Below are 72,089 nucleotides of genomic sequence, written 5' to 3' on the forward strand. Positions count from 1 at the left end.
TAAAGCCTCATAGAAAGACAAGAAAAAGAAAAACAAAAGAGTCAAGAAAAGTAAAAGAAAAACAGAAAAACAAAATGAAAAATCAAGAAAAAGAGTCATTTAGGATTTTAAATTCTGCTTTATTTCTTCATTTATTTTGATTCAAGCATTGGACTTTCTCTGGTTGTAGTCATACAAGATCTGATTGTTAAGCCCTGAATCTTCTGCTTTATTTTAACTTTTCTAGATCGAGTCAAGTGTACACAAATTATGTACAAAGTGTCAAGTATGTTAATAAGAGTACTATGATCAACTATGCAAGGTTTAAGTCAAGTTGAGGTGATATGTTAACACAAAGTAAGCCCGAGATATGATGGAATAAGTAACATGTCTGATTAAGTGGGGACCACATAAGCACCGTGCCTAATTGTACTTTAAACGTATCACTTTGGCATCAAAACACTTGTCAAGTTAAACAAACGGACAATATCTACAGTCGGTGATGAAATTGTGACATAATAATATCAAAATGGAAACGCGATTTATGGCTTTGCAAATCAATATGATTCAACGTTGTGATCTTTCTCACAAAAATATTAAAATCATTAGAAAATTTTGTAAATATTATTGATATATAATATTAATTTCATCTTTACTCCTATCTTTTATTGTTTATTTTGATTTTGTTTTATTTTTGTTTCAACTTCAAAATACTTATGTATATATTTTCGTAATATTAAACTATATGAAAATGCCAAAAAGATTTTAAGTTTTTATTGTGTTCGTACATACTTAATTAAACCTTGTTTTTTCAAAATCACGTGTTTTGTGGTTAAGGTCGTTCATGCAAAGTTTGTTGGAAACCTAGGACTTAAACAAATCACTTACAAGTTGAGGGACTAAAATTGGGAGGGTCTGTGAATGAATTCTTCTTTGACCCTCGAGAGGGTCTATGAACGAATCTGAATCGTTCTAAGTTCTATGCAATTATACATGGACAGGTAGATCAAGATCAAGTCTGCTTGGAGTTGCAGATGCTGAAGCGCTTAAAAGAAAACGAGAACGTGAAAGTTGGTGGTTGAACCTAAAAAGGGGAACTGATTGCATTCGAAAACAAGGAAAGAAACCAGTCGGCTCAAGAAAGTCAACAAAAGAAAATTAGATGTCGAGCCTCCCGCATCTGATGTTTCTAAAATTTATTGTTGCCGATCCGTCCCAGAAAAAAGATTCAAGTCTACTAGATTGGAAAATAAAGATTTGTCCAAGATCCAATCTTATTCAAGCTACTGGATGAAGACAAGTACTAAGTTCAAGAAATAAATACGAAGCAAAGAACTTGACGAAGGTTCCTCGACATACTCAATCCTAGAGGGAGATTGTAGGGCCAATATTCTATATTGTTTTTAGGATTGTGTATGTCATTTTGGTTTGCTTTTAGTCGATGTAATACGTACTCGATATGTTTATTTTGTAGGTTTATTATCTAAACTTTGAAGAAATGGGGACCCTATATAATGAGTCACTTACCCATTTCTCCACAACAACAACTTATTCAAGAAACAAACTTCCAAGAAATGACTGCTCATCTTCTTTTTCTTCTTTCTACCTTCAAGCAAATAAACCAAACAAACTAAGATCCGAGATCCGAGTGTTGTTGGTGATTTCCGCTAACCAACAACACGGATTGATCCGAGCAAAGTTGTTAGATCCATTCCAGATGACCTACATTCTTTGACCAACTTAGCAATCTTCAGGTAGAATCCAAACATCTCAAAATTCAAGCTGCCAAGATAACTTGAGTTACAATCAACAATATAAAAAAACAGATGAAACTAACATCAAATGGTAGAATCTGAGTGGTTAAGTTCCGGCTCAATGAAATTCTGTAAAATCGACAATTCGAAAAGCAAACTGAATTACGGCAACAGCAAACAGTATAATTCCAACAAATAGAGCAATCGCCTTCCATATAGTACCAAAATATTTTCGCTTCAACACTGCAAAATTAGTAGACCAGTAGCTATCGGTGTGATTTTTTACTTTTTGCCAACATTCAATGTAATAGAAATCTAGGAAAGTGACATCTTTGTATATGCTGCTTATCATGTTTGAAGCCTTCTCGTATGAGCCCAAGTTGCTGACAAGGACATCCGATTCGGCCAACTTGGCAATGTCTGCTGGAGTAGCAGCTAGCATATCCAAGGCCATGGCATATGATGCAATATAGTTCTTAACTCCATAAGAATACTGCTCGTATGCAATGAGGTTCCTCATAACCACTTCAAAGAAATTGTCAATAAGCACTCTTGGCATTCTAAGAGTAGATTGTTCGAAGTCGATAGTCAATGGCCAACTCATGTTTTGATTGGACCTAAACCTCACCCCAACTTTGTACAGTCCTACAGCCGAGTCCAAGTGGACTTTCAGAATTGCATCTATTTTTGGTGGGCCAGAAGTTTTAGGATTGTAAAACTCATGTAGAAAACCAAGAATGTGATAAGGAGGTTTTTCAGCAGAGAGATTATCAGTATTTAATTTATCAAGAAAAGGATTGACGTGTTCTAGTAGATCATAAAGCATGGAAGTAAGAGTAGTTTCTGGTTTGGATATTTTTAAAGTGAGGTCATAGATGTTTTCGAGAACAAAATAAGGGATTTGATTTTCTAGCAACACCAAGTCCAGAGCAATATTCCTACTGCGCAACCGGTTGTTTGAAAATAAATTGTCATCTATGGAAAGATTAACAATAAACTGAAGTATGAAACAAGCATCCATAACCATCATTTCAGCAAGTTCATCATTAGGTAAATCATTCACCTTTTTCCCAAAATAATATTTCCTCCCTACACGCGCTTAATGCTTCCTCCTGGGAACCTACCCCAGCCAGTAGCTCGTCCCGGTAAGTCTTTTTCATGTCTTCCATTAATTTCAAATTTGCACCTCCTTTGTGCAGAGGTCCAATAGAGACCACCCGGGGGACGAATGAGTTTGTGTTGATCTCTCTGAGCCTACTAGGAACCTCGTAAATTGGTGAAAATTTTTCCATCTCGTTTCTACCATTGACGAAATCAAGAACGATTTGCTCTTCCATTTCTGAGGAGGACACAAATTAAAATTAAAGCGTAAGAGATCATCTCGTATATGTAAGTAAAACGTATTGACAGACTAAGGATACCTTGGTTGGGAATTGGCTGATCTTCATTTCTCATGTTTCTTCACTTGTATGCTTGAATTAGTATAGTCCTTGGATAGCCTTAAATAGATGTCATATTGACGTTGAACACCAACGGTTTAAGTTGTACTTGAGTTATATTAACTAGCCAACCTAAGACTTTTAATTCCAAGGCCATGTGGTATACTCTAATCCTCAAAATAAGTTAAGATGACATAGCACTTTAAATATGCATTAAATTACTCACCACTAGTGTTAAGTTTGTTAAAAGTACCCATGGATTATGTTTTTCACGGGTTAAAAGGAACAATATGTATTAATTACTAATTGATTTGTTATTAATTATGGATTAAACAATTTGAGTGAGATTGAGTGAAGAGAGAAAAATGAGTGACGCGATGCTTATATGGAGTTAAAAGGGGTTAGAGTATACCCCATTACCTAATAAGAACAAGTTGTGGCATGACGTGGTGGAACTCGATCGGTATCACCTCGGTTATTTATGGTAATTCTTATGGAAATTCATTAATATTAATTATAAAGACCCATGTGTAAATAATTCTCAATGATGGCAATGATGAGAAAAATTAATAGAGGATTAGGGTTTTATAAAACGGGTAATTGTGGTAATACTTAGATACAAAATGGATAATTGTATAAAATTACAAAATGGATCACGGGTTAAAAGAATAGTAAACGGGTCAGTGAGTTTTATGAAATTCATTAAATGATAAGCTTAATTAGGGAATAATCTACATGATAACTAGTTGACATCCTACGTGGAGCTCGTAAAATATTGTCATGTTTAATAAATTAATAAGATTCTAATTTTAATTGTTGTATTTTAAGATGTGCCACGTTTGAGTTTTGACCTTCATATATAGCAGGGTGTTCTTTTTAGTTTTTAATCTTTCACTAGAATAAGTCAAACATTGCTCACATAATATATATATAGTAACTTGCAAAGTGTAATTCCTCTATGAATGATTTTATTTGTGAAAGTCAAATCATGTTTATAATTAAATATTTAAATTAATTCCTAAAGTCAAGTTTAACGATTTTCTTTCTTTTCTTTTTAATGGTAAACAAGTTGGATGTCCCGCACGTTGCAGCGGCTCGAACTTTATTCTCACATGAACTTTAACGCTTTTGTTGGTTCACCTGAAAACCGAAAAAATCAAAATGCTCTCTTTGTAGTTGATTTAAGTTGATGTGCTGCAGTGGAAACTCGGGCGTAATCAGTTCGGTTTGTGAAGGTATCCAAAGTTAAAACTGGAAAAGTGTAGTAATTAAAAAATGTAAAAAATAAAATAGAAGAAAAGGCAAAAAACCATAAACTATAGTCTCACATTTAAAAAATGGTTAAAATTTTGAGAAATGCATTTTAATATATAAAAAATGTAATAACTCATGCTTCAAGAGCTTGTATATCAAGTTAAAAAAAAGTTGTATATCTCATGAATGGTGAATATGTGAGTGATGAATCATTTGGTTTTTAATATATATACAGGGAAGAGATTTTTTGAGAACCATGTTGAGTTTTAAGAACTTAAGAACTCAATTCTAGGCTACACATGTAATTAAATGGAATGGAATATGTGGTTGAGATTAAATCTGGCAAAAAAGTCAAAGTATGAGAGAGAATAAAGATGTAACTGATTACACAAATTTTTACGTCCGTTACACATGTGTAAAAAGTCGACTCGGTGCGTAAAAAATTCTATAATTTTTTATGTATATGTAACCTACATATATTACGCATGTTTAAAAAAATTCAAAAAAAAAATTTATCACTGATTTCTTTCGAGTTCTTAAAACTCAAAGGGGTTCTTATTTGAAATCTTCCCTATATATATATATATATATATATATATATATATATATTTATATATAATCTGCCGACTCCAACACTAATTCAAACTAATACAATTTATGTCTAAATTTAACCACGAGACCTCATATTTAAGAGAAACAGCCTTTACCAAGTGAGCTAATCTCACTGGTGTCAAACTTACCAATTACATGAATTATTACAAGCATTTAAAACAACTAATTATACTTGTTTGAGTCATCACCACTTTGATAGAATGGTCATTAGATTTTCTTTATTTTTCTTCTAGGTGTCTCAAGTTTGAATTCTGGCTCATGTGCACGCTCTAAATTATAGGTATCACTACTATAAGAGGAATTTGAACTTAAGTAATGAGGCATGGAAACTGTCAACCCTTTGAAGGAAACGCCTTTGCCATTACAACATAAGTATTTTAAAAAAATTATACTTGATCAAATCCATTCATAATTTATTGTAAATTTTGTTTCAATATATTCGCTTAAAAGTATTAAGTATTTTAGTATACTAAAACAAAATATAAAAAGCGATACGTGAATCTTTGAAATTAAAAACACACACACGCACATATGTGTGTGCGTGTGACATTCGTCATTTCGGTTCGTATTTGTATTGTAAATCTGGCCCGTTTTGCTTTTCGGATCTTTTGATATTAATAAAATAATAAATTTTACGTTGTAATCATGTTTCATACTTGTCATTTCGTTCCAAAGTCTTTAACGGTATTTAAAACGCTTATTTTATGCTCAAAACGACCTAAAACGAAACACAGGGGCCAAAATTACCAAAAATCAAAGTTAAGCTGAAAACTCCTATCTTATGTTGCGTGTAGGGCTGGCCTTAGCTGTAACACCCCGGCTAAAACGGAAACGCCTGATTGCAACGTACAGATTGCTCAAACACACATGACACCATTAGGTGACCATAATAACATTATTTCATTTAAATCTTCATGTAACACAAGTTTATCAAATAATACAAGTTGTAACAAATAAATAAACTAAATGATAAGTTTTCTTTGAATATCCTATAAGCATGCTATGTGTCTTCTAACTTTCATCCTCGTATCTCTATACATGTAACATATGTATAAAATAAAGTCAGCTACGAACATAGCTGGTGAGATTCCCACAGTTTGATATAATACGTAAAAATCATACAATTCATGGACAAATGATAAACGAGCAAGTAAAGTCCTTTCCAGTTGGTATCAACCAACGTACTCGGGTAATCGCGCAAGTAAGGTCCTTTCCAGTTTGTAACAACCAACGTACTCGGATAATGAGGCCCTTTTCCACTCGATACAATGGACCTGAGTGCAAAGGGGAGCGTATGATCATACTTATTGAGGCTACCACGTGCAAGTAAATTCGAGCAAGTAATCAAGTAACACACAGGTCCATATAGAGAATTGTAGTTTGTAATCGAAATCATAATACTTGAATTTGTAATAGATACATATGCTACCCCAAAATATGAAAACGTTTAAAAAGGGGTGGTGAGAAAACTCATCTCGAAATAGAAGATAAATCTTGCAATATAAACCGAAGCACGATAACAAAACCGAAGCAACCAAAAATGCGTTAAAGGATCCAAAATGATTAAACTTCTTGAACTATAAGTAAAATAAATACGAATATTTAAAGACCAAACTAAACGGGATTATTAAAGTTAAACAATTTGATTTTAGGAATTAAGCATTACATTAATGTGTGTTATTAGCATTTTATGGCCTTCATATTATAATAATGTATTTAAGTTTAATGAAATTTTAATGATGTTTAGTATTTAATATTATAACATAATACTAATATAAGAGTTACGATAATTACAAGGCACGGGTTTTAAATGGGAAATTTATTTCATACAATTATTTTAGCGTTTATAGTTATTTAATGAAAGGGATTAAAAGTATGATGAAATAAGCTAACTATTTATAAACTAATTTTAACGGGTTAAAAACATTTTAATACTATTATTAATTTATGAGAATACTAACGTTTATGGAGCATTGGTTTTAACGTAGTATTATCTCGACGAATATAACTAAGTTATTAAAGTTAACGAACGGATTAAAATCTAATGACTTTAAAGTTAACAAGTTAATATTAACGAAGACAAATTAAAACTGGCGGTTTAACGAGTTTGGAAAATCGGTTTTGCATGGAAAGATGGTGACAAAAAATTTATATATAATTAATAAAAAATTTATTTGATTTAAAAATGATTTTATTTGATTTATTAAGAATTTTAAATGACTTTATTTGATTAAAATAATTGTAAGCTGTTTAAAAAAATACTAGAAACAAGCCTGACCCGGGTCCTTCTGTCCACACTCATGAACACTAACCAATGGACCAGCTATAGATTTTGTTTAAAAACTGAAACATAATACATTTAACTATTTTATTATGTTCATCTTCAAGTTTATGAACCCTAGAAATCTAAACTGGTTAATCCGATCCTTGTTCGTTGAAATTAAGTTAGGGGTTTTAATTCTCATTGAAAAATGATTCGTAAATATATAACACTTACTTGGAAACGTTACAGATTGAGAGGTGAACGGAGGTGGCCGGAAAACAAATCTTGGGGATTGCTTATGAATTACAGAGAGATTACTAGTGTAGATTATTGTTATGAGCGAGTTTGGTTGTTGATTTGGATGGTATTTATAGGATTAATTGAAAAGTCGTTAATTGGTGTTAAAGGTTTTGGCTGATTTTCCGGCTGTGTTTGCGGCTAAAATGACGGGTTTAGGCCATTTATAATGTAATTAATATATTGATTATCGTTTTTTAGCAAGGTCCAAACCCGTTACAAGAAATTAATTGGTCAAAGGACGATGATTAAGGGTTGTTTAGCCTTGCCGACACCGAACTCCGGCGGCCGGAAAGGGTTGACGGAAAGCCGGTTCTTGGGTGGGCTGGGTATTGGGTTTTTATTATTATTTTATATTAATTTGAATAGTTTACACTTCTGGCCCTCCAAGTTTCTAATATCTTTAAGATCCAGATTAAATATTAATTACAAATAAAACCTTTAACATTGAGTTGTTTTAAGATCAAAAAGATTAAAGTAGTTTACGAATTGTATCCGAACTTCGAAATATCTTATAAATGTAATAAAGGTTTATAGTTCGCAAGTCAGTTAAATAGAAACGTTAACTCTCGAAGTTTTAATAATTGATCGAAAATAAAAAGAATGCTCGAGCGATGAACTTCAATCGTTGGGGCTATTTATTAATGATAAATAATAAATAAAATACATCGAAACGAACTTGAGATATAAATTTATAAACAAAAATCGAAAATTCAAAATGGGTCGGGTTTTCGGGATTGAAAAGTAACGAATGTTACGTTAGCCCCCACGTAGCACGGCCTACCCATCAGGTCAGCAGAATTCGTTTTTTTGTTTTTTTCGATCGTTTAAGCCCCGAACTCGTGTTTTAACCATCCAAACCGACTAAGACTCAACCCATAGTTATTCAAGACCCTCCAAACATGTTTTTATCTTTGGAAACAATTTGTTTAATTCAAAAACCAATTAAACAAAAAAATCAAAGTGCACCGGCTTATCCACCGGACACATTCGTGCTCCCTTGCCTCAAACCATAATCCTTCCCCATAAATCCCCTCTCAATCTCAGCAATTTCACCTGCTCATCTTCACCTTCTTCTCTCAAATTGTTTGAACTTGCAAGTTGTTCTAACTAGTTTTGCTAAGTTTGACTTTAAAAGTCAACGGAAATGAATCTTTCATTTCAATCATTTCAGGTAAATGTTTTTTATATATTTAGTTGTTTTAAGCTAAGCAGTTAATGCAGAACAAATGTCGGATATCGGTCAAGGACCGATATCTCAGATATCGGTTATCACAGTTAGATATCGTTGGGAAATCGGCAATTTTAATATTATGTAAAGTTCATATATATATATATATATATATATATATAGGCTAAGTATAAAATGAAAACTCACTTGAGTTATGAAAACTCTAGAAACCCATTCTCAACCACATGTTTTTAATTAATATTTAAATCTTGTGGTCCACAATTATAATGAATAAAAAATGTAAATATAAATATAACTTTTTCTCTCTCCTGAAAACATATATAAAAATTAGTAAAAAAATGTTAAAAAATAGCAAAACATTTTTCTTTTGATGTTTTGTATTAAATGTTACAACATATATTACATGTAACAAAAAAAAAACCGATGTTACATAGGGTTTTCGCGGGTTTTCACAACTTAAGTGGGTTTTCATTTTAACCTTACCTTATATATATATATAGAGAGAGAGAGAGAGAGACAGAGAGCAATTTAACACTAATAATTCAATATGGTCTCCTACCATTAACAAATTAACCTCTTATAACTTGCAAAACACTAACAATTGTAGCAAGTTAGAATGATTAAGACTTAAAATACTAACATTGAACACTACATGTTGATAATTAAGACTTAAACTCTAATATTGAAAATATCGATGATATATCGGTTAAATACCAGTCCAATATCAGTCAAATATCGGCCAATATCGCTGATATTATCGGTACCAATATTCTGACCGATATATTGACTGATATTTCACCAAGGGACCGATAACCGATATATCACCGATATATCGGTGATGTATTGGCGATATCGACTGCATAGGTTCTAAGTTATTTTATCTCAAGAAAATCATATCCATCTTTATTAAAGGTTTTTGGACATTCAAATACATATTTATGCATTTTAGGCCCGTTTGGTCATTTTTGGAAAAGTTTACTTGTTTAACCTTCTATTTAAGTCTGGAATTGGAATTTTACTTTATTTAGTTCGTTGGTTTTGGACATTTGGTAACCATCCTCGGTCTCATACCAAGTCAAGGACTGAACCGAACATTCGTTTAAGCACTTTAATTAACATTTGAGCAACCGAGTTGCATGAAACATTTTAGATCTGAGTTTTTCTTTGTATTTTAATTCTTATATAGTTGATATGAAAGTGTTAGAACAAATCTTGGCTTTAACAAGTTTCGGATCAAAACTGAGTAAAATCGAATACTCGTCTTAACCGGTTAGTAAACGTTCAAAACCACCAAAAGTTCAACATATCTTTTTAGTTATGTTTTACTTTATATTACTCATATTACTTAGGATTGTGGAAGTGTTGGAACAAATCTTGGATTCGACCAAGTTTTGGATAAAAACCAAGTAAAATCGAACTTCTCCTTTTAACGAGCTAGTCACCGTTCAAACCACCAAAAATCATCCTAACTTCTTAGCTTATATTTCATTTTGTATTATTTATATTTCTTATGGTTATGGTGTGTTGGAACCAAACTTGGTCTTATACCAAGATCAGGTCGATTTACACAAAACACTCACTTAAACCTGAGTTTGGGATTTTAATTGATAAAAATTCTCAAACTTGTTTAAGTTACTGATTTTATTTAAGTAATTCATATATTTTAATATTATGGTAAGTTGAATTTAGATTTGGTACTTTATCAAGTCCCGAACCAACTAAATCGAACAAACCGTTAAAAGTCAGATCTTAATGCTTACATTAGCGGGATCGTGCACACTTGCACTAAACCAACTCCCCAATGTAAAACTCAACAAAGGTTGAGTAAACTAAACATCAAAGACCCTGTTTCATGTAAATCTCATTTCATTTATCTTTGCTTTATTTAACCCCATTTTGCAAAATATAAATTAAAATCCCAAAAACTCAAGCCTTGGTTTATGAACTATTATGCCATTTATATTTAATCTCAAGACTCAATATTAACTCAAGGTCTCTCAATATAGGACACGCACGTTAAACCGAACCTTCGGGCTCACTTACTTGAGGATTTATTCTAAGTTTTTCTTCATCAACGGCACCCTTTTTAAGTGAGTAATTTCATCCCCATTTTTTCTTTTATACTTTGGGGGTAGCTTGCATACTTGCTAAAAAACGATTTGAACTAAATGGAATTTTGGAGGATATGCAAAAACATAATAATCGGAATTTTGGTTGGGAGAGAAACTAAAAAATCATGAATTCAAATATGATAAGATGTGGGAACTACCAGAGAATCGCAAAACATTCCAACTCATAGTTTAATCAACCTGCCTTTGATTATTTGAAGAAAATAGAGAGTGGATGGGAAATTTCAGGCCAAGCGCATATTAATCAGTTTCAAAAGAATTTTAGTGGGTTTAAAGACGGCATGTATCAAAGCAAGACTCTATCTACAATAGACAGTTGGTCCATAGCTCCACCAGGAGACAAAATATGTCCACAGTTTGATCAATACATTAATGGTCAATTCACAATAATAAAGAATAAACAACCAGATGGCAATTATACCCAACATGATCTGAACTTATTTCGAAGGAGATTGAGTAGTCATGCAATTGATTATGAGGCACGGAATAATATTAATCAAATGGTTGTAGTTTTTAGTAAAAGATGATTTTTAGATACCATTATTGAGATTTGATATATATATATATATATATATATATATATATATATAATTGTGTTTAAAGAAATATCTTTCGTCGAACAAAAGTTATAAGAAATGCCTAAAATATAAAATGGACAAAACTAGAAAACATATTGAAGAAACACGGATCTAATCCTGGGATCGGATCTGTATTCCACCAAGTACGAACTACTAAACGAATCTAAAGTCAGACTGAATCAGATCTTCAACTAAATTCCTGCAAAATAGATTACTGTGAGTCTCGTTACGGGAACAACAAGAGGGGGGGTCTTCCCGTAACCACTCTCCGGCATTAGAATAAGTACTGTTCTGTAAGGAGAGAAAGTACAAAGTGATTGATGTATTATATGAAGAGTAAATGAGTACCTCATGATGATGATGAAGGTATCTATAGCCGGGGGATGGGGGAAGGTGATTGGTAGAGTTGTCACTATCCAGAAGATTCTGTTCTACCTGAATGGACATGTGTCCTGCCTTGATAGGACGTGACAGCCTGACCATGTGCATGGTTGTTACCAGGTATCCAGTTGTCCTTCTCTCATTGGCTGTCGTCCCTTGTATTCTTCATAAAGGGGAAACGTCTTTGTCAGGGAATGGTTTAGCAATCTTCTAGAATTATGTTGTTACAACCGTTTTTTTCCCGCCAAGTACGAACTCTCATTGTTTCTTCCTTTTGCGGGGCTTTTTCTATGATCTGCGGATTTTTGTTGATAACCCGCAGATGCTATTGGTGACCCGCGAATATCTTTCTTGAGCTTGCGGGTCGATTTACTGCCCTACCTCTATACATATTAATTGAGTAAATATTATTATTTTATAAAACGGTTATTGTTGTCATTTTAAAGAATCTTTAAATTTAGAGTAAAAGCAGAGTTTATCTTTAATGTTTCGTTCTCAAAGTCCTATTGAGATTGTGGAGTTAATTATTAATACTTCTAGCTTCTTACGGCTTAGACATATATGTTTACGCCAGATGGTCAAGAAATGGGGAATCATTTACAGATCAATTTACACAATGATAATGCTAAAAACGATGATTCATACAAACATGACGATAATGACCATTTAAATGACTCCAATATAGGGCTAGCGTAGAATTCTTTACAGTGGAATTCTTGCTGATGTTTGATCTTTTTGTAATAATTGTATACTAGGATATAGCCACCCGTGTATCAAAAAAAAGTTAACTTTAATAATATACATAATAACATACCTTATGGATTTATACGATATAAATATTTTTTTTAAAATACATAAATTAGTAAGAATATTTTGTATTTATATTTTAAAATAAATCAAAATGGAAGGTTATGAATCTATAACTTAAGAAAAAGAGAAGGTTAACATCAATTTATCATAGTTGAGTTAATAAGCCACAAACATTTTAAAATTAAGGTAGTGAGTTTAATTCCCACCAACAACATATTTTTCATTTTATCATTCATTAAATAGAAATTGTAAAAATAAAAATTTATACACTTGGCATCTATGTAAAGGGTCTAGTTGAATGACATGTAAAGAGAATGTGTTGCTTTAATAATATAGGTAGAGGTGGATTCCACTATGTTGCTAGTTTTCATCTTTAATAATATATTTGGATGCTAAAAAAAGAAGAAAAAAAAAAGGTTTGAAAATTGATCGAAGAGTATTATGTTCTTATTTGTGTGTAAAAAAACTAGTTTAATTAATTATATGTTTATAAGTTTCTAATACCTTTAACCTCGACTTTCGTAAGAAAAAGGCAAGTATTAGTGGCAATAATCAAGTACATTAAAAGTTTATATTAGCGTCTTTGCTATCAAATGCAAATTGAATTTAACTATGCAACGTGAAGTTGACGATGGAATGATACGTCAATAGTTAAATAGCTCATATCATATTCAACAACCTTAATTTAATGGCACTGGCAACCATACAACAAAAGATATACTGCAATTGGGCATACTTTAAATTTAAACAAAATAGTCGACCCCCTATTTCAAACGCGCGGCTTAGCGCGACGCCTCTCCTCAACTCCGAGCTTAGCGCGACGGAGGTCTTCAGTAAGGTTTTCTTTTCATTTTATTTCAACTTTCGTTTTGCGTCTCTGATTCCTTTCCAACTTCCGTTCGAGCCTTCTTCATATCCTTAAGCCTTGTTTTCCGCTCATCTCATGCACGGGTACCTATAAAGAACAAAAGTACGTAATTTCATGCTAATTTCAATAAATAAACAATAAGTTTAACATGAAAAACGTATCAAAACGGGTTTAAAAATACATATGTTTTACAGTACATCAAGCATTCCCACACTTAATCATTTTTTGTCCTGAAAAAGAAATCTGCACAGAATCATAATAAAGTAAAACGACAACTCTCAGTTTATTTATTTTTTATTATTTTTTAAGCATCAGAAACAAATAGACGCATTAACCGCGACTGCCAATATATTTCTCCACTCTAAACCCAACCACCAGCCTGTTAAGCCCCCTATCATACTTAGCATTTAAGTTCAAGTTTTATAAGTAACAGGGACCGAGCTACCCATACGGGAACGGGTTCGGCCGAACCCAGTTTAATTTCGGTTTTACTTAGACCGCACAGCTCGTATTAACGAACGAACCCATTTGTTTTTAACGATCGAACCCACTTAAATGAAGTGGATATGAAGTGTGTACGTTGGTTGGTTTGTTCACCTGGTTTGTCATTGCTTGAAAAATGGTAGAAATAAAGATGAAAGCCTTTTTGAGAAACGGAGATGAAACGCTTTGATGAATACAGATATAAACTCCTTTCAAAAAAAAAATTACAGATATAAACTAATGACAAAAAGGATGAGTTTTGTTTTGGAAAAGTGGAAAAGTCAACACTATTAACTTCTACACCTACTTTTCTTTTTTTGTCTTTTCCAATTTTCATTGTTATTAATAATTAATGTTAAAATCATAAGATAGTAGTTAAATTGCACGTTTAGGAATTATAATTGTGACCTAACCTGACCTGAAAACATTGTGTCGGATAGTAAAAAACGCAACCATCAAAAAATATCGAACCCATTGAAACTTTTTCCTAACCCTGCCACTGATTAGTAAATTTATGAGTCTCACACTTAAAGAATCATAGCTCCACTTATCCCATCTCAAACATAATCAATACAAGCTAAGGCATGGTTGAAGCAAACTAGTTCGACCTATCACCGTAAGCTAAGAACTCTTTTATGGTAAGAAGAATTTGCACTTAAGTGGAATTCGGATGGATGAATGGTCAAGTGAGGTCATACGAACATAACCTAAACCTATGGCTATATTATCGGATTTTGGCCCAGCATTGTTTCACTCCCGAGGTGCTACCCGGTATATAACTAAAAATATTTATTGACTAAAACCTCAAACCCCAATAGCATACCATTAGAGTCATCATCCCCAAGGTAACGCATAGGCTTTTCGGCCTGTCTCGTATGTGCAATTGGCCTCTTTTTCTACTATTTTTTTCAAACATGTATTGTGAATGATTCTTTGGCATTTTTCATAACTTTCCATTCACTTTTGTTTTCAAAACAGTTACACATTTTTTATGTTTGCGTAAACAATACTTTGTGCTCATAGGCATCTTTACCCTAAAAATATAACTATTTTCTAAGCTCGAATAAATTGGACATTGCGAAGCGCCACCACTCTTTATTTACTTTCATAAAACGGAGTGGTGTTCTATTTTAAGTACATTTAATTCTCGCCACATTAAAGTTATCAGATTACAGTAATACTCCATATGCCTTATTGAATTTTCAGTTTTATTGTTTCCTCTCAAAATGAGAGCCCACAAAATTTATGACTTATTAGGCCTTTTTAATAATATTCAAGGGAAACCTTTCCAAGCTAGTTGGCCTATCGACACATCCAAAGTTAGATGTAAAGACTGTTCTGATTTATTTATATATTTTTTTCTGGAAAAACACCAAGAGATTGTCAAAAACTCCTGGCAATTATATCATTTTATCTTTATTATTTTTAGTTAAATTCATGGAAAATCCATGAATTTAACTAAAAATAATAAAGATGAAATGTAACATCATATGTCATGGTTAATTTTGAGAGTAAGGCATAGCCTCGGAGTTGTATGTATCCAATAACAATAATAATAGAAAATAGTTAAATAAATAAGCTATAAGCAATCAAAAATAAACAATTAGGGCACACATAAGCACGGATGGGGCTCTAAGCATATTACTAGGTCATTACGTCTAATGGCCTATCCTATAGTCTTCGGCTCTGATACTAATCTGTCACACCCCAACCTACGACGAAATATATCGAGACACGACTGATCACTCAATAGCTCATAAAACGCTATTAAGTACATATCAATATCTAATTATTTTATTGGCATACAATCGAAGTACACTTTACAAATATTCAATAACAAATACAAAACAAATAAGTAAATTAAACATTATGTATTTTGTTGATAATCTAAGGCATAATTTCTACGAGCTTCAAACTTCAAACATCCAAAAAGCAACCTGCAACATGCGTAAAAATATGGTTTTATCAACATAATTGTTGAGAGAGCAAACACAAGATTTGATATAATATAAAAATTAAAATGCAATTCATATGAGGATGTGGCATCACAACAATTAAATAAACAATTTACTAAACAAATAATGTGTCTTTTGGCCATGAAGTTAGTTCGGTCAAGGTTATCCGGACAAAGTATGATCATAGTAAATGAGGATGAGGATGAGGTGGCCAGATTGCCATAAAATAAATAAACACATAAACAAATATCTCAATCAATTGAGAAATACACTTAACACATAGAAATAGAATTATGGTTGAGACTCGTTTAACATAAACAATTTAAAATGATACACATGTTACCCCCCCCCCCCAATAAAAGATGAAAAAAAGTGTGTGATTGGTAACACCCCAGCTTTAAATGGAATACGCCTGGGTAGTACGTGCAGATTGCTCGTAAGCTCGTAATACTTTTAAAGTAATAATAGTTATATTTATTCCATTTCATAAGTAGCAAATATACAATTTTCATAAATATAAAAAATGAACATTTCATCAGATAAAAAATAAAGATTTATTTAATAAATCCTAAGGTCAACTAGTTTCCTCTGTCCTTAACACATCATCGGTTTAACCTGTAACACGTTTAAAATAATATATTTTGTCAACACATATGTTGGTGAGATAAGTTGATATACGTATAATATAAAAAATTTTGTCGATTCACATGTTACGAATGCAATATATTCAATCATAAGTAAACAGAATGTAACCAACTATAGTGCCCCAACCTAGGGGAATGATAATGATATCATCATTCTTTACAACCGAAGTTAAAGGATAGGTAGCGCAGGTACGTCCCGTCGGACCCTCCCGCTTTGAGTTTGAGTTTGTGAGTAATCACCATAAAAATAGTAAACCCATTACACATATTCATATTCATGTATAGTCATCATTAACAATATGAAAGAATTATTATTAGCATGCACGACATTGCTGCAAATAGGTTGGTAACCAAAGAGTATAAACAAACGAGAAACATGGTAACGCGCTACACCCGAAAAATATTAAAGGTATGAACAAGGGGTTATGAAAACTCACATGCTAAGCTAAGCGAGTGAAAGCAATAACGAGCGATTAAGCGAGTGAACCGGACGAGTTCGGTTCAACAAGCGATCCTAAAAGTGTAAAACATTTCTAGGTTCAATCCTAGGAGCAAAGGAAATATGAAACGAGCTAGAAAAATAAACAATGGTTCATCAGGGCCGGCCCTTGGGGGTGGCAAGGTGGTCGATGACCACATGCCCGACACCCCATTAGGCCCGAATTTTTTTTTTTTGAAAAAAATTATATGTATTTTTATTAAAAACAATATGTATATTTAATGTTTAAACACAATTAGATAACCCCTAGCTTGGTCTAGTGGCAAATGGGTATTACTCACAACCAAGAGGTTGTAGGTTCTAGGCTCACTTGAGACATGTTTAATTCTTTTTTTATACAAAAGTTTTTTACACAACTCAAATTGTAACCAACTAAGCCCATATAAAAATTAAGTTGTTTAAACCCAACAAAATACTCCTGTTACTTAAGGCCCACAAAAATTTTCGTCTTTAGCCCAAAATTTTTTTTGCTTTCTGAGAGCCGGCCCTGCGGTTCATCATTTGGAGTTTTAAGGAAGGTTTTGGAAAAATATCTTTATAATTAGTTTTAGTTTTGGTTGAAATAGTTATAAGTCATTTGTTTTTAGTTTTTATTAGTTTTAGTTACGATAGTTGTTAGCCACATTATTTCAGTTTGACTCATCTCAAGAAAAGTGAAACGAGCCTAAAATAATTTAAGCGAGTGGTTCAGTTTTGGTCGAGAACAAAGTTGACAAAATGTCAAATTTGGTTCCAACATGCTAGTTTTATTGTTTTAGAGCAATATAGCTGAAAGAAGGGTGTTAAATGTTTTTTAAAAAAAATAAAAACTCCAAACTTTGAACAAACTAAAACATAAGCGAACCGGGTTCAATTTTTACGAACTAACACCATGGTTAAATTGTTTTGACATGGAAGCATATTCTAACGATGGTATCACACATAAACTACCTTGAACATACCCGAGGAAAGGCCAAGAAAATAATAAGAAAAGTCATGAACTTCAACAATTGACTTTTGAAAAGTCAAACTAGCAAGAAGATGTAGTTAGAGAATAACACCAAATTCTAGTGAATTGCGTTGGGGCGTAGATGAATGCAAATGAATAGATACTATCTATAGAAGAATTCCTGCAGAAGATGTTTCAATTCGATTAATTGAATAACCATGAATATGATGAATTACCATAATTAACATGTTGTAGCATAGGAATAGTGATAAATTATTATTATCATCATCATTATAAGTTCAAGCAAAACATAAACGAATTGAAATGGTCTTGAATCGGTTTGAATAAAAATGAAATAAAGGCACAAACATAGAACTGCAGTTGAATTGAAAAACAAATTATAAATATAATTATCACAATAAATCATGAGGAACATCATAATGAAATCCAAATAAATGTGGATATGAATATATCAAAAAGTTTAAACGGATCGGTTTCGGGTTTGAAAAGTGATGAATGTTACATGATTACTTGCCTTGATTGGTGAATGAAAAGATCTGGTCTTTGGTTAAGCTTGGGTGGATCCTAAAGAGAAATCCCTAAATGAAAGAAGTTTTATATGGATTTAGACTATGAATGTTAAAACTTGAATGTCAAAACAGAGTTTGACAACAATCTGTTACAACTTTTGGACACGTCTTTAAGATAGTAAACAATTTAATAAAAATATGATATTTTACAATCCAGTAAATTAATGCGTTTCGGGCAACTTTCGTTTTGAAAATTTGGTCATATTTGGACTCGAGATATGCTAAAACGGTCATTCTTCTCATAGGGTACGGATATGCGCACAAATTTTAACTGCCCAATGTGGAGTCCTACGGATGAATTAAAATGCAAATAAGATATCATTAGAATACAACTCAATGAATTTAGTCATAGGCTCTGGTCTTGCACCATTTCAGTTTGTTATGACAAAGTTATGGTTCAACCTTTGTTGGCAAAGAATTCAATCAATTCTGAATCGTTGCAATGGGCAATGTCCTTCACACTTTGAAATGGTTTTTGATGGAAATAAATTATAAGCCATTGATGGGTGATGAATACATCATATAGAGAAGATGTATCATCAAACCTTCATGGTTATATTATCAAAAAAAAAAATTAATACAAATACATAAAACTACAAGAATTGTAAGAACTTTGTTAAGGTGCGACAATTGAAGATTATCTTAAAATCTTATGTTCTTTGTCTCCTGCACAACACACACCATGATGCTTGGATTATGTGGTATCATTGGCATGAATATATGATGGTTTTGCGACCGTGTTAATTGAAAAGAAGAACAAGAATAAAAGGAACATAAAAAATATACAACTTAGTGTTACAAAGCATCTTTGCTTACCTCATCTCTGTTTATCTGAAGTCTTTCAGGATATAATAGATTGGGTTTATAGTCTCTTAGTGGTGGTTTGGATTGTTTCTCTGCCTATGCTGTACTTGCTAGGCTACGCCACTGGTTCACCTTAGCCGGTAGAGACTCCATCTGAATCTCCTCGTGTACCTGCTCCTCAACTAACGGCTCAACATTATTTGAGTCATAATAGCACGCAGTATTTTCATATATTACAATCTCTCAAAATTGGCCATGGCATATGATGTTACATAGTTCTTAACTACAACGAGGTTCCTCATAACCACTTCAAAGGAATAGTCAACAAGCACTCTTGGCATTCTCAGAGTATGATTAACACGTAATAGTCACATTCATTTTTTTTTTGCTTTTTTTTTTTTTTTTTTTTTGTCAAATCATCATCCTTTGCTAACCTGATAGTTTTATTAAGATTTTATTTTGCGAGAAACATTTTCAACGATTTTTTATTAGAAAAATAATTGATTTCTAAATTTCCTAATTTTGAAACAACTATTAGATTGAAAATATTTAATGAATTGAGAACTATTAGAGTGGTATCATATTACAAAAGGACGTTGGCGTTATTCCATCGGTATATTGGTATTAGGCGATACCGTTTCCGAGGGACACAGATGGATTTTACCGACGGTTTACCGGAATACCTTACCTTACCGGAATTGAAACAAAATAAACAAACCATAAATCAAAAATTTATAGTTAAATAAATTGCAGCAATGGACCGGTGAACGATCTCCAGGTGTTGAATGTCGTCGGCCATATATTAACACACAAGATAAGGAAAATATTAATTCAAATATTTTGAATTAATTCCACTGCTAGTATCATGCCTACAATCAAGTTTCGGTTATCTGCACACAATTCCATTGATTGTATTATTTAATGTAATTGTATATTAACTCTTCTAAACAATGAAATTATCTTTTGCAATTCTTTCTATTCTTCATATGGTATCTCAGCCTACGATTTAAACCATCGTTGCTACCTCATTACCCTACACAAAACACCCCTGTTTTTTTTTCCTACTTCTTTCATTCACCATGTCAAACAATGAAGCCCTCACCGTGAACAACACCCCCACTGATCTTACAATTGTTAACTTCCCCTCATCTCTAAAATTAACATCCACAAACTATCTTGGATAGAAAACTCAAATTGAGGCTCTCTTACATGGACTGGACCTCTACAAATTTGTTGATGGTTCCCACCCGATACCGCCCGAAACCATAACCAACGGTACTGTCACAACACCGAACAAAGAATATCCAAAATGGTTCTGTCAAGACCGACTCCTATTTGGGGCTCTTGTCGGTAGTCTCTCCCCCCCAATCGTTCCTGTTGTTACTAATGCCAAAACCTCGCTCGAAGCATGGCAAACGTTAGCAACAACATATGCGTCCCTATCAAGGGGGCACATCAAGCAGCTTAAGCATCGCCTCAAGCAATGCTCTAAAACAACAACACAAACTGTAAGTGATTACTTACAAACCATAAAAACCATCGTGGATGAACTTTCCATCCTAGGCAAGAAGATGGACCAAGAAGATGTAACCGATATCATCCTAAACGGGTTAGACCAAGAAGCGTATAAATCGGTTATTGACGGTGTTCATGCTCGTGATACTCCTATTTCGTTCAATGAATTACATGAAAAAATAATAAACCAAGAACTTACCATTGCTCAAACCGTCACATCCAATAATACGGTCCACCAACCCGTATCGGCCTTTATGGCTCAAAGTCGAAACAACAATCGGGCATGGACCAATTGAACCTCTACAGCCCCTCTTCTTCCTACCCCACAAAGTACTAACCCTTCATCCAATATTCCTCGTCCCTTCCTCGGAAAATGCCAATGGTGTCACACTAAGGGCCACACCCTCACCCATTGCCCGGTGTTCAAAAAGCTAATGCCGCATGTCACTGTCCCGTATTTTAACCGCAATCCCCCCACTAAAACCACCCCACAAGCCAATATGATGTCCATGCAAAATATGCAAAACACCCCCATGCAAAATAACATTAAGTGGTTAATGGACAGTGGTGCCTCACACCACGTAACCAATGATCTAGATGCCTTGGCTAACCATACTCCCTATGATGGCACCGAGGAACTCATTATTGGTGATGGTTCGTCTCTTAAAATTACTTATATTGGTTCACTTGTCTTACATACACAAAACACTACACTTTTACTAAGAAATGTTCTTTGTGTTCCTTCCATCTTTAGAAATATTATTTTTATATCCAACTATCTTATGATAATAATGTGCTAATCCAATTTTATCATTGTACTTAATGAAATCTCCTACTCCTTGAAGGAAAAGCTAGCCACGGGATATATGAACTTCGTTCCGTCTCTCATCCTCCACCATCTACCTTCACAACTCAAAGGACCACTTCCAAGTTTTGGCATCATAGATTGGGCCACCCTAATGCCAAGATTTTAAAATCTTTATCTACTTTCGTTGATTGTATTTCACATTCAAATAACAGTTGTAACTCTTGTCACATTAACAAGAGTCATAAACTACCATTTTATAAATCTACTTTATCTTTGAATGCTCCTTTACAATTAATTTTTTTGGATGTTTGGTCATCCCCTATTACTTCCATAGATGGTTACAAATATTATATAATTTTTGTGGATCATTTTACAAAATACATATGGTTATATCCACTTAAAATTAAATCCGATTCCTTATCCACCTTTATTCGATTCCAAAAGTTAGTTGAAAACTATTTTCAAACAACTATCAAACAATTATTCTCTGATAATGGTGGTGAATACATTAATTTTTCATCCCACTTACAATCTCATGATATTTCACATCTTACCTCACCACCTCACACACCGGAACACAATGGCTATGTCGAGCGTCGCCATCGTCATCTTGTAGAAACCGGACTATCCCTTCTCACACATGCAAAAATACCAACAACAAATTGGCCTTTTGCACTAGCCACAGCGGCTTACCCCATAAATCGCTTACCTACTCCCACTCTCAAAAATACCTCACCGTACCACAAGCTATTCAACAAGCAACCAAATTATGACAAACTAAGAAGTTTGGTTGCCTTTGTTATCCTTGGTTAAAACCATACTCTCCTAATAAATTACACCCAAAATCTAAACCATGCATTTTTGTTGGTTATTCCCCTACTCCAAGTGCCTACTATGCACATGATCCCACTTCTAATAGAATTTACACTTCTAGACATGTCATTTTCATTGAAAATCAATTTCCATACCAAACACTTACTGCCACTGTGGTATCCCTTCCCAACCCAATGGAATAGTTTCACCTTACTATTCCCATCATTTCTACAACCCCACCTACAAATCAAAATCAACAAAAAAATATTCCAACATGTACCTAAACTATTAATTCCAGCTCAGTTTCCCCACCCGTCCCTACCACCAATAGTTTAGCCACCAACCCACATGATCTTGACAACCCCAGCCCAATTGATTCCACAAATTCAAGCCCAGCTACAAATGATTCAACATCAACCCAAAACATTAATTCTCCTAATATAGCTCCTACCCAAAACACATCAGCTCCAAATACTACCATCTCCACCGAACACCCTGCTCAAACACGCATCCGCAAACCAAATCCCAAATATCACAATCCCTCCTTTCAATTATATACTGCCATCAATGGTTCCATTACCGAACCATCAACTATCACTCAAGCCTTGAAGCATCCTCTTTGGCGAAATTCCATGACCGAAGAATATGAGGCCTTAATGAAAAACAACACTTGGAGTCTAGTTCCCCCAAATCATGCTTCTAATCTCGTTGGTTCTAAATGGGTTTTCCGTACAAAATATAAGCCTGATGGCTCCGTTGACCGTCTTAAGGCTCGCTGGTTCTAAATGGGCTTCCACCAAAGACCGGGAATCATGCTTCTAATCTCGTTGGTTCTAAATGGGCTTCCACCAAAGACCAGGAATTGACTATGGCGAAACCTTTAGTCCGGTAGTCAAGCCCGCAACTCTTCGTCTTGTTCTCTCCTTAGCCGTCTCCCAAAATTGGACCATTCATCAACTTGACGTTAATAATGCTTTTTTACAAGGAACATTAACCGAAACTCATCGTTAAGGGTATAATAGGAATGAGTTAAGTGCAAAATGCACCCCTGTGGTCAACACCCATTTTCACCGTAAATACCTACGGTGGTTGTTTTGCTATTTGAGCACATGTGATGCGTTTCCCTTTGCAATGTGAACCCCTGTCGTGAACTCAATGTTTACATATTGTTAGAATTCGTGCGAAAAACAACTATATCCCTGCCGTTTGCGACCCTATGGTTTGATGTTATTAGCATTTGCACCATCTCTCTCTCTCTCTCTCTCTCTCTCCAAGGAAGGCATTTACTCTTATTGATCGAATGAAATAGAGTTTGCGATCGGGTTTTTAACATCACATAAATATAAATCATAAATGAACATGAAAATCAATACTTTTATAAATAAATGCGGATCCAAATCATATCGAAAATTTAAGACGGGTCGGGTTTTGTTCAAAAATTGACGAATGTCACAGACGTAAGCAATTTTTCGGAATTCCTTTCAGTTTGGTGATTGATTGTTTCAATGCTGCAAGTTGCGCGATCTTCATTTCTTCCACACCCGTTTGATTATGACTCTAACGACCAAATTGTGCATAAGATTGGTTTGTGATCCAGGGGGAAGAAATCAAGAAAATAAGGCTACAGTCTTGCCATGAAAGTTTTGTTCAAACGCTTGCTGATATTAGTTTTGTGTAGTTGAGATGCCTGTAACAACTTTAATTTGAGTCTTTCAGTGAGGGTATTATTATTCAGGTTCTGGGTGGGGCTCAAAGGATTAAATCAAGTGAACACAACTTTGGTTCCACCTGAACCTGGATTACATGATAACAACACTCTTAGATTTCACGGATATAACGAACAAGATTGGGAGCTAAACACCCCTATCACATTCTTACCCCAACGCCACCTCCCTACGTTGCCGTTTTAGCAACCATGATCTCCTCTCCGGCCTCCATGTTTTTGTTCCTTACGGTGTTTGGTTTGTTTCAGTTATTCACCTGTGTGTGGTTATAAGCGGTGGTGTGGGGATGAGGGAGACAAGGGTGAGGAAGAATGGTGGTCTGCAACTGTTACCAGAATCCATGGCGAGAAACTGGCAGTGGAAAAACGATTTTGTCCCTTGCCCCGTCGTCTTTTTTAAGAGTCGAACAAATTGTTGACTTAAAAGAGAGTATTAATAGGTGCTCAAAGTGTAAAAAGTAAGAGGTGCACAAATCGGGTTTTTCAAATACCCGGGTTCGGGTATGGAACCGGGTTCAGGTATGACTAGGTATTGGAGGTGATACCCGAGTCGGGTTCGGGTCCGGGTATTGTCTCTAAAAACCATACCCTATGCATCGGGTTCAGGTCAAGTATAGAACCTGGTATTCTAAAACCGAGTATTTGAATACCCTATATCCGGGTATTGAAACAGCCCAGTTCCAGGTATGGAACCAGTTCTGGTTTTCGGGTGTTACCGGGTATAAATCGGGCCAACAAACCTCCGGCCAAGCTTCGTTCTCTGCTATTTTGCGGCCAAGCTCCGGCCGGAATTTACACACAATGGGTTGAAGGACGATATCGAAGGCCAGCAGACAATAGCTTCAACCAACATTAGTTACCGGTGACGTCTTCGCGGAGATTCTTAAAAGTGAAACCGGCCCCTCACCAGGTACCCAACCTAACCAGACCAGCCGCACCACCCTAGAGCTGTTTAAGGAACCGGCTACACAAACTCAGTTTTGCCGGAAAGATATGTTTTTCCGACGAGGTACAAACGAAATTTGGCGATATTCCACGGCAACAAATTGTTGTTCACTTGACAAGCACCATACCTGTTGTGATTCAAAAAAAAAAAAATCCAGGTTCCTCAGCTCCTTTTAGAAGTCATATATTTTATTTTTTATCTTATAGTTATCAAAAATATAATATATATACATATTGCAGGTGATAGGATTCTAAATTAGTTTAGATGCTTCCAAATTAGTATATGTTAAATAGTTTGATTGTTAAATATTTTGTAAATTTAAAATTTATCTTTTAAGTACTAAATATTTTATAAATCCTAAAAGTTATTTTAATAACATAAATTTTAAATACTATTATATTAATAAACAGTGTGTTGTGGGAACCTCTGTAAGTGGTCGGGTGTTCTCTGACTTCGTGTATGCTTATCGGCTTGTTGTGTGTCTTTATATTTGTGCTTGTGTGACTAGCTACAACCATAGACAGTAGGAGCCATGACTATTCCTTGAGATCATTTCCTGGGACGAGGGGTGTAGGTAGAAGTAAAGATCGGGGGCGTACTTTGCGTTTGGCTTCTTGGAATGTAGGAACCCTAAATAGTAAGTTGTTAGAGTTGGTAGATGTACTAAAAAGGCGTAGGGTTCAAATAGCATGCCTTCAGGAAACTAGATGGAAAGGGCATAAAGGAACCAAGTGCAATGGATATAAATTGTGGTATTCGAGATCTGATGGGGCCAAGAATGGGGTGGGCTTTCTAGTTGCTAAGGAACTTCACACTAGCGTGGTAGAGGTGATAAGGCATAATGATAGAATAATGGTGCTGAGGCTAGTACTAGGGGAAGACGTAGTGGCAGTGGTTTGTGCTTACGCACCACATGCCGGACTAGGGGACCAGGAAAAAAAAAGAATTTTGGGAATGCCTAGATGCGATTGTGGGAGCCATAGCAAAGGACGAGAGGATATGTATAGGAGGTGATGTTAATGGACACATTGGTAAGGATAATGATGGCTTTCAAGGCGTTCATGGGGGTTTTGATTTTGGTGATAGGAATGAGACCGGCATTGATCTTCTAGACTTTGCCCTAGCCCATGACCTTGGTATTATAAACTCGTTCTTTAAGAAGAGAGATTCACATTTGATCACTTTTAGGAGTGGGGGTCACAATACGCAGATCGACTACCTATTGATGAGGCATGAGATAGACGGTGGTGGAAAGACTGCAAGATTATACCTGGGGAGACAGTCGTGACTCAACATCGATTGCTGGTGGCAGATATAGGCTTTAGAAAGACATTGCTGGAGCGGGAGAGGAAATCTAGACCTAGGATTCGCTGGGGAAATCTAGAGGACGACAAGGCTTTCACTTTTCAGAGAAAATCTCGTATCATCGAATTTGGTTTAACTAGATGGGGACTCAAGTCAGATGTGGGAAGATTTTGCGACAAAAATTACTCAAGTGGCGATAAAGACTTTAGGTGTTACAACAGGAAAAACCAATGGGTATAAGGAGTCCTAGTAGTGGAATGAGATAGTGCAAGACAAGATAAGGGATAAACAAGGGAGTTTTAGAGAGCTTATGAGGTGCACAAACAAAGAGGAGCGACTCGAATTGAGGGAGATGTACAAAAAGGCCAAGAGAGAGGCGAAAAAGGCAGTTTCAGAAGCAAAAAACATGGCCTTTAAACGGATGTATGAACGTCTGGAAACAAAGGAGGGGAAACACGATATGTTTAAGATGGCCAAATCCAGGGAGCGTAGAAGGCAAGATCTAAGGGGTTGTGGAGTTTATAAAGGGTGAGGATGGACGTGTATTGGTCAAGGAGCAGGACATCAAGTCGAGATGGCAAACCTACTTCCACAACCTTTTCAACAATGGGAGCGCTCACCAACAACAAAATGAGAACACAACTATACAACAACGGAATAATGGCTACTGTCGATGTATCACATAGGAAGAGGTGAGGAATGCACTTAGGAAGATGGAAGGGCTAAGGCAGTTAGCCTAGACAACATACCGATCGAGGTGTGGAAGTGTTTGGGGAAGGAAGGAGTTATGTGGTTAACCACTTTGTTTAATACTATTTTAAAAACTGAAAAGATGCCAGATCAATGGAGAAGTAGTGTCGTAGTCCCTATTTATAAGAGCAAAGGAGACGCCCAATGTTGCGGTAACTACAGAGGAATCAAGCTACTAGGCCACACAATGAAACTATGGGAAAGAATTATTGAGGTTAGACTTAGATGGGAAACTCAGGTCATAGTTAACCAATTTGGTTTTATGCCGGGACGGTCAACTACAGAGGTGATACACATCCTAAGAAGATTAATGGAAACGTATAGAGATAAAAAGCGTAACCTGCATATGGTGTTTATTGACCTGGAAAAGGCGTATGACAATGTGCCACGTCGACTCCTTTGGGATTACCTTGAGAGGAGAGGTGTTCGGGGAAAATATATACAGATAATTAGGGATATGTATGCCAAGTCTGAAACAAGCGTACATGCACCTGTAGGGGATACTAACTTCTTCCCCGTGGAGGTAGGCCTTCATCAGGGATCAGCATTGAGCCCATTCCTTTTTGCAGTAGTCCTAGATAAGCTGTCAAAGTTGATTCAGGATACTGTTCCTTGGTGCATGCTTTTCGCAGATGATATTGTGTTGATCTCTGAGAGTAAACAAGATCTGAACACGAAATTAGAGGAGTGGAGATCTGCTCTAGAGAGTAAAGGCTTAAAGATTAGTCGGTCAAAGACGGAGTATCTTTACTGTGACTTTGGTGGTGTAAACGATGATGAAGACGTTCAAATCACCATTGAAGGCCAGGAGGTTCCGCAGTCAACCAAGTTTAAGTACTTAGGATCGTATGTACAAAGTGACGGGGGCATAGATATTGACGTAGACCATCGTGTCTAAGCAGGATGGTGTAAATGGAGAGCTGCCACAGGGGTACTGTGCGACAAGAGGTTCCCAACTAAATTAAAGGGAAAGTTTTATAGGGTTGCGATTAGACTTGTGATGCTCTACGGAACAGAATGTTGGGCCATCAAGAAGACACATATGCGTAAGTTGGAGGTAGCAGAGATGAGGATGCTAAGGTGGATGTGTGGGCACACAAGGTTAAACCGAATAAGAAACGAGGTTGTTCGGGAAAAACTAGGGGTGGCCAGTATATCAGATAAGATAAGGGAAGGCAGACTGAGATGGTTTGAACATGTAAAAAGGAGACAGACAACGGGTCCTGTTAGATCAGTGGAAACTCTTATTATAGAGGGGAGGAGAGGTAGAGGTAGACCCAAATTGACTTGGGATGAGACGATTAGAAGGGATTTGCTAGACTTGCACCTCTCTAAGGACATGGTTGAGGATATGTATTTCTGGAGACGTAGAATTAAGTTTAATGAACTTTAGGAGGATGGGCTATTTTTCTTGTTATAACATTTATTACTATTATTATTATTATTATTATTATTATTATTATTGTTGTTGCTGCTGTTGTTGTTGTTATTATTATTATTATTATTATTATTACTACTACTAGAATTATTATTTTGTATCTATTATTATTTGCTTAATCTTACCTTGGTTTTTGTTTTATTTTAGCTATAATGAAATGTTTGCTTGAGACTTACTAATATCATAGTGTTTTAGTTTAGTATCGTATTTCTATCTACTTTTAAGTTGGGGGTCTCGCTGGAAGTAACCTACTTATTGATAGCCTATGCTATTTGTGAGAAAAAGTGGGTATGATTGATTGATTGATTGATTGATTAAAATCGGGCTCGGCTCTGGGTACGGGTTTTGGTACTTAAATGCATACCCTATCCAGGGCCAGCCATGGCCTATGACAGGGTGGTCAACGGCCATATGCCTGACTACCCGTAGGCCCGAATTTTTTTTAAACATTTATATGTATTTTTATGAAAAACTATATGTATACTTAATGTTTAAACTCAATTACATAACAACTAACTTGGTCTAGTGGAGGGTTATGACTTCCAACCAAAAGGTGGGTTCTAGTCTGATTTGAAACATATTTAAGTCTATTTTTATACATTAGTTTTTAACACAACCCAAATCATAACCAAGGAAACCAATTTAAAAATTAAATTGTTTTAACTCAACAAAATACTCTTTTTACTCAAGGCCCAAAATATTTTTCGCCTTCTGCCCAATTTTTTTTTTCAATTCTCGGAGCCGGCCCTAACCCTATTCGTACCCTACGGATAGGGTCGGGTACGGGTTCGGGTATTAAAAACCTGGGTATAACAAAAACCGGTTTCGGGTATTTTTTTCGGGTCCGGTTCTAGTAAAAAGGCCACCACATGTACTCACCGTGAAAAGGGTGTTGACCACAGGGGTGCATCTTTTGCACCTAATAGTCCCGGCCCAAAGATACCGCTCTTCTTTAGGCCTCCGAAGCTCTCTACCCACATGGTGAGTTCATCAACATGTGTCGTGCCCCAGCATAATCCAGCGACTTGTGTATTTTCTTAGATACATCTGTTGTGTGTTTTAGGGTTTCTTGTGATTAATCAAAATTCTTTTGTTCTACTACATGTTAATTTTCATTTCAATTTTCTTAACCATCATCAATCTTGTTGCTACACGGCTACACCTAAACTGGATTAACGGCTTAATTTAGCAAAACCTGTTATTAAACCGGTTGATCATCGATAAATATGAAATTTGACAATTTGTATATACACAACTTGTGAAAGAAAACGAGGAACAGAAAAAGTAAGAATACAAAGCCATTTTCTTTTAAAGAAAAACCTCAACATTAGCAGCTTTATGCGGTAGCTGGAGCTACAGCCTTTTCTTCTTCCTCGTGTGCCGGCTGAAGGGTGCAAATGAGGTTGCGATCGCCATACACATTATCTACACGGCCTGTTATCAAAACCAACCCAAAACCCGTTTTTAATAACACCAAAATACACAAAATAAAATTTTCTTTCAAGAGATTAAAGAGCGAGAAACAGACATGTGGTCGGCCAGAACTTAGCGGCACGAAGCCATGAAGCAGGGTAGGCAGCATATTCCCGAGAGTACGGTTTGGTCCACTTATCAGTCATGAGCACTTGAAGAGGATGAGGAGCTCCCTGTAAATGCCAATTTCATATACAAAAGGTTGAAATCCTAATTTTAGATAATCTAGTATTACATCTTGATGATTATAAATGAGATAACCAAAAAAAACCAAACGGAAATAACCGAGCCGATTGAGAAACCATTTGCTCGGTTATGATGGTTTAGATAACCAATTTTTATGATTCGACAATAAAACCAACCTCTATATCTTTTAGACTTAAATAAATATCATGCTATATGGCAAAAAAGGTTGTGTTATAACTTTTCTATTAGTAAAATATTAGTAGTCTCTTATTCTTGATGATTATATTTGACCAAACAACCTACCTTGATAACGTTGTTGTTAACATCTGCGTTTCCTTTTTCAATTTCAGCTATTTCTTTTCTAATGGAGATCAAAGCATCACAAAACCTGTCTAACTCTGCCTGCATGATAATAATAATAATAAATTTTCATGCGTTCTACAAAAGTGAAGATAAAGAATTATAATCAATTTCATACAAAAGTTTAATTTAGAAGAATACCTTGCTTTCACTTTCAGTAGGTTCAATCATTAGTGTTCCAGGAACGGGCCATGACATTGTCGGCCCATGAAAACCATAATCTATCAAACGTTTAGAAACATCTTCTGGTTCTATTCCAGCAGTAGCCTAGATTTTGAAATATAAGCGATTCAGACTTGGCTAGGGGCGTGCATGGCTCAGCTAAAACCGAACCAAAAACCGAAAATTTGATTTTTCGAGTTTTTGAAAACCTTTCGCTTTAGATTTTTTAGATTTCATTTTGGGTTGATGCGGTTTCAGTTTTATCAGTTTTACCATTTGGGCTACCGAAAAATTCTTTTGACCAAAATAATGAAGTTGGGACTAAATCTTTTTGTTGAATAATAATTAATTATTATGCATTTGGGCTAATATATTCGAGTAATACTTTATTAAATTCTTAAAAATTATCTAAACTATATATTAACAAAATTCTATAAATTCGGTTCGGTTTTCTCGATTTTAATTACTTGCAAAACCGAAACGAAAGTTTGATTTTACGAAAATATAAACCAAAATGGATATTCAGTGTGGTCAAATGGTTTGGTACAGGTTCATACAAAAAATAACTATATTATTAAAAATATAATCCAACCCTTTTTAATTAGATGATTTAAGACGTCTTTAATGCAACTTGAATACACTTTGGATGGCCTTCAACCTAATTAAAAAATATAAATAGCCCATATCTACCCGTTTATGATGGAAATGAGTCAAGCATACCTTTAAGGGTCTCAAATCAACAATAAATTCATGGGCAACGGTTCCATTGACACCACGGAAAAGAATGGGGTAGTGACTCTGAAACGTAAAAATAAAAAAATAAAAACATTAATTTCACAATAAGCAGTGACTATAATCATACTAGCACTAATGCACCATATACCATCAGAACTCAGTATCCAAAAAACACATAATAAATGGATGAAAAAGAAAACAAACCTCAAGACGTTTTGCCATATAATTTGCATTCAAGATGGCTATCTTTGATGCATCTGTAAGTCCCTGAGATCCCATCATAGCAATATATGTATATGAAATGGGTAAAATAAGAGCTGATCCCCAAGGTGCTGCAGAAATTGTACCAAGTGGCTCGGCTTTCTCGGATGCTGGTAACCCTCCAGTCCCGACCTTTAAATCAAACAAGAATTAACAAACCACTAATAAGAGTGTTATAATAAAAATTGATTTAAACCTGATTAATTCTGTGCTTACCACGGGATGAGAAGGCAAGTACGGTGCCAAGTGTTTTTTCACACCAATTGGGCCCATACCGGGCCCACCTCCGCCATGCGGGATGCAAAATGTCTTATGAAGGTTCAGATGGCAAACATCAGCACCAATCCACCCGGGACTTGTTAGACCAACCTGCAAAAATTCAACTACTCAATATCTATACTTAATAAGTAACTGGTTCCGCCACGTGTCACAATTCTGTGAGACCAAGATTCTTTTTCCCACCTCATTTATTTCGCCCCTTCATATTTATAGTAATAAAACATAATATAATAAATATAGAAACTTATGTGAGATATTTAACTTCAAATATATATTTGATTTATTAGTTAGTAACTTATACGTAACTTCAATCATATCATATCTTAAATATCGATTTATAATTCCTAAATCTTCATTACCAACTATTTAATATTTCCTTTACTCAACATGTGTAATACACGGGTTTCTAATCCAGTTTATAATGCTTTATTATACGGTCATTTTATTAAAAAAAAGGACCATGACATACCTGTGCATTCATATTGGCTCCATCCATGTAAACCTGGCCTCCATTGTCATGAATAATTTTGCAAATCTCATCAATACCCTCTTCATAAACTCCATGTGTCGACGGATACGTTACCATTAGAGCCGATAAATTGTCCCTATTTGCTTCGGCAGCCTTCCGTACCTCTTCAATATTAATGTTACCTTTAGCATCAGTTCCGACAGTAATAATTTTCATCCCGCACATAGCAGCACTTGCGGGATTTGTTCCATGTGCTGACACTGGAATGATGCATACGTTTCTATGATGATCTCCTCTTGCCTATAATTGTGATCAAAGTAACTTTTCTTAAAATCAATTCAAAACTTGAAAAGAGATTGCGGATGTGTGTTTTGAAATTCATTATGCAGCAAATGGCTAATAACCAAAACAAGCTTTTTTAATATTATTAAATAATAAAGTAAAAATATGACAAATTATATCAAATTAACTATATAGTAAATATAATATTACCTATTAACAAACTTACTAAGAAAAACCATCTAAAATTTTCACAACTAATTTTTAATAAAATTAACAAAAAGTGTATTTAACAAGGATTTAATTGAAGATTACATAAGCAATTTTCATTTTCCCTTAAATATGATTATTCAAAGTAAACCATAATCAGAATCACTTTATCTTAAATGGACTCAAAACCTCACAAGTGAATGTGGGAATGTGTGTTCTGAAACTGCTTATGTAGCAAATAACTAAATAACCAAATCAAACTTTCTTTTATATTATTAAAAATATAAAGTTAAAGTTATATTTTAGTTTACTATGATAATAACTTTTATATTTATTTGTTAACAAATTTTATAAAAATTAACATTTAAAATTTTCATAATTAACTTTTAATAATATTAACAATAAATGTAAATGAAAAGTATTTTAACTATGGTAAAACAGAGTATTTACTTTTGTTTCCCTTAAATAATTAACTTTGTTGTAGACGGTATTAAACTGATTATTCAAAATTAACAATAATCAGCATTACTTTATTTAAACAACCCATAAAAACCATAAAAGTAGAAGCTAATGTGCAAAAAAGTTGCATCATACCATATGATACGCCCGGATAACCATTAGCCCGGCATACTCTCCAGCAGCACCAGCATTCGGTTGCAAAGAGAAAGAATCAAAACCGGTGACCGTACACAACATATCACCCAAATTCTTAAACATTTCCTGAAAACAAGTATCACATATAACTATAAAGGTTAGATATTTAAATTAGAAAATAATATAACTTTAAATTTAAAGTGAAGAAAGAAGAAACATGTTATTACTTGATATCCTTCGGCCTGATCAATAGGTGCAAAAGGATGCATATCCGCAAAGGCAGGCCATGTCACTGGCATCATCTCGGTAGTTGCATTGAGTTTCATTGTACAAGATCCCAATGGAATCATACTGTGACATAATGATAGATCCTTTGACTGCAATTTGCTGATATATCTGAGTAATTCATGCTCTGTGTGGAAACTAACAAAATAACAATAATTAGTTTAAATTTATAATAAAATCCAAGAAAGAATTTAGAGATAACATCCTAGAGGCATGAAATGGATGGGTTGCATAATGGATCAAGACGGTATCATATCAAAATGGGTTTACTAGTGCGGGTCAAAACGAGTCAAGTTAAGCTGGCCTGGCCAGCACCTTTTGACTTTTTAGTCAATAATGTGCGTAATATATTATCACAATTATAATCAAGACTTTTTTTATTAGCAAGACACAAATCAACCCATTTGTAGTAGGAGTGTGCATGAAACCGAAAAAACCGTTAGCGTAACCAAAAATACTGAAATAACCAAACTCAAACAAAAATCGACATTTTGGCTTTATGTTTTCGTAAAAACCAAACTTCCGGTTAGATTTTCGTTTTGTGTCTAATTAAAAGCAAAAAAAAACTGAATTTATCATTCTTGATTTTGAATTTTATGTAAATTATAAGAATTTAATAAATAGTGTTACTCAAGTATCTTTATCGAAATGTATAACAATCAATTAATTATTATTAACATAAAGATTTATGTCCAAAATTTTAGGCCCAAAATGGTCAAACCGAAACGGAACCAAACCCAAACTGGAAACCAAAAGGCCCAAAACCGAACGCTTTTCAAAAACTCAAAAACTTAACTTTCAGTTTTTGGTTCGGTTTGAGCCCAAAGCCGACCCATGCGCATCCCTAGATTGTAGGTAAACGGGTTGAAATTGACAAAAAGTAAGAAAGTAACATACGAGTTAAAAATTGGATGCGTCATAAACGGGGTCTCTCTTACGAGCCCCGAAGGGATGACATTTTGAACCTCTGGTGCAAGAGATGCAGCAGTGAATGGCACCTACATTTTAACAAGAAACTTTAAGTTGTTTTCCAATAGAGGATGAATGTATTTATAATTTTATATATGATTATAGGATCCATATGAATAATGATATAATATACTCACCGGTTTCCCCAATGAAAAAACTTTAAACAATGTATCAACGTCTTCAATGGCGGTCGTTTCATCAAATGAGACAGTAATCTAAAAGCATAACAAAAAAGTCAAAAAACTTCAAAAATAAAGTTAACTGCTTGCAAATATTAGAGGTGGCAAGTTGTTAACCCAAAACACTTTCTGCCTATTTTTTTAATATTTTATTAATAACTAGTGTTTCACATAGGATTGCCAAAACAATACTATTATGGTGACTATCTATTATTTTAATAAAAAAAATTTGGGTGTTTTAGGAGTTAAGAAAACACTTTAGTAGACATTCGACTTCCATGAACCATGTGACCTGAGACCCTTTAAGCTAATTTAATGATTTTACCCGTTTGACCAGTTATCACTAATGCATAGCATCGACCATTCATAAGTAAGCGGGTCAAAATGCACCTTGTACAGCATTTGGTCCAGCAAACTGCGCATGTCGGGCAGGTTCGCATTCAGGTCACGGGTCAGAACAAGTTCTAAGATAAATGAGTTCGGGTCAAAACAGGTTCTAAGCTAAATGAGTTCAGGTCAATACGGGTTTTAAGCAAAACGAATCTGGGTCAATACGGGCCATTTTGAAAAAAGTATCAATTTGGTTGGGGTCAAGACTCAAAACTGGTGTGCCGAAATGGAACCGGTTGAAAGCGAGTCGCTATAGAAAAGAAAAAAAAATATCCACCCCCGATTAAAATGAGTCGTTTGTAAATGACCCATTAACTAATTTAAGATAACCCAATTTGAGAAATTGACTACATTAAGGTGACCGAATTTGACCCGTTAACTAATTTAAGGTGACTCAAATGAACCCATATGCAATTTAGTTTTACCCAAATTAACCAATTATTTGCACAATGGGTCATGATTGCCATCTATAGACAACATAATCAACGACAAAAACATGCTTACCGTGTTTGTGTCAACAATACGAAGATTCATCTTGTTTTTAAGAGCTTCTTCAGCTATTGCAGTTGAATCAGCACATGTTATCTTAACCGTGTCAAAAAACGGAAGATCTTGAACATCCACTGTTCCAAGTTTCTTTAATCCAGCAGCAAATGTTGCAGCAAGTCCATTAACCCGTTGTGCAATTGTTTTAAGGCCTTTGGGTCCATGGTATATACCATACATAGCAGCCATGTTTGCAAGCAATGCCTACATCATAACAAAATCTTTTAACCACCAAAATCCAAATAACATGTCAAAATTAGAAATATAAATATGTGGATCCAGGATTTTAGAACAGGGCATACACTATTATAACAAAACTTTCTGAGGGATGCAAATATATATTATAACAAAACTTTCTGAGGGATGCAAATATATATTATATATTTTTATGCACGTAACCGAAATAGCCAAACTGTGACTGGGATAACCGACGTAACCCAACCAAAATAACCAAACCCAAAAGAAACCTAGCAGTTTGGTTTTATGTTTTCTAAATAACCGATTTTCAGTTCAGTTTCAATTTTGCATCAACCAAAAGCCTAGGAAATGGAACCAGACCGATTGAAACCAAACCGAAATGAAAAAACTGATTTTAAGTAATTTATAAGAAATTAATAAATGATGTAGCGCAAGAGGTTTAGGCCCAATTGTGTAATACTCAACTAATCATTGATTTACTAAATAATTTAGGTCCAAATTCATTATTTTCGGGAAAAAAACATTTCCGTTCCATGTGGTAAAACTTAAATCAAACCCATTGTTATTAGAAAATTTGACTCGAGCCATAACTTATTTGCCCAAACACTAAAAAATTGTAGTAACAATCATAACAACTAAACGAATCAAACTACACGATTAGGACACACAACAAAACAAGAATTCTCAAATGCATTAAAGATGTCAAATTCAAGAAAAACCAATACCTGAGCGGTACAAATATTGCTAGTAGCTTTATCCCTCCTAATATGCTGCTCGCGCGTCTGCATCGCCATCCTCAAAGCCGGTTTACCAGACGCATCAACACTAACACCAATAATCCTCCCGGGCATCATCCTCTTATACTCCTGCGACGTCGCAAGAAACGCAGCATGAGGACCACCATACCCCATCGGCACGCCAAACCTTTGCGCAGACCCCACCACAATATCCACCCCAAACTCACCCGGCGGCTTCAACACACACAACCCCAACAAATCACTCGCCATAACAACCTTCACCCCATTCGCGTGCGCCACCCGAACAAACTCCCCGTAATCCAACACCTCGCCTTCAGTACCCGGATACTGCACCAACACCCCACACACATCACCCAACGAGTAATCAAACTCCTTCAAATCCGACACCACAACCTCCAACCCGAACCCATCCGCCCGAGTCCTGCACACATCAACCGTCTGCGGGTGACAATTCCTCGCAATCAAAAACGTCTTCTTCTTCTTCCCCTTCTGAATATTATTACACATCGCCATAGCCTCCGCAGCTGCAGTCCCCTCGTCCAGCAACGACGCGTTCGACATAGGCAAACCCGTTAAATCCGTAATCATGGTTTGAAAATTCAACAAGGACTCGAGCCTCCCCTGCGCGATCTCGGCTTGGTAAGGCGTATACTGAGTATACCAACCCGGGTTTTCCAACACATTTCTTAATATCACACTAGGCACAAATGTATTGTAATAACCCATACCAATAAAAGACTTATAAACCTTGTTCTGAGAAGCTAAAAGTTTCATATGATCAATCATTTGCGATTCGGTTAAGCCCGAATCGAAATGATTGAGTTTCATGGAGTTGATACGGATTGATTTGGGAACAGTGGCGTCTATTAATGAATCAAGATTATTAAAGCCTACAGTGTTTGCCATTTGGGTTTGCTGTGATGGGGTGGCTGAGCTATGGCGGCGTGGGAAAGTGTCGCTGGGTTTTAAGGATTGGATTGATATGGGTCGGGTTTGCGAACCGAATCGAAGGAAATTGGTTTGTGAAGACGATGATGAAACATACCGGGTTGAAGATAATGCAGCAAGGGGTGATGGGTTTGGTTTGGATTGGGAGATTAGGCGTTTGAGAATGGATTTGGATGCTACCCTGCGAGCACGATCCATTGTTGAAGATGAGTGTTGAATGAACGATGAAGGTGAACACTCCAAGAAAGGAAAGCAAAGCAAAGGTGTGTCTGTATGTATGTATGTATGTATGTTATTTTAGTATTTGGTGAGTAGTGGGCTAGTGGGTTGGTGATGAAGGGTACTCTTGAATCATGGTATGGTAAGAGAATATTGTGTTATTGATCCCTAGGGTATGTACATATTGTCATATTAACTTTTTACTTATTTAAAGCTTCACGAAAGCAGCCTCCTGCATCGTCGGTCTGACTGTTTAACATTATGTCGGTTCGGTTTACAGTTTCGTTGGATCTTGCTCCTCTTCCGTCAGACCAACATAATACGATGGCGCGTGGTGAGATTCTATAGGTCAAAGAGATTTGTTGGATGGCAACGGTAAAGCGTCGGTGGCTAAGAAAGAAACGTTGTCGGAGAGGTTTTAGGTGGCTAATTTTGGAGATTTTGTGAAAGTGATGGCTATTGTTGGAAATCACTTGGTCAAAGTGGCTATTTTGAGAATTTTCTTTTTTATTAAAGGATGTTGGCTATATCAGGTTAGGTTGACGGGTTGAATTGTTAATTTGATTATGACTTGTGTAACCCAAATATGTTTTGTTTAACTTATAGATTTGCACGTGGCAAAAGAGTTGGTGGGTAATAATTAAGTTGTATGTGTGTTGCTCGGGTTGGCGAGTTGCAAAAAAGTGGGTTAAACGAATCAGTGGGTCAGTGTCAATGTGTTTAACTAAATAAATTAAATAGGTCAATCAAGCACTACCCGTTTAACTAAATTGGTCAACATGAGCAATATTTGTTTCTTATACAAATTAGATGTTCTCATCTAAGATATGATTACTTTTGTGCTGTATTTGTGTCGTGTCAGGAATTTTAGCTTCAATTTGTCTATTGTCGAAACATAGTTAACGTAATAGTTAAAGTAAAAAGAGCAATCATTAAATGATATTCCTATAGAAGGCAAAACAAGCAACAATCAAATATCACAAAGTTATTCATAGCACAATGCATACATGTACTTTTGTGTCAAATAATTTTTAACAAAAATAAAAGATATACTTCCCGAGTGTTGGAGGAAAGTCATTATGACAATTATAAAGCTCCTTAAAAACGTATCTTGCCTTTAAAAAGAACAAGTTTCAGGAAGTATCTTGATTGATATGGAATCAACCAACATATGCTCTTTCTATATTTTATTTGACGGTTTATACTTATCACATTAATTTTCACTGAATTTATGGCACAAAAGGTTCCTTTTCATTCTCAATACTCTCCCAATGAAACTTCTGATGAACATAAATACATTTTAATGCATAAAGTTAACACATCAAGAAGATATGTTTCGGTTTTACAAAGGACGTTGAAGCAATTGTCGCATTGGATCCAAAAACGATTTTGTAATGCAAGCATTGATTCTCCTGATTTCTACTCTAAACAAACTACATTGGTTATGATACGACATTGACATGATTAATAAGAAATCATAAACAATAATTGACGGATGAATTAACATCTACAGTATATGATTTCTCTATAAATCAAAGTAATTTATACACCTAAACAGGCCCGGCCCAAAGGGGCGGGTAGAGAGGGCGATGGTCCAAGTCCCATCAGTTTTTGAGGCTCGGGAAAAATTGACGTGTAAACGTGTTTATATAAAAGTATATATAGTGTGAACTCGATAGTTTAGTAGCATTAATTTTGCTCAACTAGTAAACACTTCCCCATCAAAAGTGAGTTGGCCAAGTTCAAATCTTCCATCACTCATTTATATTCTCTAATTTTTTTATTTCCATTTTTTTTCATTTTCATTAAAAGCTACTATGTCATGAACCTAATTCTTATTAACCTCATGTTAATAGTCATATTTTTTTTCTTATTCATAACAAAGAAAATATGTAGTTTAAAATCAAAAATGGTAAGATAACTTCACGGTTCCTTCGAATGTTTAAAAATTATGTTGCTAATATACTTCCGTTTTATTTATTGTTATTTATTTATATGTGAGAGTTATTGAATTTATAAACACATTATTTACTTTCCCTGAGTCCTCAATATTTTAGAGATTCTTAAAAACAGCTCTGCATCAATACATCATCCTTTTATAATAATATCTGCTTAAAATGGTCTACTTTTTTGTATAAAAGTTGATTGATTACTATGTTTTTATGGGTACAATCAAAGAGAATTAGACTTAAAAGACCAAATTTGTTTCAAAATGAAATTAAAGGGCCAAATTTAGTAATGGTAGTATGGCTTAGGTACCCAAAAGGTAAATTATACTATAAATATTTGGTGAAGTTGGAAAGGAGAAAGGTGGCGATGTCGGTTGGTGAGTGAGTATTTTAATATTTTAAGAGGGACCGACCGCACACCAATAAGTTAAGAAATGAGTTGTGTGATATTTTTCTAACTAGTATTTTACTATTTTATGTGTAACTAATTAATTTTATAAATTGAATTAGAATAAAACCATAACTATATAACGTTTTTTTTAATACTAACACATTCGGATTATCTATTTATTTATCTATATATATAATTGCCTATATAAAAATCATATGTGTCGTAATGTGGTTGCTCCCTACCACTTTTCGGGCTACCAGATTGTTTTATTTCTGAATGGTGTCTTCTTATGCGTCTGACACAAATTCACGGGTATGGTTCTTACCAAACCCGGATAATTCTTAATCGGGTTATAAAATCTCATTTATTTATAAAATATTTCATCATCAAAAAATAATTTTTGCGGGTCATGGGTCTCACCAACCCCGGATAATTCTTAAACGGGTTATAATATTTCAGTTATCTGTGAAACCCCTTAATCATCAAACAAAATTTTTCATAGGTCATGGGTCTCACCAAACCCGGATGACCCTTAAACAAGTTATAAGATCTCAATTATATATGAAACTCTTTTAACATTAAACCTTAACATAATTTATCCTATCTACATATTTTCAGTCGTTGGTCTATCATCACAATCACCAGTTTACTTATGATTACCACCCAACATCATCAACCTCCCCTCTCATACATCAACCACCATCGTAACCTATATTAACCGCCTATTTTTCATAAGACAAATATTTGTGTTCATATTTGTTTGTTTTAAAAAAATCAGCATATTCGTTTTCGTTTATGTTGGTTTTTTAAAAATCTAAGAAACCTACACATCTCAATTGAAAGAGCACTAACGTTAATTAAATAGAATTAACGTAATAAACTACTATATGCATATTAAATTAAAACAAAGTTACGTTAAAAAATAAAGCAAATCATTACAAAATATAAAAATAGCAAAATGATTAAAAATAAAACCTAAATAAAACCTCATAACACGGGCTAAAACCTAGTTATTTATATAATACACGAACAAGTTCCCGTGATTATCTAATTTTCGTAAATCATCGATTATTTCGAAAGTAAAGTATATACCAAACTCAATCACCCTTTAGCTTTTCCTTATTTTATTTGAGTTTGTAATTTCTTTCATAATTTTGAAGTTTTGAACATGTTAAAATGGAATTGGATATCAACGTATTTCAAGCTGTTCACAAATACACGAAGTATTTTGTGTTTTATCCTTGACAAACAACCAATTCCACAGTAAGTTTTGAATAATCTTGAGTAAAATTTCATTTTCGTCCTCGTGGTTTAACAAATAATGCGAATTTAGTCCAAAAAGTTTATTTTTTGCATTTGGACCATCCACGTTTTCCGATTATTACCAATTACGTCCAAATCACAAACCTCGTTAGATTTAATCGGTTAAGTCAAGGGCAAATGTGTCTTTTCACTCTTTATTTATTTTATTCATTATTTTAACCTAGTATATGGCATCCTCCTCCTCCTCATCATCATCATCATCATCATCTAGCCATATCTTCTCTGTCCAAATCCATCAACACAACCACCCACCACAACTACAACCCACGACCACCACAATCCAACTTTCTTAACCACCGAAATGAAATCGATTGTTGAAATTTGAACAAAAGAGATACTGTAAGCTTTGGTTTCAATATCTATTCATCACAATTCTTATGTTTGTTCAATCATCCCCTTTCAAATATAATCACTGGATTGTGAGAAATCCACCACAACTTATGTTTCTGTGAAAGAAATCATCAAATTGTTTGTAGAATCCTGCTCCGCCAATTCCGATCCCGAATCAAACCCAGACCCACTCGCCTGATTCGACACGCACTGTTTGAACAAACGCGCAGTCGTCAACACCGGCGGGAAACCGATAACCTTGTGTCACAAATAACATCCCTCGAGCTGGACTATAGCGGCGATCGTATCCCCGCCGCACACTTTTCCGATTATTCCGGGGTTCTTTTTATCGCAGATATGTGGTGGTGGTGTAGTGGCTGGAAAACGTAACATCTTTGAGTCTGTTGCCTTCATCGCTGCGCAAAGATAACAGATTCAATAGGATCTCCTGGTGTGACAGTCGTGGTGGTTGCGGTGGTTGCAGGCGAGGTGGTGGTGGTTTCACGGTGGTCGGAAGATAGTTGTGATATCAGGTGGATAGGTTTGGGTGGGTTGGGGTTTGGTATTTAATAATAATAATAATAATAATAATAATAAATTATTATTATTATATAAATAGTAGAAGGAATTGTAGACCTTAAAATTCAAATATGCCATTGACTTAACAAAGAAATTAAACAGAGTTGACGATTTGGACGTAATTGGAAGAAGGTTGTCAGGACCGTAAGTCGGGTGAAACCTTAGAAAGGTTGACAAGAACACGACTTTGTAACCCAAAGCATATTGAATATCCCGGCGGAATCAGGATATCCAACAAGTGGGAACGAAGGTGTAATATAGCGAACACGAAACGATAATGAATAATCAATAAGAACACAATCAAAGACAAAGATTCACTGCATTTAATATATCATTTAATACAACAGTGAAAGGAATGTCTAGGGTTTCGTGTATGACGGCGGCGGCTGTACAAGGAAATAAATAGAATATTCTTTTTGAAATGTTTCTCTTATTGTGTGCGTCGTTATCCGTGCCCTAAAATGGAAACCTATGACCCTATTTATAGACCCTGACATTCTTTCTAGAAGTTCATAATTATTACATAATGAAAGACAAAATAAATACAAGTGTTGAGTCCTCGAGCAAGGTAACAATCTTGCTCGAGCATACTCACTATACTAGGTATGCTCGATGAATATCCTCAAACATACTTTACTTAGAATATCTTTAGTGAAGATATTCTCTTCCAGCAAGCTTCATTCCTCTTGACCAATCCTTGCTTTGCTCGAACTAGTTCATCGAGCAAGCGCATTCTTCTTGATGTCTTCAGTCTTGTCCTTAGACTTATTGAGCAATCTTTAGCATGCTCGGATGTAAATCTTGCTTGGGGAACTGAACTGTGCTCGAAGTCCTTGCTTTGATCACAGACATCTTCTCATTGCATCCATGCTTGTCCCCATGTGCTCGACCATCCTGTGCTCGTAACACTTGGTTAAAACTTGTATGATCAAGCTGTTTGCTCGATTGGCAATCCATGCTCGATAGAAGAATACTCTTGCTCGTTGAAGTGTAGCTTGCTCGAAGCCTTAACACTTAGAAGAATCAACCACCAAAGGTTCTGAAGACCTTGCTCGAAGTAGTAAAACCATGCTCGGTCGTCTAGGTTTGCTCGAAGTCCATACTTAGCCATTTTCTGAGGAGGTTGAGAAGATTCCAATCTTCCTTATCAAAAATCCGACCCAACAGAGGTGGGAAACCTCAATGGTCCAGTTGTAAAAAAAAAATATTTTGGACGAAAGTCGCAAAATTGAACAAACCTCAAGGACGATTTTAGCACTTTACTCTAATATTAATGATAACTTCTTAACTTCTATGAAATAAATAAATAAAAACTTCAATAACTAAACGTTAATGCAAGAAAACACAACATTGTGCCCAAAATTTGCTTTAAGTTATCTAAGTGGAAACTTTCTACAAGGTTACTCATCTTTGAATCGCTACAACTATAAATCTTAAGTCAAATTAATTAATATGCATTGTTTAAACATCGACATGTCTACCATATTGGAATAATCTTATTAATTTGATTAGACTTGGCATGCAAGGAAGAGTTCGAGTCAGGTCTAGAGTTTTTGAGTCGTTTAAAGTTTTGTTGGCTGTTAATGAGTTCGAGACAGGTCTGGAGTTTTCGAGTCGATTAGAGTGTTTTCGGGTGTTAATGAGTTTGAGTCAGGTCTAGAGTTTTTGAGTCATTTAGAGTTTTTGAGTCGTTTAGAGTTTTTTTGAGTGCTAATCATTGTTTAGTTTGAATTTTAAATAATGGTTAGGGTAGTTGTAGCTTAATTATCTGGTAACTATTATGATAGGTTTGTTAATATGTTTTGGCAATGATTATCTGTCTCTTATTCTAATAAAACTCGAAGACACAAACATTGAACAGTGAACACCAGGGGCGGATTTAGAGTGCAAGTGGGTGGTTCTCCAGAACCATCCGAGTTTCGAAATAGTAGTGTATCGATATATAGAAAATATTATAGGAACTACCTTATAAATTAGAAAAAAACCACTCTATTTTCACTACAAGTGCTAGACTAGCTAGCTAGTAAGTTGCTTGTTTTGTAAATTGAAGGTCATGGGTTCGATTCAATGCACAGAGTGGCTCTCTCTCCTTTCTCTATGCTCACACTTGCTACTTTTCCTAGAATCCTCTCAATGTAAAGGTAAGTTTAGATTCATTTGTTAAATATTTTTGTTAATTGTTAAATTATATGTTAAATTTTAGTTTTAATTTGTTAGCTTGTTCGTCTTTAATTTGTTAGTTTGTATGAACTTTACCCGAACCATCAAACCGACATGGAATTTTTTATACTCAATTCTATGAAATTGAAGCATATAAAAGTAGTGCACTACCTGAAAAAAATTTCTGTGTTTTTCAGGATCCACCACTAATGAACACAAAGGAACATCATCATCATCATCATCATCATCATCGTACTCAGTATATCCCACCAATAGCCAAGCTATGGTAGGGTCTGAGGAGGGTAAGATGTAGACAGCCTTACCCCTACCCCATAGGGATAGAGAGGCTGCTTCTGATGAGACCCCCGGCTCGATAGTAGTTTTGCATCAAGCCTTGGACATAAGGCACATAGCACTCAATCATCGGAACACCGGCTGATTGGTGCATGTACCATTGTCTTTCGGCTATCAACGCCACCACATGATGCCTGATTAACCTTCTGCCACTTTTAACGTTATTTTCACGAGATTAGTAAAATAACGTTAAAATTAGTGCAATTTTACTTTTGCCCACCCGAGGGTTCACACATATATACATTATATGCGCGCACCGCAAGCAGGGCGATATGAACACAAAGGAACATGTTAATTAATTTGACACAGCTAAAAGGTTAATGAATAATACAATACCAAAACGTACTATAACCCACTATCATAACTTAACATAACATTAACATGACACATAATATACATTTATATATCATGCCCAAACCGCAAGAAGAGACATTAACCCAGCCCCAAGAAACAACGCAACATAAGACATAACTTGCAGCCTAACATTACACTTCATCTTCTTACTCATAAAATCAGCAGCAATTAAATCAACCAGCGCCATATAAATCAAAATCCCAGCAGATATTGCATCAAGTACCCCTTCAATAACTAGACCTCTGGGGCTGTTTGGGTTATAAAACGAGCATATAACCGCACCTATACCGACACCTAAAGGGGTCGTAACAGCAAACAAGCATGCCATTATAGTTGAATGAAGGGCCCCGAGCTTGGCTTGAGAGATGCATCCGCCTAACGCAAACCCTTCGAAAAGTTGATGAAACGATAATACACCGAGCAAGGGTCTTATGGTGCACGGGCTCTGGGAGACACCTAGTGATAGTCCGATTAGGATTGAGTGTGACAAGATGCCGAGTTCTAATACCTGTCAAATATAGAATTAGTCTAAAATAAATTATTTCAAACGACTCTTTTGACATTTTGAATAATTACTCCTCTAAAATGAATATTATAACTATATTATAACGATAATAACATCTTTTAAAAAAATGATTTAACAGGTTTTATGCATTTTGAATACACTTTAGGCAACTTCCAACCCGTTCTGCGAGCTAAGCACTAAACCCTATACATGTTTCCATTCTAACTTATTTTTAAACTTTTATCTGTTAAAGATAAAACATAACTACCTGTGAAACAACAACATGCCGAACACGAGCCTCATCATCATCATGATCATCGGTGCCACCACGTGGGTGCGTATGCGGGTGCGCTTCAGAACCCGCGATGGCTTCTTTATTATTGTTATTATTATTATGGCCATGATGAGCAGCATGAGCCCGAATGCCCACAATATGAATCCCACTGCCATCTTCTTCACCAAAGACTTGATCATGATTCTCATTCTCCACCAACGGAACAATAACAGATTCCGAATACGAGTCACCCCTTTCATCTTTACCATCTTGAACAGCTTGCTTCATTTGCTTACTCTCATAATACTGAGTACTAATAAAGTCAACAAGCAATGTGGTCAACGCAGCCATCATAGCAATAAAACCCGAAAATGGGTAGTGGTCCCACGGGTTTTCGGGTAAACACGGGTTCGTTAAGGCCTGGTTTGCATCGGGTAGCATGTGCACGAACCCCGTGGCTAGAATCACCCCGGCGCCAAAGGCTTTGGTGGAAAAGAAGAGGTTGGAATCTGTTTTAAAGAACCCGTGTTTTTTGCTGACCAATGGGATGGTGACTCCTAGGATTCCCGCTACGAGAATGGTGCCAATGGCTATGAATTTAAGGATGAGAGCGGCTTTTTCGTCGCGGCATGGTTCGATTCGAATTCGGGTGAGTTGGTGCAGTTTTTTGCTGACATGGATTCGGAAAAGTTCCTGACAAGAGACCCTTTTTGGATCCAAGAATAGTTTATATAATTTGTTTTCGTATGATATAGATACTTACAGAAGAATTTAAATGATTACTACTGAAAATTATAAAACATGTTATTGGTTACGGATATTGCTTTTTATGTTCTAAAACTATGATTTTTGTAGTGATGGTAACTCTCGACTTTGGTTCACCTTTGACGAAGTAACGGACTATAGGGGTGTAAACATATGAAAAAATTAATTAAATAATTTTTTATAATATTATATACAAAAATTATAATGATAAATATTTATGTAAATAATTATAAAGATATATCAATAAAATAATTAATAAATAATAAAGGAGTTAAAATCAAGATTGAAATGTTACTCACGAGCTGAGCTTGAGCTTCAGAAATAGAAATCTAAACGAGCCTGGGCTCGGGCTAAGCTCGTATTGATCAAAGGTGAATTACAATATGGGATACCATAGTTTTAGAACAAAACAAAATCTTGCGTTTGCAATCGATGTTTATTGAATGCAACATTAATGCAAAACAAACTCATTAAATTTTTTATAACAATCATTGAAAAACAATGTGAAACATATGATTTTTCTCCCTACATTGAATTTTTCACACGGAATAATAAAAGTGCCGATTAAAAAAAATACAAACGAAAATTTGTGAAGCAGTTAACATATCCAAGAACATGTTATTAAACATTAATCATTTATTTAGAAAATAAACCAAATTAGGAGGTTTGTGCATATAAAATGCATATAGATAGATCATAACAATTTACCTGAAGAAATCCGCACATCCCCTTTAATCTTCTCCAGATTCAGCAAAGGGTATATTAGCTCCTAAAAGACAGTTCAACAATGCAATTAATTTAAATTAGCATAACATCAATCAAATATATATATATATAATTTAGAGAGAAATAAGAAACCTGGAGCACCCACATGGTGTGAATTTCGTTACGACGAATAATGATTTAGTTTTTTACAACAAGAGATCGATGATGAAACACACGTACGTTGTCCTTAGTTTATTGATCAATGCCAGAATTTATGGACGCATGTTCTCGTGTTGGGTATAACCAGAAAGAAATGTCGACATAGTTGCACTAAATGATATGAATTTTGATAGGAAAAAGTCGAGAGAGAGACTTTAATGAGGATGGGGATCAATTGTGTCGACACCATCTGCGTATGGGAATATCATGGATTTCTCTATTTTTACTATTGCCTTAATTTGCATATAAGGTCCTCCAACTTATCTCATTTGGTACACTTGGTATATTGCTTAACACTATTGCATATTTAGGTCATCGTTTATATTGTTACTGGGTTAGTAGCATCTTTAACACATATGTGAAAATATAGAAAACGTCAAATATATACACATGGATTACATAATGAATGGATAATTGCATATTTCCTAAAATACATAGATTAGTAAAAATAATTTGTATTTATATTTAAAATAAATCAAAATTAAAGATTGTAAATATATTTTTTATCTATGGGCCTAGCAAGATAATAATTGGGATATGATCCCCCTCCCCCTCAAAATCGGACGTGAAAGTTTCCTTTCATCCAGCTAATGTAGGTCAAATAAAGAAAAAAAATAAAAAGAAAGGAGTTCTCGCTTTCAAATTCTAGAAATCTCCAAAAAGATCTACTCCTTACTCAAGTTTCCAGTGAAGATCAAGTAAAACTTTATTAATTGTTTCTCTCTTCCTTATTATTTGTATTTAGGTTTTATGAATTCTTTATTCAATTATGACATAAATGAAATGTGAAATTCTTGAGTAGTCTACTTCCTTTCGACTGATGAATCCCGTAATTTTTAATTAAAGAGAGTACTTTGAAATTCATATACCTATTAAGGAAAAGAGAATGCTAGCATCAAATCATCTTAGGGGGTGTTTGGATGAGCTTTTAAAACTTGCTTATTTGCTATTTTTTTGTTGAAAAGCAAAAGATTGTTTGGCAAAGCTCCTCCAAAAGCTTCAAATTAAAGCTTTTCAAAAGTTGCTTTTACTTTTCGAAAAGCAAATCAGCAAAAAAGCAATTCTAAAAGCTCACCCAAACACCCCTTTAGTTGAGTTGGTAAGCTACAAAGATTTTAAAAGCAATGTAGTTAGTTTGATTCCCATCGACAACATATTTTTATTTTAACAATTTTAATTAAACCAAAATAGATAATGAAGTGGAATTTGTTAAATTGAAAACTTGTACACTTGGCATCCTATGTCGAAAGCCTAGTTGAATATCATGTGGATAATATTTCTTCTTTTAATAGTGTAGTTAGACTAGATGATTTATTCATTTATTTGTTATATTGTCTTAGTTTGTTGGTTGTCGAAGTGCTACATAGGTGTTATATATAGGCGCGTGTTAGATAACGTATGAGGAATGCCAACTTAATCAAGTTTGCACAGCGACACGTACATACATATTACCAACATATAGTTATGAGTTGGCTTCTATTCCAAGAAAATCTACATGTACTGTGACCCCTTATGAATCATCATCAATGTGTATAAACGTGCTAGGCGACACCATTTACACAACATAGGCGTTGAACGCCGCCACACACTATATGCATAGACATTGTCTGTAATATTATATGCCCCCCCCTGCATATATCATACAATGTATCTATTATTTATCATAGTTTCTAGGCATTGTTTCCTTGGCTTTTTTTCCTAAGTCCTTTGAAGTGTTTTGCTCAATCATAACATACCACGACATGCACAAAAGTATATGCATATCACACCAAACATGCGCCATATTTGTAACACATTTACCTGGGATTCATATCACCATCACATAGCACATAGGGGCGGTAAATAAATACACACACTAATCCTACATAGCGTATAAGGAATGCTCTATTTGAATTTGCAATATGATTTCATATTTCCAGCCGTTGATCTTGTCATGGCCATGACTAATGGATTGAAATATAAACTGTACAATTTGAAATTTGAAAGAAGTTAGTAACTGTATTTTCACATCTTTGTGCTTGTAAATAATAGGTCAAGCCTATGTAGATGCCAACAATAACTTTATAATGCAATCTAAATTGACATTAAGGAAGAACAATTGGACCAATTAATGACCAATTTAAAAACTTGAGCTCCAACTTGTAAATGAATCAAAGTTGAAGGACTTCATGGTATATTTGTTCAAATTGAATAGCATATGATGACATTAACCGGCCACGTGGGGTTTCAATAAAGGACAATTCCTTGCCGTCTCCTCAACATGTCCATGTAAAGTGTAAAATGGGGTTTGAATTCCTTATATTTCATCGGTTTTTTAAATTTTAAACAAGTTATAAAAGGTTGTAAACTAGTTAGAGGTGTTGTAATCAAGTCATAAGTTTATTACACAACCTATGAACAGATTAGAAGGTTATAACAAATTGGTTAAATGTATCATAAATGGGATAACAATTTATCTTATCAAATATATATTTTTACTTTTAGATATGACTATGACAAGTTGATGCGTCTTTAATTAGACGAGTTAAATATACCAACCTAGATTAATTTAATTCATAGATCAAGCATAGCATTATTTTTTATTAATCTAACGTATAATTCAAATAAGAAAAATCATTATTTTTATAAGACATCAAAACCGACCACCTTTAAACCGATCAAGAAAGTTGGCAAATTTTAAATATATCCGATCAAGAAAGTTGGCAAATTTTAAATATATGCGGTTCCGCTCATGATTCGGTTTTAACAGTTTACGGTTTAAAACTTGAAATTGGTCGTTTAGATTATATATTTTTTCCCCATTTTAGAAATACAAAGTCATGACTATATTATGTTTATGAAAATCCCTTAGGTTGTGTTTGTTTTTGCTTAAAAGGTCTGCAAGAGGCCTATGTCTACGAGCGCGCAGACATAAGCATTTGAAGACGGTTTGTAGTTTTTAACAAAAAAAGATCTGAAAACTGCTTTTATAGTTTTAAAAAATAAGTTAATATCCACATTCTTCACACTTCTTAACATCCTACCAACACCCAATATCTAACACCAACACCACCCACCGTGCACCACCACCACCACCTACCGTCCGCCACCGCCACCACCACCACCACCCACCGTTCGCCACCGCCACCACTCACCACCACCGTCCACCCACCACCACCGTCCATCACCATCACCACCCACCCGTCGGCTATAACCACCACCAACCACCACCGCCGCCACCGTCCACCACCACCACCACCACCACCACCGCCTATCACCACCACCACCCACCGTTGACCACAACCACCGTTCACTACCACCTCCCACCGTTCGTCGCCGCCACCGTCCACCACCCACCACCACCTTCCGCCACCACCGTCCATCACCACCGCCATCCACTGGTGGCCACAACCACCATTCACTACCACCACCCACCGTCCACCATCACCGTCGTCCACCGTCCATCACCACCACCACCCACCATCGGCCACCACCACCGTACACCGCCCACCACAACCGTCCATCACCACCACCCACCGTTCACCTCCTACCACAATCATCTGCCACCAATCGTCCACCATCACCCACTTCCACAGTTCGTAAACCACCACCAATTATTTTAGCAGTCTACAGACGTTAAATGGCTTCTATCTACCATGATATGTATGATAGGTAACTAATTTTCAGTTTATGCAGACAATATCCAGTTTATAAAACAAATAATATTATATTTTAGATTGCATTTCTTCATACCATATCTTCAGTTGCAGACTTAAAATTGGATGAACTCAAATTACAACCAATTTTTATCTTAAAAAACAACCAGCACCTTAGTCATTACATTTAACTAATTACATATAAGTTCATCCTGGTTTTATTATTTTACAGTTAATCATTTCTTTTTTTAATCTGGCAGAAGTCTAATTCTTTTTGAAAATATTATTGATATTCATAGCTATTTACTTAATTTTCTATTAGTTTTATTCATCCAACAATGTTATTTGTACATCAATATTAAGAATAATAAACTGTTAGAGAATCAAATATAATGTTTCAAAACAAATAGCCTTGTACCATGTAAAACAAATTAAATATTAAAAAACAAAAATAAAATAGGAAGCTAAACAAGGGATGCTTCACGCAGAAGTCGATTTCAACTTGCCCTCACGTTAAACCAACGATTATTAAAACAAATTGAATATTAAAAAACAAAAATATAATTTATGAACCGTTGAAACTGTAATCCTTCCAAACTTAAAGCAAGTTCATTGGTTCGGCATGCTTTAAGATTTATACCGTTATACAACTTATACGGTTTATTTTACTAAAGCATTTGCTTTGGATCTCACTTTTCTGATTTTCCAAATTTGTAAAATCAATTATACATAGGTTGATGTCTTCATGGGCTAAAGTTTGCGATCGAACTAGAAAGATCAAAGCCATCGTCATAAGAATAGCTCCAACATTGGTAAACAGACAGATTAAGGTGTTAATAGATGTTTTAAATAAGCCGTATCCTTGTTTAACTATTTTTAACTGTGCGGTAGGATTAAAGACTTTTAACATGAATAAAACTACAAATGGTGTTCAGGTTAAACAATGCGATATATCACCTAAAACAATCCTAATCATTAAGCCAAAAAAAATGAAAAGGAAATAATAATATTTAAACGCCCTAACCCAAGCCATGCATTTTGATCAAGAAAAACAAAATCTTCATTCTCACTGAATTTGGAACCTAGCGAAGTTGTTGCCAGAAAGATTAAGGTATTCCAAATCATTCTGACCGAGTGAAACACTTGTCAAATTTGATAATAATCCAACCAGTTTCAAATTTTCATTGTAAGTAAAAAACAAGAGATTAGGTGAACACTTCTCAACATGGAAGATTGTTACATCTTAATTCTTAAGTCATTATGGCCCTCCATTTTAGACAGACTCACATAATTCCTTGATTATTTATTTATTTATACTAAAGATATTATACAAAGCTCATTAAAAAATTGACATAAATTTAGTGGTGGATCTAGAAAATTCTTTTTACAGGGGTCGGAATTTTTTTGAGTTGGTACTCAATTGACTATCGATATTTGAATTTTATTACGGCTCGGTTCGGCTATTCTTGCCAGGTTAAATCGGTATATAAATTATCTTTCGGTCCGATTTATTTGATTCGGTCGAGTCAAATCGGGTTCGATCATATAAAAAATAACAATATAACTAAACAAAATACCATATAACAAAAAAAAGGACGTGAAACATAATATTTAGCAACACAATGTTAGTTTTTGTCGTGACTATATTCAATAACTTAACCTAAAAACTAGTTGATCTCCTTCCTTATGTTATTGCTCCTTAGCAAAGCTATTGAAAAATCTCAACCTTTAATTTTCCCCCTTAACCTTCTTAAATTTCACGGGCATAACTTTTTTCATAGGGATCGAAAATTTACTACTATATGCATGTCCGATAAACTATTCTGTTCGGTCAGGTCAGCTCACAAAATAATCTATATATTCATCTAGCTTTTATTCTATAAAAAAATAAAATGTGTATGCTAAACATTAAAAGAAATTATTAAAAATAATCTACTAATAAAATAATAAGTAATAAAAAAATATATTAAATGCAACAGATGAAAGACGAAAAATTTTGTTTATAAATATAACTAGGTTAGATCCCGTGTTACACACAGACGAAAAATATATAAAACTTTATATATATATATATACACATACATAATAGGTTATTGACCCGTGTGTTCCACGGGCAGAAATATAAAAGCGTCAATTAAACACATATTTTTAATATGTTTTTGAGACAACAACATGATTTATAAATGCAACTCAAATTAAAATAGAAACATAATATTAAAAGACAAAAGTTATGAAAAATAACATAACATTGAATTCAATTACATTCAAAATAATATATATATATATATATATATATATATATAAAAGAGAATTTAAATAAGAACCATTTTAAGTTTTAAGAACTCGAAAGAACTGAATGTTACAATTTTTTTAATTTTTTTACACATACGTAATATATATGTAAAAAAATTTCAGAATTTTTTATGCACCGAGTCGACTTTTTACATATGTGTAACGGACGTAAAAATTAGTGTGATTACTTACATCTTTATTCTCTCTCTTACTTTGATTTTTTAATCAGATTTAATCTCAACCACATAATCTAATCCATTTAATTAAATGTGTGACCAAAAATAGAGTTCTTTAAGGTGCTGTTTGTTTTTGCAGACATAAACTGTCTGCAAGCTGATTTCATCTGTTTTCATGTCTGCAACTGAAGATGTGGTCTGAAGATCTGCAAGCTGAAAATATAAGACTGTTTGTTTTTATAAGCTGATACTGTCTGCATAACTGTCAAACTTATCTCACAAGATAGAAGTCATTTATTCAAGTTACATCTAGTTTTTAGTCTTTGCCTGCCATGCCGATTTGGTTTTGGTGGGTGGTGGAAGGTGGTGGTGGTGGATGGTGGTAGTGGCGGCGGACGGTGGGTAGTGGCGGTGGATGGTGGTGGTGGACAATGGGTGGTGGTGATGGATGGTTTTGGTTGGTGGTGGACGGTGGTGGTGATGGATGGTGGTGGTGGTGGTGGGTGATGGATGGTGGTGGTGGCGGTGATGGATGGTGGTGGTGGTGATGGATGGTGGTGGTGATGGATGGTGGGTGGTGGACGGTGGTGGTGATGGATGGTGGTGGTGGTGGCGGACGGTGGTGGTGATGGATGGTGGGTGGTGGACGGTGGTGGTGATGGATGGTGGGTGGTGGACGGTGGTGGTGGCGGTGATGGATGGTGGTGGTGGTGGCGGTGATGGATGGTGGTGGTGGTGGGTGATGGATGGTGGTGGTGGCGGTGATGGATGGTGGTGGTGGTGGTGGACGGTGGTGGTGATGGATGGTGGGTGGTGGACGGTGGTGGTGGCGGTGGATGGTGGTGGACGGTGGCGGCGGGGTACGGGGGTGGTGGTGGCGGCGTACGGTGGGTGGTGGTGTTGGCGGACGGTGGTAGGAGCAGTGGATGAGAGGGTGGCTGCAAAGGGAGAAGAGTAGGGTTTTTTTGTGAAGATGTTTTAAGCAAGATTTCCTTGCTTTTCTTTTAAGATGAAAGAAGATAACTTCAGATCTGTTTTAAAAAAAAAAACAAACAGTCTTCAAGGGTAATGTCTGCGCGCCTGCAGACATTAGCTCCCTTGAAGATCTTTGAAGAAAAAACAAACACCCCCTAAGTTTTTAAAACTCAACAAGGTCATGTATACACACATTTACATTACGTTATTGGATTCAATTACATTCAAAATAGTACTTATCATAACGTTGTTTAGAGTCTTCGAATAAAAAAAGTTTTTAAATAAGATATGATTTTTTGATGTAATATATAAATATTTCATATAAACATAAATTTTCAATTCAAAATGCCCGGCTGCATGTCTTATCATTAAACTAATTGTCCACTAAGATCATGCACAGATATATCATAAATTAAATTGATGAAAACATGTAAACATGAATATTCAAGAATCACAAGCTGAGATTTCATTAAATTAAGATCTCGCTACCTACTGTGAAAAAATAAATTATCACCCACTTTTCCACTCGTGAGTATCAAATGGTAAACCTATAATTAAAAATATAAAAGTAAAAAACGAATTAAAAAAAACTTTAAAACACTCTAAAAAGTGCCATACATCAAAATCTAGATGAAAGAAAAAAAAAACAGTTTCATAAAATCCCTCGAAACCCTTCATTATCGTTAGTTTAGTTAAATAAACAAAAAAAAAACTTGTTCATGTTCGTCCGTTTATTAAATAAATGGACATAAACAAACTTTTCAACAGATAATTCATTGAACGTTCGACTCGTTTACTCTGAATGAATAAAATAATTCTCTTTTATTTTAAAAACAATAAAATATTGAACATCCAATAATGACAAAACACATTTATCTTATCTATTTATTTTAAAAACTATAAAACTTCGTGGTTAAATATGTTAAACGAAGGGAAATAAAACTGCAGCATACAAATTGATTAAGTTGTAATCGCCGTTTAATGAAATGAACAAAAAAAAGTGGTTCATATTCTTTCGTTTTGAAAATTAGTAGTGATAGTGTTGGTAATTTCAGTTGAGGTCCGGATAACAATACTGACAAACCTTATATTGCTTTAATACCATATTAAGATTATTATAAGGTATCACATTGTTATTTTAATTAAAAGAACCTAACATACAAAAACAAATAAAGAAAAATAACAATTTAAAATATAATTCTAAGTTATGCCATATATTTCTAACTCATACCATGAAACAAAAAAAGACATATTAGTTAAACTTCATCATCTACTAAAGTAATATGTTGTAAATTATGAAATATAAACATGTATATGCTGTAACATAAGTTGTGTGTTATAATTACTATTTTATTGAAATTATAAAATATTTAAGTACGCAACATAAAAAATGCTAAAAATATGAATATAACAATGAGATATAATTATAATTTGTATTAAACTGCGCTTTTAATAAAACAACAATATAATCTAAATCTCGTGACTTAAACCACAATTTCAATCTAAACATCCAGTCCAAACGTTCATAAATAATTTCCTAAAATCAAAAAAAAAAAAAAATAAATAACAAAGTCTCAAAATTTAAAAAAATAACAATGAAAACAATTAATTGTCTTAGTACTCAATAAATGTTGATTATAACAATTTATTTTTAAACTTTCAAATGTTTAAAATTAACGTTTAAATTAACATGTCGAAATTATATAAATGAAAAATTGATGAGTTATAAGCCTATGTGAACAAACTAATTGAATGTTATATGGAAACCTTGTATTCCTTTAATAGTATAGTAAGATTAACTAAGATATAAAAAGATAGATATGTTTTGACATTTTGCTATACACTAGATCTTCTTTTTTCAGTCTATATTATGATTCCCTCTTTTAAATATCAAAGTCATCTCCTTCCTCTTTTAACCTACACTCTGAGCTCCCTCCGGCATCTTCTAGACAACGGAAAATTTCCGGCTAGTGCAAATTCAATCTTTTCTTTTCATGTTACATTTTCACTGGTTTTACAAGGGTTGATGTCAAAACTTCACAGGAGTCGGCCATGATTTTAACACGTATAAAACAGTAAAAAAAAAATTTCACAAGGGTCGGCCGACCCCTGTGGCACCAATGTAGGTCCGCCCCTGCATACATTACTACTTTAATCAGATCTATAAAGGTAAATGGGCTAAAATGATCAATTTAAAGTGACATGACTTTCTCGTTGTTTAGAGTTACAAGACTATAAAATATGGATGAAATGACGTAACGTGCCAGACATTGTAAGTTGGTGCAAACATCATATGCGATTTGTCCAAATATTGAACCCAAATTCCTTGACACCCCAATTTTGAATTTGATGGTTTTACCCGGATTTTATCTTTTTTTTTTCAAAAAATTTAAAATTTATTGTATTTAACATTGTATCTATTTTTCTTTAACAAAAAGTATTTTTATTTTTTACAATTTTCTCTTTATATCAAGATTACACAATGAAAAAAAAATCATGGAGCATCATTGACTAGAAACAAAATACAAACAATAAAGTTGATTTCGCAAAATAGTGCGCAAAATTAGTTAGACCAAGTGTTCAGGTGCTTGTTGGGGTGCCACCCACCTCCCTCGCAAGCAAAGTGGGCCAAACACCGCTACAAAGTACAAACCACATCAAGTCAGGAACCATTAAGAACCATGCCAAAGCAGTAGCGTCTCATGGGGGAGATTTGACTGTACAATCTATCATCTTCTACATCTACAACATTTTATCTTTTTACATCTCCTGTCTTCACTATTTTTTTACAAGTTAACATGAATCCATGAGACTCAAGCAATCCACTCTTACAAAAAGACAAGCCGAGATCTTAGCATAAAATGAGGAAGATGAAATTTAGTATTATCGTGTGGTATTTCTACATTTTTTTTGAACGGCGACAATCATTTTTGTTGGACTGCACCCCCAAACAAGCCGGGAGTCCCAACACCCCACCACTTGGCCATTGCGTTGTCTGAACCGGGTCCGTGGGCACAGTGCGGAGCTAGGGCGCTCAACCAGGAAAACCCACAGGCACCAACCCACTTGTGGTAAAACCGGGCGGCTTCAAGAATCGAACCTGAGTCTCCTCAGGTCTTCCATCACTAGCCATATGTCTCTGGACCAGCTGAGCTGCATCAGAAGACTGCCGTATTTCCACATGCATTCCTATTTGTAAGTTTCTTTTTATTTTTAATTAGTTAACTTTTTTAAGTAATTTACATATTTAAGTTTGGGTGTTTTTTTAAATAAATTAGTGTCAAAAATTAAAATGAAAATGAAAACAATGACTAGTAAATGATTAAAAAATAAAAATATGGCACATGAATTTTGGATTAATTAGTTAAAGCTCACTGTTTAAATGGTAATGACGTAACACCTTAATAATTAATCAAAGCATAACAGATGGTCTTATAGCCAAAATGAAGCATGTTGCTACGTCATCTGTAGGTTTAGTTAAGATGCTTAAGTTATTTGTATTTCTGGAAATACAACACTGCTTCTTATAAGAGGGGAATGAGCACTCATGGGTACTATCCATTCATCGGCCAATCATACACCGTTATTTCATTTCTATCCTTAAGTACCCACAAACCTGAAAATAACTGGAAACACTTACCCACAAGTACCCTAAAACTTTTTTTGTTTTTTGTTAAAATTTAAAAATAAAAAGCAATTAAATATAATTAAATTAAAATTTCATTAAAATTTAAAATATTACAAATTGAAAACCGGAAAAGTAAAATATGACAAAAAAATTAAAATACGAACATCTAAACTAGATGATCCTTTGGCCAATTTAGGGGTGAGCAGAAAACCGAATTAACCGAATCGAAACCGAACAAACCGAAAAGACCGAACCGAAAAAAACTGAACCGAAGCATTAACCGACGGTTAATTTTTTAGTTTTTTGAAAAACCGATTTTTCGGTTTAGGTTCGGTTATCCATTTTAAAAAAACCGAAAAAAACCGAACAGAACCGATTAACCCGACACGGTATGAACCAACGGATTTGCAAGATTCTAATGTGTATGGTCAACAATTAGAGACTTTGATTGAAAAGTTGGAGAACATAGAAATTGGTAATAATGTTATGTACGACGTGTTTTGACTTTTCAATATTTACTTAAATATTAATACAACTGTACGTGTTTTTTTAGATGTTATGACCGGAAACAAAACTCCAAAAGAATCTACCATTGACGGTGATGAAGATGATGACGATTGGGTCTAAACACTTTGAAGATGACTAAGATAATGAATGAAGATTCAGACCAAACTTTTAGTGTTTTTTTATTAAGAACTTTGTTTGTTTTTTTTTTAATTTTAAATTCTACTACTCAAGAAACTTTGCATTTGTTTGGTTCCACGTAACACGTGCATATTTTTGTATTTTGAATTCAATATATATGTGGTACTCTATTTTTGTGATTTTTTTTGCAATGTCTACATGCAATAAAAAAACCGAAAATAACCAAAAACCGAATAACCGAAGAACCGAAAACCGATTGGTTGGTATTATAAAATAACCGATGGCTTTGGTTTCGGTTTGGGTTTCACCCAATAACCGAACCGAACCGAACCGAACCAAACTGTGCTCACCCCTAGGCCAATTATATTTTTCCGCAATTTCTCGTTTGCTAGTATTAGCGATTTTTTTCACCTCATCCTCTAGATGATCGTGTGGCCGAGTATATGTCTTAAAGTTTCTGTCATACATCCCTCTAGCTACACTCTCGCGTTGTTCCACAAAACTGTAACGGAAAACATCAACATTGTATTTTGGTTCCTCCACAAAATAATCATTCATAAGAATTTTGTTACCTTTTTCGCGATCACGTCGAACAATTTTTTTAAAAATGCGTGATAAATTTGCTGCGTCTTCCTCTTCGGCTTGCTCGATGAGATCTTTGAAAAAGCATATGCTACTACCATTTGAATAAATATCGTTATCATAATTGTTCGGTGGTATGAATATCTCAAGATCATCGTTTGAGAAATTTTCCATTGAGGTTTGAGTGAATAGAAACGGTGAAGGTTGAGTGAATAAAAATGATGAAGAGTTAGTGGTATTTATATGTAAGAAATTGATTATTAATGAGTGTTTTAATTCCATCAAAAATCTCAAATGATCATATAAACACATGGTAAACCTTTGCCACAAATTATAATTTGGCAAACTACCCACATAGTTAGGGGTGGGTTTGCCATGTGATAAACTACCCATGAACCTTACCCATACTAGTGCCCATTCCCCTCTAATAGTGTTTAAAAAAAAAGAAAACAAAAACCAACACTAGCCATGTGAACACTTTGGGTTTTACCTTATAATCGAAAATTCTGATAATTGCCTGATTAGTTTGATGTTTGACTATGATTCGATTAATAGGTTTTATTGTTGACGTTCAACTAAGGCCGTCTCAAGGTTTTTAGGAGTCCAAAGCGGATAATAAATTAGGCTTTCATTTTGTCAAAAATTAATAATTCCTATATAATACGTGTCATAAATTTAGAAGACAAATGCTCTAAACGATATTACATATTGGGTTAGAGTGGTAATCAGTCAACAACGATTTAACATTTAAACCCGGTTTTAATTATAGTTTTATAATTATTTAATCTCATTAAATATTATCATGAACACCGCGGAATAAATAAACGAATAATCATCACTTTATGGAACCATACATAATCCAGCTACAAACAATATAAGTATAACTCTAAACAACAAATTAAATATAATTATAAACCGACAATATATTTAATTTTACCTCGGTTAATAAATAACTGATTGAGACAACAAGGGATAACAAACTTCACTAGGTGACAACACGAACGAGACCTGGTGGTGGCGGTGCACGGTGGCAGCCGACATCAGCGGTGCTCAGGGCAGTGGCGGCGGCGCGGTAGGTGAACAGCAGTAGCGGCAGCGGCATGGCGTTGGCAGGTCTACGGCTGCGGCGGTGGCAGCGGCTTCTGGCGGGCAGGTGTTCGGAGGCGGCGGCTGTGACATCCGTCAATTTTTAATTGTATTTGGATTTGAATTTGTATTCGTTAACCCAACCCGTTGGGTCGTTTCGATGTATCTTATTTATTATTTATCATTTATAAAATATTCCTGATAATTTAAATGTCCATTCGTTCGTCTTCTATTATTTTCATTCAATTATTAAAACTCTGGGTTTTAAATGTTTAAACAATTCCAAACCATAGGGGTTCAATTCGAAAGTTATCCAAACAATATAACCTATTACGTTATTAACATCTTTATAGCTCAAGGTTCATGTCGTAAATATAAATATAGTAAAATATATATTTTAGTATAACTTGAAACTTGAGGGAATTAAATTGTAAATAACATTCAAATTATATTATTTTAATCTTTTAAACCCAACCCAGCCACTCTATACCCTTACGTTTTTCTGGTGACACCTCCGGCCACCGGAAACGGCGCCGGCAGGTTTCTAAAACACCCTTTAATCATGCGTTTGAACCATTTGTTTAGTGTAACGATCAGAGACTTCGAGATAAAACCTTAATCAACATTGTAATTGCGTCAAAACGTCCAATAACATGCCCGTAATCATCGCATAACCACTGGTAAACGGCCAAAACAATTAACAATGATTTAACGAAATACGTTTCAATTATTAGTATAAATAGGATCCTCTCGTTCATCTAAACTTTCTCATACCCTCAAAATCCACTGAGATACTCTCTAAGATACCTAATTTCTCCGTTAAAGTTTGTTTCAGGCGAGTTCGTGTTCTCCGTCAAAACATCATCTTTCCGGGTAAACATTATATGGATTTTATTAGTTTTTAGCCGTCTATTAAAACCCTAACACTAATTGAACAAACATGGATTACATTGATCAAATTAAAACCTAGGGTTTGGTTTGGAAGATGATGAACATGAACATGCATTTATATATTTTCTCTGTGTTACAACCAAATCAATCAACTAGTCTAGTGGTTAACCTTATGAATTGATAGCCAGCAGATCCGGGTTTGAACCCGGGTAATTACATAAATTTTTGTTATTTTTTTAAACCTTTTTCTTAAATATTATCAATCCAATAAATAAATTAAAAATCATAATAAATCAAATAAAATTATTTTTAAAATAAATAAAATTTTTATAAATTAAGTATAAATCATAATTTATCTTTTTCCATCTAAAAACCAAACTTTCATACTCGTTAATCCGTTAATAATAATTCGTTCGTTAAGTTTAAGTCGTTAACTTTAAGTCGGTACTACACACAAAGGCTTAGGCCTAAAACAAATATTTTCAAATTATTTTCAATCGATTTTATTTCGGTTTTATGATATTTCTTCTTCTTAAAGATGGTTCTGCGTGGCGGGTATGTAGTAACTGGAGGGGGACGTGCTTGTTTTCCGAACTATTGACACTAAGGTTATTGAAACCTAAGGATAAGCAATGCGCACAAATCCCAATCAGACGCGGGACCTGGTTGCTTACCTGGAGAGTTCGGAAAGGTCATGGAACCTATTAGGCCAAAGTGTACCACACCAAACGTTACACGAATCACAACTTTAATCTTTCAAACGTGACCATGTCCTCTTTGTGAATGGGATATGGTTACACTCCTTAGGATATCATACAAGTCATGGTGGTTCATGCGGCACGTGACTCCGACCCTCAATGTTTTACAATGTGTTTTAACCGAAAGTCTGTCAAGTCGTGGTGATACACGAATACCCAGCTTTTGGTTCGATTTAATTACGCATTTTGATTTTTGTGTTGGAACGTAAGAGTCCATGGTGGTTCATGAAAACTCTAAGTTCCACACGATGCTTATTATTATTGCTATGGTTTTCATAGTTAATAAACTTTAACAAAGATTTGTTTTCTTATATATCATATACTATTCCGAGTCTGACGGTTTTCGTTACCCTTGTTCATAGAATGTTTTCCCATCACCTTCAGCGTCGTTCATCTGGAACCTCTAGCCGCAAGTTGACTACTCAAATCACTAAACAACTAGCAGCGGTCCTCCCCGATATGATGATCCGAATCCATCAGAACCTCACCGCTAGCATCAACCCTGCTCCGTCCGAGCCTAAAGCTCCTATTGTTTCATTCAAGAACTTCACCGATGCCAAACCCCAGGGTTTGACGGGACACAAGGTGCCACTGCCCTACTTCATTGTTACGAGAAAATGGAAAGCGTGTTTCTTCATATCGAGTGTCTTTATGAAAAGCGAACCTGTTTTGCTTCAAGTGTCTTTGAAAAGGGGGCACTTACTTAGTGGGTCAAGGAAAAATAGACCCAAGGTGCTGAAGTTTCCATGGCCTTGCCATGGAATGAGTTGAAGGGAATGATTACCCGACAATTCTGCTCTCCAAATGAGCTTATGAATTTGGAGACTAGGTTCTGGAACCTTAAGCAAGAGGGTGGTGAACACTCAACTTACACCTCTTGATTCATTGAACTTAGTGTATTGGTGCCTCATCTTATTACCCCAACATCGCATGCCATCAAAAAGTATATTAGGAGGCTACCGAGACAAATTCAAGACAGTGTCTTGAGTAATTCTCCCAAGGAACTTGGTGGCGCGATCAACCTTGCTGCAACGTTTACCGACAACCATGTTAAAGCCAGGACTTTGACAATGAAAGGTTTGAAGAAAACCGTTGAAAAACCATCTTCCAAACCCAAAGAAGCTAAACCTGAATCATCCAAACCCGCTTACTCCTCTAATCACCGAAACAAGAAGCGCCAAAATTACGCACTAACCTAACAAGCTGCACCTTAACCCCAAGCCAATCCCGCACCACCTCTCAAGAAACCCTATAACGGACCTTATCCGTTTTGCAACAATTGTCAACGTCACCATCTCGTCTATTCCATTTGCTGTCAATGCACCCGTTGCAATCTTTTCAGACACCTTAGAGCCACTTTTCATGAAACCACTGTTGTGCCGATTTCTCATCCAAGGGTTGCTCAACCAATCCCTCGTCCCGTGCAATTTGGTTAATCCATTAATCCAGTGCGGGCTTGCTACAACTGTGGTGACCCTAGCCAGTTCCGCAACGCGTGTCCTTGTCTCATGAATGTGAACTCGCTTCAGCTGGCTCTAGTACCATAGTTTCAGCTTCAAGCATATCAAGCCTACCAAGCTATTCAGCCACAAGTTCCACAATTGTTGGCTAATCAAGCTCAGCCGCTTCCAGCTATCTAAGCACCTGCACCACAAGATGGTTAAGTCGCCCAAGCTGCTCATGGATGTGCTTTTATGATTGATGCCCATCAAGTCCAACAAAACGGTGATGTGTTGAACGGTACGTTTCTCATAAATGACCATTTTGCATCCATTTTATTTAATACCGGTGCCGATCATGTCCTTAGATTTGAATTTTTGCTTGTTAAACCCCGATCTAAGCTTAGAAACTCGTACACTATTGAAGTAGCTAACGGTAAATATGTATCGATCAAATCTGTCATTCGGAATTGCAAGTTGAACCTTAGCGGCCACAAGTTCTCGATCGACCTTATTCCTATGCAGTTGGGAAGTTTTGACATCATACTTAGCATGGACTGGTTATCCTTTCATCGTGCTGATGTCGTTTGTTTCAGGAAGTTCATTCGTATCCCGATAGTCTATGGTCACCTTCTTCGTGTCTTTGGTGAAAAACCTTCTCCCTCGAGCCTTAATCTTATAACTTGTTTTAAAGCCCAAACGTACTTACGCAAGAAGTATGTGGTGTTCGTAGCTCATGTGGTGGAAAAGAAGGATCAAAAGATCGAAGACCTGTTGTTCGCGAGTATCCCAAAGTCTTTCCTGATGATGTTTTTGGTCTTCCTCCTATTCATGAAGTTGAGTTCTAAATCGATCTCGTGCATGGTGCAACCCCGATTGGAAGGCTCCATACCGTCTTGCACCTTCCGAGATGCAAGAGTTGTCCAATCAGCTCCAGGAAATTTCAGACAGGGTTCATTCACCCTAGTTCGTCCATAGGGCACATCTGTTCTTTTCGTCAAGAAGAAAGATGGCTCTTTTCGTATGTGCATCGACTACCGCAAGCTCAACAAGCTTACAGTCAAGAATCGTTATCCTTTGCCTCGCACCAATGATCTTTTCGATCAACTCTAAGGAGCTTCATGCTTCTCAAAGATTGATCTTCGTTCGGGTTATCATCAACTACGCGAGCATGAAGATGGCATACCAAAAACCGCCTTTTGGACTCGATACGGACATTACGAATTTAGGGTTATGCCCTTCAGGTTAACCAGTGCACCTGCGATATTTATGGACTGTAACATTCGTTAATTTTAAAACGCGAAACCCGACCCACTTTAAAAATGCTTATTATTCTGATTCGCGCGCGTTTAATAAAACAATGGATTTTGTTTTCTTCCTTTCTCTATGAGATTTATGTTGTCATACACCGCTCGTATTCTTGCATTCCTAAACGAGTAGTTAAAGTTTGGAAAATGTCATTTCAGCCCTAACATAATGATTTATTAAACCTTAGCAACTTTTGATCACCATTCAAAACTGCAGGTACCAAACTGGAAATTTTATTTAAAAAATCTCTCCTTCTCTCTCTAACTCCTGTCACCTATCAACATTGTAGCCAATTTGCGTTGTAATCCCAAGTCAAATGGCGTGATTTTAGACCGTAATCCACGTAATTGAAATTAAACTAAATCGGACCTCTGAATCCTTTAAATACTATAAATATCATGCTAAAACATCAATTGACGAGTCACACACACTCCTCACATTGTCTTAAAATGAAGCCCTAAGTCAATTTAAGCTCAGTATCAGTCCGAGATCGCGTTTGATTATTTGTCCAAGCCGTAAACCCTAGATTCTTGTTCTCTATCACTTCGTTATCATAACTGGTAATTAAGATATGGTTGTGGTTCGGACTTTGTCAAGTAATCGAACCCCCCTGTCAATTTTAATTAATAGAGGGTATTCAATCCTCAATTTCAGTTTTGTTATAAATTAGGGTTCTTAAGGAATTAGGAAACATCCGAACTCTTGTTTATAAAGAATTCAACTCACCATATTAAAAAATAACCAAGCTAGTCTGGATTGTTGTTGCACATTTGTTAAACACTTGAACCGGCCTGGGGCGTGGGTTTGAGTCCCCTAGGCCCGGTTTTGTTGAGTTTTTTTTATTTTTTTATTTTCTGATTTTAATTTCTTAATCCTTAACAACTATGTATTAAAAATTAATATCTTTTACCACTCGCTTAACGAGCCGAACCATATTAAACATTCAAAAATAATTTTTTTTCGCTTAGCTTTCCCGTAAACATAAATATATTGTAACATATAATATTTATTTTATTTATTTAAAAAAATCATACATAATAATAATAATAATAATAATAATAATAATAATAATAATAATAATAATAATAAGGATAGTAATAATTTAAATCCATAAAGTGTTCAAACTCCCTTTAAACCGATTGGTAACCCTTTTATCACGTTGCATTATTATTATTATTATTATTTATATATTTTTATACTCTCTAGTTATATTTTTACAAATAGTAAACATAATATTATTATTAAGTAAATAATTAATACATAAAATATTCTAAACCCTAAAAGGTCCAAATCTTACAACCCGATTATAAACCGCAATATTGAAAACAAAACTAATAAATTTTCGAATAACAAACTTGTGCTTAGAACCCTATCGAATTCCAAATCCGTCATAAGTCTTGTTATTAAAATTATTTCTTTAATTAATTAATATTATCGTTAACAACTAGGAACATTTGTTGACATATCCCTAGGAGCTCAACCGCTTTTATCTTAATTTATCGTCATCTCGTCTTCGTTAATCCACTCGTTAATGTGAGTTTACATACCCCCCCTTTTTTCCATCTTTTATATTTGAAAGGCTCCGAACCCCGGAAACCCTACAGTTGGTATTCATACAAAATGCTTATAAAAATAATTAAACTTGAAAATAGTTCATTTCAGTAAAACAACCAATTCAGAGTATAATTCAGCGGAAAACAATTATTGATAAAACAAGTTCCCGAAACCCGGGAATTATGCCCAAAACCAATTTAAATGTATTTAAATAAGTATTAAAAGAAAATTTTTATTATTATTGAAACATCCGACCAGGCATGCCCTCCACCGTCCAAGTAGCTTCGTGCACGTCCAAGCGATAATGCATCCATCTCCTAACCTGAAACTCACACTAGCACACAAAGTCAACTTGAGCTGAGTGAGTTCAAGTTTTAAATAAAAAAACATCAATAAATAAAAATCATGATAGTCATTCCAAATGTCTTAAACTATAAAAGGGATACATCAGTTAAGCCATCATCTTCAATACATAATCATCCTTATATCTACATGTATATAAATACATATAAATAAACATCCTTGTAAGTGCATCTCTCTCTCTCTCTCTATATATGTATAACATCTAAATAATAACATCAGGGTCGAGCAAACGTACAACCCAAACACGTAACATCTCATCAACGTATGCAAACACAAAGTAGGCATACGTAACATTCGTAGTCGATAACGACTACAACATCACCAAATATTGGCCATACAATAATATATACATACATACCATAACATCCCAAGGCCTACCATATACGAGCAAGCCTATATAAAATAGTTTAAATGTTTCATCAAGCAAAATCGTTTAGGTGTGCATGCTACACCTGACACGCACGAGACACGGATTCACCACAAGCTAGAGAATCCCTAAGTAATCCCAAGACTCAAACACCTGCCGGTTTACATTCAATCAATACTAATGACATCAAGATGAGTCATTTATCCTACGAGACGTTCTAAAGGGGTTCGGGTCACCTAAAGCCTCGACCTCATCAAACTAAATCACAACAGCCCCCGAGGCCTCACATTCACTAAAACGACTTAGACACTCCCGGGAATAAAGAATTCCCAAATTACCCCCGGAAGCACTAGGTGATACCAATACGCGCGTTTAAGAGTCGTTTAGGCCATTAACATCCAACTTAGCCCTGTGTGGACCCAACATGATGAAATCACAGCCAAAAAGTCCACACGACGCTACACGAGTCAAATGGGTCGGTAGTTCGCAAGTACAAAGCACCAACTACTCAATAAACGCAATTGCGCGTTGTACCGACCCGTTGGAGTAACCGACAACCAATTCAGCCCCATAACTTATAAAAATGATTTTTCAACAGCCCGTACATCAAACCAAGTGTCTCCGAGCTGAATTGGTCGCTAATCACTTCAACCCTCGCGTTAAATGCATCAAACTACAATTCCAGTCAACCGAACACAATCTTTCAAACGATAAGTAGTTGACCAATCTAACGAACCCCAATGAATATGGTTTTTAAGTATGATATACTACACATACCTAGGAGGATTTTGGTGCAAAAACCTCACTCAAAACAGTCCCGGAAATGCTCAATTGGACAGCCACCCGGTTAGCTTACAACAAGCCATTAATCGATCAATACGCATGTTATAACGACCAATTATGGTGTAAAAGACTTGGGGAATCGTAGTACTAACCTTTAATTGATGTTTTACGCTCACGACTTGGCCGGAAAAAGGAATATCGCAGGGGGGGGGGCGGTTTGTTGCGCCGATCGGACAGGGTGAAAGGGGGGTGGGGAGTTAGGGTTTTTTGTTTATGTTATAATTTAAAAAGTTTCACCCTAGCCCCTCCAATTTGAAGTATTTGGCAGTTTGGAAGAAAGGTTAAATGCTTTTATGTACCGGGATGACGAGAAGGCTTCCAAGAAATGACGGTTATATCCCGAGAATTATACATACTTTACAACTTTAAATCTTTAAGCCGTAAATTAACGGGCGTTATAAGTCCACCCCCTTACAGTGGGATTCGTCTCCGAATCCCGATGCGACAGGAACAACTGAGGATAGAGTTTTATCATCTCATCTTCGGACTCCCAAGTAGCCTCGGAACCCCTACGGTGCCTCCACTGCACCTTCACCTGCGTAACCACTTTATTCCTGAAACGCCTTTCCTGGCGGTCAAGAATAGCAATAGGTTCTTCAATGTAGTTCAGTTTACTATTAAGATCGATATCGTCAAGAGGCACATGGGCCTCCTCGTCCGCTAAACATTTCCTCAAACAGGACACGTCGAAAGTAGGATGAATCTCCGCGAGCTCATCGGGCAACTCTAGTGTATACGCTACCTCACCAACACGGGACAATATACGGAACGGACCAATGAACCTCGGACTAAGCTTCCCTCTTTTACGAAAACAAATAATACCCTTCCAAGGAGAAAATTTCAACATAACCCGATCCCTAGCCTCAAACATAATAGGCCTTTGCCTTTTATCCGTATAGGACTTTTGGCGATCCTGAGCGGCCTTCATAAAAGCCTTAATCTTACTGAGCTTCTCAGTCGTACCCTCAATCACCTCCAAACTACCCAAATGTTTCTAACCAATGGAACCCCAACAGACTGGAGTCCTACACCTCCTGCCATACAACATCTCAAACGGTTGCATTCCAATCGTGACGTGGTAACTGTTATTATAAGAAAACTTGACTAATGGTATGTGACGATCCCAACTACCACCAAAATCAATTACGCAAGCTCGCAACATATCCTCGAGAGTTTGAATGGTCCTCTCGAACTGACCATCCGTCTGCGGGTGATAAGCGGTACTGATGAGGAGTTTGGTACCCATCTCCTAGCGAAACTTATTCTAAAACCAGGAGGTAAAACGCGTATCCCTATCCGAAACAATAGATACCGGCACCCCGTGCATAGAAAAGATCTCACAAATAAACACATTGGCCAGCTGCTCAGAACTAAATGTCTCTCGAATCGGCAAGAAATGAACGCTCTTGGTCAGTCTATCAACGATTACCCAAATGGTGTCATAACTACCCCTAGGAGTACGCGGCAATTTAGTTACAAAATCCATCGTAAGATGTTCCCACTTCCACTCAGGTATTTCCAATGGTTGAAGCTTCCCGAATGGCTTCTGGTGCTCGGCCTTAACTTGCAGACACTTCAAACACTTACTCACATACTGAGCCACCTCAAACTTCATCGCAGGCCACCAATAATTCTTTTTCAGGTCTTGGTACATCTTGGTCGCGCCCGGAAGAATGGAATAGCGCGACTTGTGTGCTTCATCCTAAATTTTACCTCTGAATCCCCCATACCTCGGTACCCATAAACGCCCATCCTTATACTTCACCCCATCACCGACGTCCTCCAACAAATTTTCCTGACCCCAAATACGTTCTGACGTAATCCATTCCACCTGTAAAGCTTCATTCTGGACGTTGGCTATTTGTTTCAAAATATCGGGTTTAAGAATAAGCTGATAAGATTTCACACGAATAGGTTTCGGTCTCTCCTTCCGGCTCAACGTGTCGGCTACCACGTTAGCCTTACCGGGATGGTACATAATATCCAGATCATAATCCTTTATCAACTCCAACCATCAACGCTGACGCATATTCAGTTCCTTTTGTTCGAAGAAATACTTTAAGATCTTATGATTGGTATAGATAACGCAAGGAACATCGTACAAATAATGCCGCCACAACTCAAGCGCAAACACAACCGCTGCCAGCTCCAAATTGTGAGTAGGATAATTTGCCTCATGAGGCTTCAACTTCCGTGAGGCATAAGCGATGACTTGACCTCGCTGCATCAGAACACACCCAAGCCCCTGGTAAGAGCCATCAGAATAAACCACTAAATCATCGGTGCCATTGGGTAAAGCTAGAATCAAGGCATGCGTCAACCTGTTCTTCAACTCGAGAAAAGCCTCCTCCTGCTCAGTACCCCAAACAAACTTAACGCTCTTCTTAGTAAACTTGGTCAATGATGAAGCAATTTTTGAAAAGTCGGGAATGAAGCGATGGTAATAACCCGCCAAGCCCAGAAAACTACGAATTTCGGATGGAGACTTAAGAAATTCCCGTTCATTTACCACTTCCACCTTTGCAGGGTCAACCAAAATACCACTCGGGTTAATAACATGACCCAAGAACTGAACCTCACGTAACCAAAAGGAACACTTCGAAAATTTCGCATACAACTTGTTCTTTCGCAGAGCTTCCAAGACTTCCGTGAGATGACCGGCGTGATCGGATTCACTCTTGGAATACATAAGAATGCCGTCGATGAACACAATAACCTAACGATCGAGCATCGGCCTACACACTCGGTTCATAAGATCCATGAACGCAGCCGGTGAATTGGTCAAACCGAAAGACATCACGAGAAATTCGTAGTGCCCATAACGAGTGCGGAAGGCAGTGTTAGGAATGTCCTCCTCCCGAATTTTCAACTGATGATACCCGGACCTAAGGTCGATCTTCGAGAACTAGCTAGCTCCTTGGAGCTGATCAAATAAGTCGTCGATCATTGGGAGAGGGGTACCGATTCTTAATAGTGAGTTTATTCAATTCACGGTAGTTGATGCACATCCGCATGCTACCGTCCTTCTTCTTAATGAACAGGACCGGGGCACCCCAAGGTGAGATGCTCGGTCGAATGAAGCCCTTTTCGAGCAAGTCTTCCAGCTGAGCCATAAGTTCTTTCATTTCATTCGGCGCTAGACGGTAAGGGGCTCGAGCAATGGGTTTTCCGCCTGGCACAAGGTCTATCTGGAACGCGACCTCGCGGTCCGGCGGCACATCTGACAAATCATCTGGAAATACATTCGGGAAATCCCGAACGATAGGAACATCACCGACAGTAGCCACCTCGGTTTTCATATGTATAGCATACGCTAGATACGCCTCGCAACCCCGCTGCATCAACTTTCCTGCCTTAAGCATAGATATGATATGTGGCGTCG

At 35.6% G+C, this 72,089-nt stretch overlaps 1 protein-coding gene and 2 pseudogenes across 2 annotated transcripts; all 3 read right to left on the reverse strand.

Moving 5' to 3' along the window:
- Positions 1 to 1,816: 1,816 nt before the first annotated feature.
- LOC143597210 (UPF0481 protein At3g47200-like) lies at positions 1,817 to 3,070 on the reverse strand (annotated as a pseudogene).
- Positions 3,071 to 29,955: 26,885 nt separating this feature from the next.
- LOC143597213 (glycine dehydrogenase (decarboxylating) A, mitochondrial-like) lies at positions 29,956 to 38,236 on the reverse strand. Its single transcript, XM_077075779.1, has 14 exons — positions 37,058 to 38,236; positions 36,093 to 36,338; positions 35,157 to 35,234; positions 34,948 to 35,048; positions 33,993 to 34,188; positions 33,766 to 33,891; positions 32,683 to 32,982; positions 32,151 to 32,303; positions 31,878 to 32,066; positions 31,659 to 31,736; positions 30,918 to 31,043; positions 30,720 to 30,818; positions 30,286 to 30,403; positions 29,956 to 30,191 (listed from the first exon to the last, which is right to left on the reverse strand). The coding sequence occupies exons 1-14, from the start codon at positions 38,234 to 38,236 to the stop codon at positions 30,094 to 30,096; spliced, it is 3,087 nt and encodes a 1,028-aa protein (XP_076931894.1). The 3' UTR covers positions 29,956 to 30,093.
- Positions 38,237 to 45,728: 7,492 nt separating this feature from the next.
- On the reverse strand, positions 45,729 to 48,124 carry LOC143597212 (zinc transporter 4, chloroplastic-like; annotated as a pseudogene). The gene is made up of 4 exons (XR_013146850.1): positions 48,100 to 48,124; positions 47,950 to 48,007; positions 46,471 to 47,182; positions 45,729 to 46,205 (listed from the first exon to the last, which is right to left on the reverse strand). The product of XR_013146850.1 is annotated as a zinc transporter 4, chloroplastic-like (transcript).
- Between the last annotated feature and the right edge of the window lie 23,965 nt (positions 48,125 to 72,089).

The sequence above is a fragment of the Bidens hawaiensis genome, unplaced genomic scaffold (genome assembly GCF_021521415.1).
Source record: "Bidens hawaiensis isolate Kalapana, Puna unplaced genomic scaffold, B.hawaiensis_p1.1 tig00047742_1, whole genome shotgun sequence".
Lineage (NCBI taxonomy): Eukaryota > Viridiplantae > Streptophyta > Magnoliopsida > Asterales > Asteraceae > Bidens > Bidens hawaiensis.

Excerpts from the sequence above, each read along its gene's own strand:
- LOC143597213 (XM_077075779.1), bottom strand. The coding sequence starts at position 38,236 with ATGGATCGTGCTCGCAGGGTAGCATCCAAATCCATTCTCAAACGCCTA. Across the intron at positions 35,049-35,156 it reads TTTTTTCATTGGGGAAACCG|GTGCCATTCACTGCTGCATC; the intron begins GTGAGTATATTA and ends GTTAAAATGTAG. Across the intron at positions 30,192-30,285 it reads TAAGTTCTGGCCGACCACAT|GCCGTGTAGATAATGTGTAT; the intron begins GTCTGTTTCTCG and ends TTTTGATAACAG.